At 36.5% G+C, this 72,089-nt stretch overlaps 1 protein-coding gene, 1 non-coding gene and 4 pseudogenes across 2 annotated transcripts; 1 reads left to right on the plus strand and 5 right to left on the minus strand.

Annotated features, from left to right (window-relative positions):
• Nucleotides 1-2,502, minus strand: part of LOC119517302 — an 11,012-nt pseudogene extending 8,510 nt beyond the window's left edge.
• An 8,605-nt stretch (nucleotides 2,503-11,107) lies between these two features.
• On the minus strand, nucleotides 11,108-30,198 carry LOC119517930 (annotated as a pseudogene).
• A 9,100-nt stretch (nucleotides 30,199-39,298) lies between these two features.
• LOC119517303 lies at nucleotides 39,299-40,248 on the plus strand (annotated as a pseudogene).
• A 3,874-nt stretch (nucleotides 40,249-44,122) lies between these two features.
• LOC119518181 lies at nucleotides 44,123-45,070 on the minus strand (annotated as a pseudogene).
• Nucleotides 45,071-49,820: 4,750 nt separating this feature from the next.
• LOC119518340 lies at nucleotides 49,821-49,926 on the minus strand. The gene has a single exon (XR_005213730.1). It is a non-coding gene; the product is annotated as a U6 spliceosomal RNA (small nuclear RNA).
• Nucleotides 49,927-58,645: 8,719 nt separating this feature from the next.
• LOC119518243 (olfactory receptor 5M10-like) lies at nucleotides 58,646-59,572 on the minus strand. Its single transcript, XM_037815328.1, has one exon. It carries the CDS (start codon nucleotides 59,570-59,572, stop codon nucleotides 58,646-58,648), a length of 927 nt encoding a protein of 308 aa, XP_037671256.1.
• Between the last annotated feature and the right edge of the window lie 12,517 nt (nucleotides 59,573-72,089).

The following is a 72,089-nucleotide window of genomic DNA, read 5'->3' on the forward strand; positions in this document are numbered from 1 at the left end:
ATTATCCAAAGTGTACAATCAGTTGTTTACACTATTATTGTATAGTTGTGCATTCATCACCACAATCAATGAACATTTTCATTACTCCAAAATAACTAAAAATAAGAATAAAAATAAAAGTAAAAAAGAACACCCAAACCATCCCATACCACCATCCCCACTATTATTCATTTATTTTTGCCCCTATTTTTCTTCTCATTTGTCCAAAAACAGGATAAAGCAGCATGAGCCACAAAGTTTTCACAATTACATGGTCACAGCATATAAGCAACAGACATACAATCATCTTCAAGAATCAAGGCTACTGGTTTGCAGTCCAACACTTTCAGGTATTTCATTCTAGCTATTCTAGTACACTAAAAGCTGAAAAGGAATAACTATATTATGCATAAGAATAACCTCCAGAATGACCTCTCAACTCTATTTGAAATCTCTCAGCCACTTAAGCTTTATTTTGTTTTTCTTCTTTTCCCAATTTTGGTCAACCAGGCTTCTTCAATCCCATGATGCTGGGTCCAAGCTCATCTCAGGGAGTCATATCCCATGTTGCCAGGGAGATTTACACCCCTGGGAGTCATGTCCCACATGGGGGGGAGGGAAGTGAGTTTAACTGCCCAGTGGGCCTAGAAAGAGAGGTCATGTCTGAGCAACCAAAGAGGTTCTCTGGGGGTGATTCTTAGGCACAATTATAAGTAGGCTTAGCTTCTCCTTTGCAGTAACAAGCTTCATAAGGGCAAGTCCCAAAGTTGAGGGCTTGGCCTTCTAAACTGTTAGTCCCCAAGGCTTGTGAGAATGTCAGGAATTCCCCAGGTGGGGAAGTTTAATATTTCCACATTTTTCCTCAGTCCCTCAAGGGGAATTGAAATATTTTTTTATTCTCTGCTGAAATTAATCTGGGATGTAGAGGAGCTTCACATTAACTTTTAAAAACAAACTAGAGTTCATTCCCTATTCAAACTACCATGTAAATAGGGTGTTTGTACAAACTGACCATGCCAATTAAATTATATAGTGTGCTACAAAAAGCATAGATTTTGTGCCAAATTAGTATCTCTTCCTTTGGTCTCATACAGAAGTTGAAGGTTTTAAACACAGTCAGTATCATCCTTTACCCTTAGTCTGCTTTACCTTTGCTATAACCAAGTCCATTTCATTCTTCTCTCTGATTGAATTCTGATCTCTTTTTCAGCTTCTTTAACATTTGCTGAATGGGATAATACTGACATTAATAGCTGCCAAACTCTAGTTCTGAGTCTCAGGTATCAAACAGATACCCAAAATTTCAGGGACCAACCAGGTTATAACACAAAGAGCTCAGCATCTCAAAATTTAGAAATAACTGTTACAACTCATGAATAAATGTGACTGCTGTAAGAGCTTTACAACAAGCCTTCCACTGATAATCTATACTCTCAGATTCAATTATCAGAATTTGTACATTATAGTTAGTCCGTATTTGTGAGGCATTATAATGTTGGTCTTTTTGTTTCTGGTTTATTTCACTCAACGTACTGTCCTGAAAGTCCATTCACTACTTGCATGCCTCAAGCTTCATTCCTTGTTTTCCACTTTTTAGGAAATAATTTATTTTGCATAATTTCCTTTATTACCCTTTTAACATCTTTGTTGCTCCAGTTATAGATAAAAGAATTTAACAAAAGATGCACAAAGACATAAAAAACAGCTACAATTTTCCCCTGTTCTGATGTCTCTGAAGGGGCCATGAATATATTCAGAACAGAGTTCCATAAAATATGCTGACAGACATCAGATGGGACCCACAGGTGGAGAAGGCTTTGCACCTCCCTTTAGCTGAGCAGAAGCCCAGGATGGCTGTGAAGATGAAAATATAAGAGATGAGGATGATGGTGAGAGAACAGTGAGGTTGAAAACAGCCCCCACAAACATGGCAGTTTCATCGACATATGTATCTGAGCAGGCGAGGACTAGGAGAGGTGGGTCCACACAGTAAAAGTGGTTGATCTCATTGGGGCCACAGAAGGACAGACGAAGCATCAGGATGGTCTTGGCCAGACCATTGGCAAAGCCATAAATATAGGGAGCAGCAACCAGAGAGAAGCAGGTATGTTGGGACATCTTACACCCCTATAACAAGGGTTTACAGATGGCCACACAGTGGTCATAAGCCATTACTGCAAGGATATGATAGTCAGTGATCACCAGGGCAATGAAAAAGTGGAACTGCATCAAACAACCAATGAAGGAAATGGTTTTTCTCTTGGATAAGAAATTAACTAGCATCTGAGGAGTGACAGTGATGGAGTAACAGACATCTTCAAAGGAGAAGTGACTGAGGAAGAAATACATTGGAGGGTCAAGTTTTGAGTCACTTCTGATTAACAAAATCATCATCATATTGCCAATTACTGTGAGAAGATAGATCACTAGGAATACCACAAAAAGAACAGGCTGCAACTCAGCTTGATCTGTTAGTCCCAGGAGAATAAACTCAGTCATGGGTGTGTAGTTTTTCTTTAGCATTTTATTTTCTTGGCTTCTAGTAGCATGTTGTCATGTATCCATTACCCCCATCATGCCATGATACTTCTCATCTCCTTTCAAAAATGTAATTAAATGTGACATAAAGAAATACCATATTAAACATGTGACTTATTAATAACAACTAAATTGTTATAGAGCTCCTTACGCAGAAACACTGTCTTTTTTTTTTAATGGCATCATTTCAGGAACTCTTTATGATATTTGTCCATTTACAATTTCCTTGGACATAAGGATGAAAACATTCCTTTTTTTTGTAACTGTACTTTGTTTTATGGTATACCTTTTTATAGAGTATCTAAGGCATTAGTCTTGAAACTTACCTATGCCGTGCATCGCTGACTAAACTAGGGCATAAATGGAATTGATATATGGTGCACATCCTTGTAGAAGTGGGATCTCCTTGCCTGATGCTCTTAATATCTTCAAGCTTTTCCTTCACCCTCCAATATATGTCCTTGTTGCCCTCTCTAGTGTATCTCAGTTGACCCTCTTATCACACAATCTTACTTAATTTTTAAGACACAGCTCAGGATCTCCTCAGTTTTGTGGGATGTTTTTGTGCCTGAAAGGTCAAAAATTCTTATTTGTGGATGAAAGTAAATCTTACCCTTTCTATGTATAAAGGATATATATAGTTTATAAACAAATACTTACATGTGCATGTGTATCAATTGCTATCTCTAACTATAGAGAGATATCTATTGATACTTATACCTATAGATACTTACATATCTATAGATAGATAAAATTATTATTATAAGGGGAGCAGGAGTGATTAGGGAAAAAACAGTGTATGAAAGAACCTCAGTGGCTCTGGGGTGTCCCAGACTTTGTATTCCAAACATTCACTTCCACTTTGGGGCTCTGTCATGTAAGTGCTCATTGCCACTGCTCAGTTCCCCTAATACTCTGGAAGATTGTTTCAGCTTTAACAAGGGTGGTGTCACCTTTACATGCAGTCAAGGTTCAAGCTGAAGGGAAGAAAAATTTAGAGAAGTTGTCTTCCTCAAATACTTCTTAAGCAGGTAGAAAAATTATTAGATACACATGTGGGAGAACATACAGGCACTATTGCAAAGAAAAGAAGGTCAGAGGCAAGAGGCTCCCACAATGTGGTGCCATCTGCTTTTATTGCTTAGCTTTACTTACTCCCCATCCCCCTTCCTTGTTTGGGGCTCTTTCTCCTACACCCCCTTCTCTCCAGGGTGTTCCCTGGTGGTAGATAGTGCATTTGGGTGGATGGGCTTCCTCTGGGTGTTTCCTATAAGTAGGTAGGCCCCAGGCAGGTTGTCTGTCCAGGACAGGTTCTCCAGACCTTGATTAACTGCCCTTGCTCAAGGGCTCCTTCATGGTTTTTCCTCTCTCCTCTCTCCCTGTTCTAGCCTGCCTCAACTTCTTGCTCAGAGATTTTTGCCCCTTAATCATAAGAGTTGCTGAGGGATGTAGGTTTGTCTTCTGTAGATACTTCTTGCTTATCAGGGGGTATAGGCCCTACCTGATGGGGCATAGAACTTTCTGGCTATCTCATTTAAGTCAAGAGGGAAGGAGTCCAGAGGGCTGGTTGGAATGGTTGAAAGTCCTCACATCAGCATTAGTTTTGTGTGAAAGGCTTCCAGTCTGCAAGAAATAAACTTGGTGAGAAGATTAAAAATTCAAGGGTCAATTAATAGCAAACGGAAGATAGAAGTGACCAGGCCTAGATGAGACATTAGCCAAGAATGACTGGGGAAGAGGGTAAGGAATGACCATCCTTTAGATCCAAGAGGGAATCTATGATGGTCAGGTTCATGTGTCAACTTGGCCAGGTGATGGTGTCCAGGTGTCTGGTCAAGCAAACACTGGCCTAACCATTACTACAAGGACATTTGTGGCTAGTTAATAAACCAGAAAGCTGGCATATTATACTATCAGTCAACTGGCTGCAGCTGTGACTGATTACATCAATAAAGGGTGTGTCTTTCACAATGATTCAGTTGGATTTAATCCAAGTTGAAGACTTTAAAGCAAGGAAGACAGAGGACCTTCACTTCTTCTTTGACTAGCCAGTGAAGCATTTCCTGAGGAGTTCATCAAACACCTGCCTCAGAGTTGCCAGTTTGCTGCCTGCCCTACAGAATTTGGACTCATGCATCCCCACAGTTGCTTGAAACACTTTATGAAATTTTATATTTAGATATCTCTTGTTGATTCTGTTTCCCTAGAGAACCCTAAGTAATACAGAATCCTAGCTGGGAAGCTCATTCCTGCTCACCTGGGAAAAAGAAGATGCATGTGGCAAGTTCAGGGGTGTAGGAATGAGGCTTAAAGGGGCTTGGTTTACTGGGCTCTGGCTTTGGCTGTCATGCTGAACCTGTTATTTTTCCAAGAGATGTTAGTATTATTTTTTGATGGTAAGGGCAACAAATTACAGCTATTTTTGTCAATAAGAGCACAAGATCTGAGAGACTGAGGATCTCTTGGTGGTGATTAATTGGGAGAAAGCCTCACTTTTTTCCCTTTTCCTAGTTCTAGAGCTCAGGGGAGGTCAATTAGCCTTGGTTTTTGAGCTAAGTTCTCTGGGAGCAGGGCTTTGGCTTTAGCTAAATGTGGCTGACTATCCCATACTTTGATTTCTTTGTTTTTTGGTTACTGAAACTACTTTTAGAAATAAGAATATTTGATAAACTATAGCAGAAGTTTCCTCCTGTTTTACATTAACACATTTACTAGGGTTATGTTAAGTAACAGGTAGAACATAATTTATATACCTGCCTTGTTTTTCTTTTAAAGTCCTGTTTGTTGAAGATGAAGTTTTGGCTTATAGCTGACTGACCAATAAAACATGTTTTAAGCATTATATGCCTTTCTGGGGAGTTGGGGTCTACTTGGGTATATTTTTCATAGCCTCCACCAGCCTTCCCTTAAATAGGGCAGGGTTCTCTTTATCCTCCTTAGTTATACTCTGCAACATATTATAATTTACAGGTTTGAATGTACACTCTTATTCCCTCTATTTGACAAGCTAGTTCTGGTTTGGATTAACATTTTGAAATGCTACTGCTCCTACTGCATATTGGGTAGGTTGCTGACACACAAGTTGGTCTGCATGGCCCTGTGCTATGGTCCAGATTTGATGTTTTTCCAAGGGAGTACAAGAGGAAAGAATGACTTGCACATCCCCCACGTAAAATCAAAAGCTAATACCAGGTTTGTAAATTCCTCCATAAATTTGGAGGGGTCCTCTGAGAACCTCCCTGTGTCTTACCCTGTGCCAGATTAGCCATAGAAAAAGGAACATGAAAGCTGATGGATTCCATGTCCCCATTTGCCACTTTCCAAATGGGAAACATACCATTCTCTTTCCCTTTTTTTTTTTTTCATGGGGTGGTAGGGGCCCCGCTGCATGTACTACTGCTGGGCTGTGATAGGGTGGAGGTAAGGAAGGTGCTGAGGAGGTCAGGGTCTTGACCCCAGGGGGTTCTAGAGGCCCTTCAGTTTCTGGGACAGAATTGTATGGGGGAGGGCTACTTAAAGGATGGTCATTTAAAACACCTGTCTCCTACCACAAAGAAGAATCATGAGGAGGAGGTTCCTGTCAGTCCTCCTGGGCATAACACAATTTGCAAGAGCCCTTCATGGATTGTTTTCTGATATAAGGCCACAAAAATTGTACATAAAGAGCTTCTTGCCACTTTTCCTCCTTTTTTAACAAAAGAGATCTAATTGTAAAATAGGGGTATAGCTGCTTTTTCCTTTTTGGCTCTGGGGTGGGAAGATTATCCCAGTTTCATTGCAGGCAGCCCAATGGACTGTCAGCTGGAATACTGGAAACACCACCCATTTTTAAGGAAGTGAGAAAAGCAAGAAGCAGATTTGCATATCAGTGCCTGGGATCCAGGGTCTCCAGCCTGCTGTTCCAAGCATTGATCCCTTGGCACCTTGGGATCAGCCTCTCTATCCCTGGGGCATCCCCAGGGTCCTCGAAGACTGAGTACCATCCCGAATTTTGCTGAGCCCCACTCATCTTCCTGGGTGTCTGTGTTTTTAACTTACTGCTTAGATTATTGCCTAAGAGAACAGAAAGGATTTGCCACAAACTTTAGGGAGGGAATTGCCCGGGTGCCAGCTCAGGTGTTGCCATGATTGGGCTAGAGGGAAGGAACAAGAGGCAAACACAATAAAACGTGGCTTACAACCCTTTTCAGGTGTCTAAGTATGAACATATGATAGGACAGGGCCAGGACTGAGGCTCCCTCCATCCCTTGCAGTGCAGATATTTTGCAAGAAAACGAATGCACAGCCAACAACCTCCTTTCACCAGCCAATGGTTTCCCCTGCCATGTGTGGGATTCTAAGGAGGGTTAATAGCAGAATGCACTGGACTCGTGACATATTAGCAGATGAAGAGATGGAACGAACCAGAGAGGAAAAGTAAGATGCCGGTGCTGGAGGGTGGTGAGGTAAAGAGACAGAGATTAACTTTAGTCAGACTGAAAAGATAGGTAGATACATAATTAAGCCAAAAGTGGCCAATTCATTGTGAAGTCATTACAGCACATTATACAATATTATCCTTATAATTAAAAATAGTCTTGTTAACTCAGAAGAAATCAGAAGGATTATTGAATACCATACTCTTATCTTAATTCTTGAATCAACAGAAAATAAGAATGCTTAATTATTGAGAGTCAGCATGGTGTAATATTTACTGGGAAATATTCCAGAGCCAGAATTTCTGGGTGGAAATACCAGCTCCTCTAGTTTCTAGCTGTATGGCTTTGGACAAATTATTAATCTCTTTTTCTGTTTCCTCATCCATACAATGTAGTTAATAATAGCCAATCCTTCCATGCAAGGGAGTTAATTCAGGTAAAACTTTGCAAATATGCACGCTATGTGGTAAGCACTTAATAAGTTGTATCTACTATTATTATTATTAAGTGACAGAGTCAGGTGTAGCCCAGAACAAGATGCAACATGAAGTGTGAGATCTTTAGGGTCAAGGATTTTGTCTAATCTACAGGTATGGCCTGAGTAGTACCTAGAACAGTGCTTTCCCAATTGTAGCCAGTAAATAATTGTGGATGGAATGAATGTCTTCATGAGTATACTTTCCTTTCTACTAAGTAAATATCACTCTATTGAACATTATAAATAACTGTACTCTGAGAATAGGGCATAATTAGCTACTCATTTTAATAGAGGCATTTATTAATTAATCAGAATATGAATTTCAGGCTTTAATTTCATGTTTATTAATGATTTCTTTTTAGATTCTAAATTATAAAATATCTGTAATCCTACCTGAGAAAGGAGAGTGGTTTTTCAGAGACATCATGGACATGAAGAACCTGATGTGTTTATTACCAAATTATCACATAGGGATCAATTACCTATGGTTTAATTATTTCTAACAGAAAGTCATTCTCACTATGAACACTCACTACCTTTTATTCTTCTGAGAATCCCAAATGCATTGAGAACATGATTTTTACCCACTCTCCAGTATCAGGGAATGAAATCTCCTATGAATGGTGAGACAATAGGACTCATTTATTATTTTAATTTACACTTAAATATCTTGATATTTTTTGACTTGGGAAATATTAAGTACTTTGGTTAATAACATATAAGAAAGAATAGTATAAGGTATATGGAGAAAGTTTTGGATTCTGAAATTCCATTGTAAAATCAAGTTTTAGTGTACATGGGCTGCCTATTTTTTGATTCTGAATCATGTACCATAGAAATAATTATCCATAGGTTTATTTATAGATAATATAGATGTCTCAGTGAGTCTCCCCTTTACTCTCCTAATTCCAGCTCAGATTTAATGTTTATTCTTGTCTGCCTTGCTTTGTGCTCCTGGAGTTTTACCCCTATTAGCCACAACAGAAGGGCTCTTTGGTGACTAGTTTCCAACTGAGTTTGCCAATGGGAGGCAAAAACAAAATTCCAGAGGTGGGAGGGAAAGAGGAGGAGCTCAATGTCTTTCTCATACTCTTCCAGATTCATTAGGAAGATGATATAATGACTGCATCCCTCCAAGGAGAGGTCATGCCCAGCTGTATGTTAGGGATGAAAATAGGAACTTCTTCCTCATTCCAGCCCTCATTAGTGAAGAATCCACTCCCTTTGTCCCTTCAGGCCCAGGAGTGGAAATTGCTCTCTGCAATTAATCCCCAGGTGCCTTTGGTTGATTTATTTAACTTTACTCCATTCTTTATCTTTTCATTAAATCCCTTTCAACTAAACCATCTGAGTGATACTTGTCTTATGCTGTGCCCCTGACTCAAGCCAAAGTGGCACATAGTGGCTACTCAATGATCTTCCTATTTCTAGGTGTGCTCACTCCTGTACATTTCCCACATTATAGCTATGAGTTTTTTGTAGAACCTCAGTGGCCACAAAGTCACTGGTTATATCAGGAAGCTACAAAATCTACATACCATGAAAATGCAGCTGTTCTGACTTGGCAAAATTACCTCATGATTCATCCATCCATTCACCTGATCCTTACTTAATATGTACTGTGCCTCAGGGAACCATCTGAGTTCTGGTGATAAGGCACATATAAATGTCCTGCCCTCATGCAGCTAACAATTTAATGGGAGAGGATTGACAACAAATATAAATAGATATAATTGCAGGAAATGGTAAGTGATATGAGGAAAAATAAAGCATGATTCATAAATAGAGAATAATTTGGAATGGAGTTAATTTAGACAGAAGGCAAGATTATACTTCTGAGAGGAGGTGTTTTTAGAAGAGAGATGCAAATGAAGGGAGTTGCTCAATGCTCTGGAGAAAGTGTATTCTAGGTGGAGGGAATGGCAAGTGCAATGGCTTGAGGTGGTAATGTGATGGGCATGTTCCAGGAACAGCTAGAAGATCCATGTGGCAGGAACAGAAGGACTGAGGGAGGAAGTGTTGGAAAATAGTTTGGAAAGGTAGATGGGAAGATATCACACAGGCACTGACAGACCGTGGTAAAGTAAGGTGCTTAGATTTAGCCCAAACCCAAGTGATGGAAAGACATGGACCATTTTAGATAATCAGTAATATGACATTATATGTTTATAAGAGTTCACTGCTGGTGTTGGCCATATAGAGAATTTCAAGTGTGGAAGAAGGGAGAACATTGCAGTAGCCTAGGCTAGAGATGATTGTATCTTAGACCTCATTGGTAGCAGAGAAAATACTGATGAGTGGTTTTCAGATTCATTATAATATGTTTTGAAGGTAGAGTTGATAGGACCTCCTGATGTTTGGGATGTAAGGTGTATAGAAAAGGGAATGTGATGAGTGGGGATATTGGGAGATAAGAGAAGATTTGTGAGATAAAAGATAGAAATTAGGTGAAGAAATGGTCCAGATTTTCAGTTGTTAATCTGGTATGAAGTTGCTGGGAAGGACAGTGCAAATGCTCCATGGTTTGCCAAAGAGACCTGAACTTTTTCTCATATCTTACACCCAACTTCATAATCTTACTTGCTATTTATTTTTACCACAGTATTATACAGAGTGTGAGGTACACTAAAGTTTCTAGTTACAAAGAAAAAAAGGGACATTCCATACCTTGGAAGTTGTGAGATAAAATGTATACTCATAATAAATTCCCCTTGTTGCCTTAACTAGTTTAAAGGGATTTTGTTGATTATATAAAAATTCAGAAAACTTAAGATCTATAAACAGCCATATCTCCATAGATCTATCCTTAGGAATGAAAGAATTAGTTTTACTTAACTAAGCATAATCAGGAATAAAAGCAATTTTCAAATATTTTTTAGGTCCTACTGCTTCTTTGAATCCTCTATTTTCCTTCAAGTTTAGTCCTTCCTCACACATCAATTTATTGTAGGTTTTACAAAGGAAGGCTATAGAGAAAGTGTTCTGCCTAAGCTGGAGTTTCAGAGGGAGGAGGTGAGTTCCTATAGCTCTTTGATCCAGATTCACAAATTCGAGTATGACCCCACCATCTTTTCCCATTGCTATCCCCGCCATTATACAAGCACTTTCTTCAGATACAGTAAACCACCTTCCTGAGCCATTGTTTCTCTTTTACTCATAGAGTGTATAAAGATGTGTTTCTTAAAGACCACTCTAAATATATGGGACTGAGGATAAAGGAAATTCAAGGAACTGAACTGAGAACATGATCATACTATATATATTTGTAAGCAATCGGAGAACACCAATGTGCCAAGGCACACAAGTAGAGAATTTGGGACCTAGCACAGTGCTTCTCAAACTGTAAGAAGCTTAAAAACCACCTAGGGATTTGGTTAAAATGCAGATTTGTATACAGAGATCAGAGGTTACAATGGGATTCTGCATTTTTAACAAGCTCTGAGGCTATGCTGATTTTGCAGGTTCATGGACCACAAGTTGGGGAGAGGTAGCCTAGATTTAAAAATGGAGCTCCTTATTACCTGGACCTTAGCCTTTAAGCTGAGACACAAGAGACATATCCATAGAGAATAACAAATAGCATCACAATGCAAAGATTTTGAGCCAAAGGTTTAGAATTATGGTTTAATGGAAAGTGGGGGCATTGCCATCATTGTGACCATATTGCATCTGAAGTTATTTTTCAGTGCCTGCTTTACATCTTTGTTTCACAGACTATATAGATCAATGGATTAAGCACTGGGCTTAGAAATGTGTAGAAGACAGCTACTATATTAGATTCCTCAACAGTCTTTTCTGTTGGTGGTCTCACATACATGCAGAAGAGTGTTCCATAAAATAGGGTAACAGCCTTCATGTGAGAACCACAGGGGGAGAATGCCTTGTGCCTTCCTTCAGCTGATTTGATCCTGAGGATGGCAGCAATAATAAAGGCATAGGACACCAGGATGATGGTAAGGGAATTGGAGAGGTTAAAGCCAGCTGATATGAGCATGGCATGTTCCTTGACATAAGTATCAGAGCAAGAAAGCTTAATGAGTGGTGGGTCAGCACAGTAGAAGTGGTTGATGATGCTGGATCTGCAGAAGGTCAAGTGGAAGGTCAGGATGGCCTGGAAGAGACCATCTGAGAATCCATAGACATAAGGAAATGTGACCAGGAAGATACAGACTCTCCTGGACATTTTCACACTGTAGCACAGTGGGTTGCATATGGCCACATAACGGTCATAGGCCATTGCTGCCAACATGTAGATCTCAGTAAGTATGAGTGCAATGAAAACATAACATTGAGTGAAGCAGCCAGCATAGGTAATGGCCTTCTTCTCAGATAAGAAAGCCATTAGCATATGTGGTGTTGCATTCGAGGTGTAGCACAAGTCCACAAAGGCTAAGTTAGTGAGGAAGAAGTACATGGGGGTGTGAAGATAAGGGTCCTTTCTGACCAGCATGATCATGCCCAGGTTGCCTAAGAGTGTGACTAGGTAAACAACCAGAAACAACACAAAGAGGAGAGGCTGGAGTTCTGGGCGATCTGAAAGCCCCAGGAGAATGAATTCTGTTATTGTACTGCCATTTTTAGTGAGCATCCTGGGATTCCGTGCTTGCTCTTGAAACAAATAGAAACAACAAAGATGAATAGGTACAATCCATGTTAAGGACAACTGAATTCTTTTTCTCTAAATGTGCTCATGCCATCCAAAATCATCTTTTTCTGTATACTACACAAAATTATTTCATATTTCTCTTTTATTATTACATTTTACTTTGTAGTAAATTACTTATAGAGTTTATCTGTGTACCTGTATCTATGGGTTAGCTGAAATGAGAGTGATAGCTATGCCTATTTTTACACCTCTACCTGCACCTGCACTAACTATCGATACAAATGACCTCCATGTCCACTGTCTCCTTGGAATTGTCTTTGCCTCTCAAACTGTACTTTTTGGACAAGGCCCAGTTCACTGGACCCTCCTTTTGTAATATTCATTATTTCTCCCCTCACACATGAGACTGAATTTGCTGTATCTAAGTTTCTAGCAAAGTCTATTTATATTGTACCTGCTTTTTCCTCCACATATTTCAAACATTCAAAGGCAGGGACAAAGTTGAGTTCATTATTGTTCTATCACTGCTCAGCACATATTTAATACTCTATACTGAATTTAAAATAAGAAAGAAAAATAAGTGTTTTTCTGAAAGAATGAATGACTTGCAATATTTTACCCATTCTTTTTCCTTGAACTTTGCATGACATCATGTACTTAGGTGAAAAAAGGTCTTTGCTAGTCTTAGTGTACAAAGGAATTGCTTGGGAAGCTTGTTTTCAAGCAGATTCACAGGTATTTTGTTTCAAAAAGTTTTATGTGGAATGCTGAGACCTTCATATTAAATAAATTGTGGAGGGAATTCTAATGTATGTGTCCCCTGGAGAGAAATGCAATCACAGTGGTTCAATGAACAAATACCAAATAAAAGAAAAAAGCATCTTCAAATTAAATTAAGTCTCATACATTATTTTGAGGATGGTCAGTAGCCATGACTTAATGTGGTAATAAAGAATATAAGTTATATTTTTGCATATTATTAATCACAGCTTATATCTATCAAAAGGTATTACTATTCCCTCAGCCTTTTAAGCTCTCCTCACATCACAAACTAGTCATAAAACTTTTTTCTTCTCTCAAGGTGCTTTTATTTTTGTCCTTTCTCTCATACTATATACAGCCTTCCCAATTCTATAGTCTGTATCCAGCCTACCCAATTCTTACCACATTCAAAAAAGAGTCACAAAATCTTACTTTACTATAAACTTGGAAAGGCCAATAATGAGGTCTTAATTAGCATCTGTACCTCCAGTACCCAGGACAGTATGTACTCAATGAATATTAGTTGAATAAACTCATAATAGTTATTTATAATTACATTGATCACTACATAACTGGTTTTAGTTTCTAAGCTCATTGCATGCAATAACAGATTTAATCCTCACAGTATCACTACATGGTAGATACTGGCATTACCGCCATTTTACAGATGAGCAAAATGAAGGCAGAAAGATCAGATAATCAGGCCAAGGTCACACTGCTAGTGGGCATAAGATCTGAGATACCAACTCATCTTATTTGCAAACCACTTTTTTTACATTCTGTTGCAATATATTGCCTTCCTAAAGTTGAACTTTGCCAGGAAATACCATATATAGACACAGAAGGCCTTGAACAATGAAATGACACAGAACAGTCGGGATAAGGACACAATGTCATCTTTGAATACTGTAACCTGTAAAACAGAGTTGAGTCACTAATCTTCCTGGTACACATAGGCATTTTCTAATGGGCAGCTTATTGGTATACACATCTGTGTAGCTGACTCATAGGCTATGATCACATGTGTTCTAACATCAGGGAATACCATATTGAGAAGCAATACTAAAGCTTACCTTAGGGGTCAGTTAGGGACCCTGGTTGCAATATTGTTTCTGCATTTTAACTGCTTAATAGAGATGGGTAAGTCACTACATGTCTCCACTTGTAAGTGGTAATAATAATGCATTTTTCACCCCTCTCAAGTGATTGTGGATAGTAAACTAAATATTTATAAGGGAAATATTTATTAATATTCAAACTGTGCATTTAGGCACTATTGATAAATAAATGAAAAAAAAAAAAACCTTAAAAAATTCCTCCTTTTGGAGCTGACATTCTAGTGGGCAGAGAGAGATAGTATTCCAAGTAAGTAAGTAAGTAAATGATCTTTCAAATGACAGTAAATGTTATGGAGAAAACTAAAGGAAGAGGGGTTTGGGGAAAAGGTAATTGCTGAAATTTTAAATAGGAACATTAGATAGAACTCATTGAACAGGTGACATTTTTTAAGCAACAAATTGGAGGATGTATCCTACAACTCAACAACAATAGTACAAACAGTTCAAGTATAAAATGTGCAAAAAAATATGAAAAGGTATTTTTCCTAAGAGGAAATACAAATGGCTAAAAATCACATGAAAATGTTCATCTTCATAAATGCAAATCAAAACCAATAAGAATGGCTGCCATTAAACAAACAGGAAACAATAAATGCTGTAGAGGATGTGGAAAAATTGGAACTCTCATTCATTCCTGGTGGGAATGTATAATGGAAGAGCTGCCATGGATGGGAATTTGGCAGTTTCTCAGAAAACTAAATATTGAATTACCCTACAATCCAGGACTTCCACTTGTCATTATATACCCAGAATACATGAAAGCAGTGACATGAGCAGACATTTATACACCGATGTTCATAGCAGCATTGTTCACAATCATCAAGAGATGGAAACAATCCAAATGTCCTTCAACAGAAGAGTGGATAAACAAAGTGTGATATATACATACAATGGAATACTATGCTGCAGTAAGAAAGAACAACATCCTGAAATATATGGCAACATGGATGAACCTTGAAGATATAATGCTGAGTGAAGTAAGTCAAACACAAGAAGAGAGATATCTATTACTACTTCTATGATCTCCATAAACAATGTAAAATCAATGTATTATACTGTAGAATATTTGGGACTTAGTGATAGACAGAATCTAGTGATGGAAAATGATAATCTAATATGTTCACATATGTTAATGATGGTGAATTTAAAGGTATGATTCTCTGCTAGTGGGATTGTAAGTATCAGAGCTGTATTGAAGGCAAATAGGATTGAAAGAGTTTGCTTCAGCTGATCAGCACTACAAATATAGATAGGCATGACACTGGTACAGAGAGTTGACAACAGAATGGTATAGGGGAAAAGCCTACCTTTTGAATACTAAGGGCCACAATTAATAGAAATACCATACTAGTACCATACAAATACTAGGGAAAAAATAATTAAGGGCTGAAAAGAGCTATGAGGTGTTTTGGGTCATGAGTATTAAAAAAAAAAAAATAATGGAGGAAGTAAACAAGCTATAAGGATCTCTTGGATAAATTCTTCCAGGAAGAATAAACAGAAGATTGTATGGAAACTGGTAGTGATTTGTGTGTGTGTGTCTGTGTGTGTGTGTGTGTGTGTGTGTGTGTTCAGAATCCATGCAGAAAAATGCAGAAAACTCTAGATGAGAGTTTCCCTAAAATGAAAATGTTTCACTTCATTGAAAGACTGATTCATGTATTCTTATGACTTTCCTATCAACAGTGTTCAATGAAAAACAGGGGTAAGAGATTAGTTGAAGCTTATCTTGAAGAATTGTCTAGCAGTAAATAATGTGAAAATAGCAAACATTTCTGTGGATGCAGCAAGGTGGCATTAGGTGATATTGTCATCCTCCTCGGTAACAAGAAATTTCAGAGAGATAACAGGTGCTGGTTACCAAAACAGAGAAAAATGAGAGAAAAAGTTCAAGACATGGGAGTTTAAGATACAATAAAAATGGCACGATAAGAAATGGTCTTCAGGGATTCTTTGGCAGGAAAACTCATTCATTGAATGTCACTTAGACTGCATTCGAGATATGAAAGGGTTTTGACTCATAAGCTCAGTGACTTGTGTGGGATCTAGGTAGATTGAATTGAGTAAAGTAGAAGTGCTGGTAAGTGCAAAAGGATAAAGAATTTGTTACTGATAGGACATGTTTACAGAGAGATAACCACAGGAGAAATGGTTGCCTGAGTCAGGATAGTATAAAAGGTGAATGTCTTCTGAACAAGGAACTTCCCATCTTCCTGGACACAATCATAAAAAGCCTCTACCTGATGGAGTAGGCTGACAGAGAATCAGCTGGGCAAGGCTGTGAGTTGTAGAATCTGGAACTGACACCAGCTATGTAATCTGTTCAGTCCAGTGTGAAATAAAAATGCAGGGCCCCTTGTTGAACACTTGTTAAGAAAGTCAAGAGCTTTAAGCCAACTTTCTGAACACAGGGCCCTATTGAACTGCATAAGTCTCACACCCATGAAGAAGGCAGTGGTTGGTCCCAGAGGCTAAAAATGGGAATATAGAAACAGAAGGAGATAACCCCCCACCACCACCATATACGCCCACAAAAAGGATAGGAGAAAGAAACTACAAAGGAAGTGTTTCATTCCAAGTGACCATGTGATCTCAAAGGAGTAGCATTTCAGATAAATTTTATAGGCTCTATAATTGCACATTAGTGAGAAAATACTATTTTTGAGAACCAAAATAAAGAAAGAATTAAAAAATAATCTTTAAGCAACAATTCATTGGAAGAATGGTTCTTAAGATTTCTCTTGTTTTACTTTTACCATGAACACTTTGAAATCCAATGAAATTATGGATCCTCAACCAAAATAAATTCACATACATGAATTCTTATAAGACTGTAAGGGACTTCAGATAGCCTGAAACAAGTATAAGAACTCCTTCTCCAACCCTACTCCTAAAAAATGCACTATGTTTGTGCTGAGTGGAGTGGTTGCTTTTCTTGGTTCCTTTGCACCAAGTGATAGTTCTGTAGAATATTGTCCAAAAAGATGAAAACAAATTATGATAAGCACATTTTCAGGAAAGTATTTGAGGTTCCAACTCTGGTACTAAAAACATAAAGGACTGCATGTAAATATTTTTAGGAAATGGTTTACACCAAAAATAAATTTGTCCAAAAGGACTGCAGGGAGAGAGCATGGCTTTGTCAATTTATACCTGCAAAAGTGAAGAGAAGCAATATATTTGAAATGAACAGTGAAGAAATAATAAGTCACCTTTTAAGAAGCAACCTTAAAGTGAGTTAAAATCCGTGTAAATACAGCTGACTCAGTTACTGGAAATGGGGAGATGCAGTAAAAAATAGACATAAATAAAGTATTATTTTCCCTCGGGGATGTATATAGCTCCAGGTCATAGGGATGACAGATAAAAGAAGCTGACTCCTCTTATCATGTTTCCAAAATTATTTTCTCTTTAGGGGAAGGAGATTAGATGGGGCTACCTCAAAATGTTATAAAAGCTGATGAAGAAGAAATGATTAAACTCAGGAGGTAAGGTGCTTAGGGGCAAGTAGGTAAGGGCATAATGCCAATTCTCCAGAGACAGTGGAAGGAAAGGAAGAGTGCACAGATGCTCTTCCAGGCTGAGACATGAGTCTCAGAGTCAGCAGAATGTCTTGTGTGAATTTTGACCCATGCAGTCCCGAGCTGTGTCAGCCCTCATTAGAGCTGTGCACTGTCTAATGCTCTGCACACCACTGGGGCTTCCTTCTGATCAGATGCGCATGGCCAGGGGCTCATTATAGCCCCAACTCATTATAGCCTTTCTCTCTGTGCTGGGAGAATTCCCTCGTGTGAAAATATGTTCTGAGTGGGACTAGGATTCTGTACTCACATCTGCCACCAACTAACTTTCTGAGTAAGATTGGATAGTATAAACAGTAAAACTGGATAACATTTAGCTCAGTTGCAAACTTGGTGAAATAAATGAATGAGATTAAATTATGCTGGTTCTGGTCTAATATCTTTAAAGTCTAAGGAGTCAATAATTTAGTATTTAGGATGTCAGAATTTCATGAAACTAAAACCAATGCCAAATTGTGATACTGATTCTGGCTCCACCAGTAACAAACACCTGATAGTGGTAAGGTATTTAACCTGTTTGGTCTTTGTTTTCTCAGGCAAAAAATGGGAAATTGGGTTGTCATAGGAATAAAATAGTTAATTCATTTAAAGTGCTTAGAAAAATGGCTGGCATAATGTAAGCACAAAATGAGTGCTTTTAGAAATAGTTAACTCTTTCCACAGCTGACCTCATCTCTCTTCTTCTTTACCCACATCCACTGAGCAGAGGGTATGTTTGGTTTCATACACAAAAGTCCGCACTCCTCTGTCCCACTGATTTTCAGAGTCAGAGAAAAGCAGTTTTCTGATAACTAAAAGGCATATGTTCTGTAAGCCTCAGCATAAGACTTTAATACAATTTCCTCTTGATTAAAAATGAAAATGGTAAAAACACAAAGACTTACTTTGGAATCTGATTTGCAGCTATTATCTCAACCTTTGATTAAGAAATTTTCCTGAATCCTCTGTTATCTGTGAAATGTAATTGAATTTATACCAGGAAAAAGGAGGAGGAGACTCACACATTACAACAAATCTCAGGAGGACTGAGGAGTAGCAGAGTTGAAAGTTACATCATGAATCACCCCTCTTGGGTTTAATTGGGACACTCGGATCAGGAAGTTAATCATATGCCTCAGTGTATTATTGTAATTTCAAACTTACCAGAGTTTATTCTAAAGTTCTATGGAAGGCACACGAAGAAAATTCATCTTGAAATGTTGATGATGGTTTCCTTTTCATGTTTTCTTTTTCTTTTATACTAAACCTGTCTCCTCTCCTAAAATTCAGAGCTCTTAGCTATGTCCTTTCTGGCATAATTTCTTTGGACAGAGTAAGTCAAAAGCAGGACTGTGAAACTAACTCAGCAGAAACTTTGGTGAGCTTCTCCTATCTTTCAGGCACTTTCACATAGGAATTTTACTTGGATCTTCAAAATAAACCTATGAGGTACCTACTCTGTCCTCAACTTTCCGCTAAAGAAGCAAAAATAGATTTCTGCAGCTCTGAAAGTCAGCATTGCTCTATATAGCCACTGCCAAAGAAGCTGAAAAAGAGAAGAGTTTAATTAGAGATATGAATGAAAAGGACTTGGTTATGAATATGGTAAATCAGAATATAGGGTAAAGGTTGATACTGTCTGTAGTTTGAAACTTCAACTTTTGTGTGAGAGCAGAGGAGATGTTTATTTGGCACAGAATTTAAATTTTCTGTAGCACACTATCAAATTTAACCTTTATGGTCAGTTTGTTTAAACAGTGTAATTATATGGAACCTGGATTAACGAATGAGATCTTGTTATTCTGCACAGGTTAATGTAATTTCCTGATACATCCCAGAGTATTTTAGGCAGAAAATAAAAAAGGTTTTGCAAAGTAATCTGGACTGGAGAAAATTGTGGAGATATTAAATATCCTGAATGCCTTCTTGACCAAAAGGGAAAGGAAATGAAACAAAATAAAGTTCAGTGGCTAAGAGATTTCAAATAGAGTCAAGAGGTCATTCTGGAGGTTATTCTTATGCAGTACATAGATGTTCCTTTTTAGTTTCTAGTGTAAGAATAGCTAGAAGGAAATATCTGAAACTGTTGAAATGTAATCCAATAGCCTTGATCCTTGATGATGATTGCATAACTACATAGCTTTTATTGTGTGTCCCTGTGATTGTGAAAACATTGTGACTGACAACTCCCTTTATCGACTGTATGGGCAGATGAGTAATAAAATAAAGACAAACATATGTAAATAATTGGGAGGGATAAGAGGTATGGGATATTTTCGGTGTTCTTTTTCTTTTCATTTTTTTAGGAGATTCTAAAATTGATTGTGGTGGTGAATGTGCAGCAACAGGATCAATCTATGAGCCATTGATCATATACTGTGGATGGAGTCTATGGTGCATGAATATATCTCAATAAAATTGCATTAAAAATAAAGTTTTCAATTGAAATCTTCTAAAATGAAGACTTCTCTGCCTCCATAGAACTGAGCTTGACCTCTGCCTCTATTCCTAGGCGGCTGTAGCACTTTGCCCTCCTCCCTGTCAAAGTAGGTAACACACTCTGTTTGATTATACTGTGTGTGTCTATTTCCTCCACTAGGCTGTAAACTTCTTTTGGGCCAAAACTGTGGTCTCTACATCTAGAACACATACTATTAGATAATAGTTGATCAACAAATATTTGTGAATAAATAAGGAATGTGTAATGTTCATTTAATACAGAAAACAAATAGCAAATCTTAGATTTTCTTTCTCAGACATCTCTGTGTTTTATTAAGCACAGTTCCTTACATTGAAATAATGACATTCTGTGAGGACATGATATGGAATGAGTAATTAGTGTGTTTAAGAAACCACAGGAAAATAAAAAGAATTGTGGTGATTGTGCCAGTTTGGATATATTATGTCCCCCCAAAAGCTATATTTTTTAAAGCAATCTTGTGGGAGCAGATGTATTGATTAGGTTGGAATCTTTTGATTGAGTGTTTCCATGGAGATGTGACAGAGTTCACATTAAAAATTTCATGAGAATAGTATGGATTATTCAATAAAAGGAAATATGTTTTCATTTACAAAAAATTAAACTTTGTTTTGAACTATTTATAATTAAAGGAACAATAGACTTAATCATGGAAAACAATTTAAAAATACTGGAAACAATAAAGGAGAATATTTTAATAATAGGAAATATTTTCTATAGAAGATAAACAAAGAACAACCATAGAGAGAAGACTGAAAAATATAATCTACCATTAAAGGAAAGGCATCTACACTGCTGAATATTTTATAACTAAAAAATGAAATACAAATGCTATTTGCATTGCATATAACATTGAAAGATTACTACCTAGTACAGAGTACATTAGAATCTATTTAAACTGGATAAAAATAAAATATAAAATGACTAGATTAAAGTGGACAGTGAATATGGTTATCCAACTGAAAGAAGAGAAATCTTGAATTATCATAGACATATTTAAAAATATTTAACTTCACTTGTAAAGAAGCATCTAATGCTTAACAGAAATGAAAATGTATTTCACATCCATCAGACTGACAAACATTTTGAAAGTGGCAATATATTGTGTTGGCAAGGATGTGGAGAAAAGGAAGCACTTACACTCTATTGGTGGGAATGTAAACTGATAGAGCAATTTGTCAATATATAGTAAATTTAACGAGCCTCACATTTTTTAACTCAGAAATCATAGTAAAGTTTGTACCTGAGAGGAAATCTTGCAGGGGAATCAATGCAGAACTACACAAAGATTTTTATTGCTGAATTTTCATATTATCAAGGAACTAGCAACAATGTGATTGTTCATAAATAGTAAAAGGGAGAAAGATATTGTAGCATATTTATATATTGGAATAGAATATTGGAGAGAAAATTACTGTTACATGAAACAGCATGGATAAAATTAGCAAGGTTTAATGGGGGATAAACAAGTTATAGAGGATACCTAAAGTTCTTTCATTTATATCAAGTATCAAATCATGAAAACAATACTGTATAAATCTATTTATAGATACACACCTAAAATGATAAAATTCTGCATAGGCTTAAGAACATTCAGTTTATAATAGAGTTTACTGCAGGAAATGGGTAAAGAAATAGAATCAGCCAAGGAGGATTCAACTTTAATATCTTTTAACTTTCAAAAAAATCTGCAGCACGTGGTATTGTGTGAAGATTTACCAATAATTAGTTCTTTCACACAGGTGGTCTTTTTGTTATTTTCTACTTGGGTTGTATGTCGCTAATACTATAAAATAAATTAAGCAATGAAACCATAAAAACAATTGGTAAATATCAAATAGATCATAGGTGGGAAAGAACTTAAATTCTCAGAGCAAAGAAAGAAACAACAAAGTGAAATATAGCTTGAAAATATTTAAAAATAAGAAATAGTAGCATTTAAAAGTTTACAGTGAAAAAATAAATGGTAAAATTAATTTCATAAGTACATATTTAACAAGAAGTGTGTATCTTCAAGAAAGAGGTCTTAAATGAATAAGAGAAAAAACAATGTAAACACCATAGATTGAAAATAGACAATGTAAAGGACCTAAAAATAAATTCACAACATAAATTTAAATTAGTAATAAACTATGTAAAGGTTATATGATCAAATATATATACACACATATGAGTGCAAACAGATAGTAGATAAAACACCAATATGGAATCAAATTTTTTTATGGAAAAAGAAGGGTAATGAAAGGGTGGAGAAGAGGCATCACATACTGATGGGGAAATATGTAGGTTAAAAAGGAAATCATCTGAAGGCTTTCATGACTCCTTCAAAAGCTTTAAGAATAGACAATGTAGATGAAATGAACAATGTAGAAACACAGGAACAACCTACACTGACTCAATAAGAAATACAAAACCCGAACAAACCAATCATGATTAAAGAGATTGAGTCAGTCATCAAAAAACCTTCCAACAAAGATAAGCACAGAACAAGATGGCTTCACAGGTGCATTCTACCAATCATCCCAAGAAGAATTAATACCAATCCTGATAAAACTCTTCCAAAAGTTGAAGGGGAGTGTCCTAGTTTGCTAATGCTGTGGAATGCAAAACACCAGAGATGGATAGACTTTTATAAAACGGGGGTTTATTTCACTACACAGTTACAGTCTTAAGGCCACAAAGCGTCCAAGGTAACACCTCAGCAATCGGGTACCTTCACTGGAGGATGGCCAATGGCGTCCTCTAAACCTCTGCTAGCTAGGAAGGCAGCTGGCGTCTGCTCCAAAGCTCCGGCCTCAAAACGGCTTTCTCCCAGGATGTTCCTCTCCAGCAAGCTTGCTTCTCTTCAAAACATCACTCCCAGCTGCACTCTCTTTCCTCCCCCCGAGTCAGCTCATTTATATAGCTCCACCGATCAAGGCCCACCCTGAATGGGTGGGGCCACGCCTCCATGAGAACATCTCATCAGAATCATTGCCCACAGCTGGGTGGGGCACATTCCAAGCAAATCTAACCAGCTCCAAAAACGTCTGCCCCACACAAGACCACAAAGATAATGGCATTTGGGGGACACAATACATTCAAACTGGCACATTCCACCCCCTGGAACCCAAAATGACATTATCTTTCCAAATACAAAATACATTCATTTCATCACAATATCACAAAAACTTAAATCATTTCAGTAACAAAAGTACAAAATCCCATCAAAATCAATTTAGGCTTGGTTAGTCCTAAGGCATAATTCCCCTCTAGCTGTGGATCTGTGAACCTAGAACAAGTTATGTGCTTCCAATATACAAAGGAGAGACATTCATAGGATAAACATTTCCATTGCCATAAGGAGAAACAGTAAGGAAAACAGGGTTAACAGGAGCAAAACAGTTCCTAAAACCCACAGGACAAACTCCATTAGATTTCAAAGTCTGAGAGTCATTAACAGAACGATGTTCCATCCGTGGGGCTTGAGAGAGCGGGAGCCTAACCCTTCTTAAGGGCCTTTTCGGCAGCCCTTTCCTTTCCAAATGCTTAGGTGAGTACTCCAACATATCCACACATTGGGGAGACCACCTTCTTGGCCCCACCCTCCTCAAACATCGGGGCAGCTCCCGGATTCCCTTCCATCTCCGGGGCACACGCTCAACCCCTTCAGAACAGTGTGGTGGCAGCCAGGCTCTCCCCAATTCCCTGGGAATGTGCTCCAACCTCTTTGGGACCTGAAGTGGCAAAACTCTTCCAGAGCATCGAGGCAGAAAGCCCGCCCTTGACCTCCAGGGCAAACTCACCCTTTCCAAGCATGTGGGCTGCTCTGCTCTCCCAGCCCGAGACCTCCTGACTCCAGACCTCAACCTCCATGGCTCTGTCTTTGAAGAGATTTTTCCTTTAATTTTTTCCTTGACTGTTTCCTCCAGTCCAGACCGGCTATGGCTCTGTCTATAAAGATCTCACAAAAATTCTGTTGGCTTTGCATGAAGCATACAGGGGTCAAAGCCATCAGACAATAGGACCTTCCACAAATCCTTTCTGGATAATTCCATCTCCAATCTTGGCTTGTAGTGAAATGGTGGCTGGGTTCCATGTTTGGTTACATCCTCATGTTGGGCTGTAGCTTCTGGGATTCCACCCCCTGGAAGCTCATAATTTTCCAAGCCATCAGCTTCTGGTTTCTTTGAACCCAAGAGTTCAGTTCTAAGTTTATCTCTTTCTGCTCGCATTTTACTATAAGCTGCAAGGAGAAGCCAGGATACATCCTCCACATGTAGTCTGGAGATCTCCTCAGCTAAGTATTCCAGGTTGTTGCTTCCAGATTCTTCCTTCCATCTGACACCAGGACTCAATTTTCCCAAATTCTCCGCCACTTTAAAACAAGGATCACCTTTCTTCCAGTTTGCAAAAACACATTCATCATTTCTGCTCAAATCCTCATCAGAAGTATCTTTAGAGTCCATATTTCCATAAACAGTCTCATTAAAGCAGTTTTGGCTTTTTCTATCAAGCTCCTCACAATTCTTCCAGAATCTTCCCCTTATCCATTTAAAAAGCCGTTCCAACATGTTTGGTATTTGCAAACTCAGCAGCAAAAGCACCCCACTTCTCTGGTACCAAAATCTGTTCTAGTTTGCTAATGCTGCAGAATACAAAACACCAGAGATGGATAGGCTTTTATAAAATGGGGGTTTATTTCACTACACAGTTACAGTCTTAAGGCCACAAAGCGTCCAAGGTAATACCTCAGCAATCGGGTACCTTCACTGGAGGTTGGCCAATGGCGTCCAGAAAACCGTTGTTAGCTGGGAAGGCAGCTGGCGTCTGCTCCAAAGCTCCGGCCTCAAAACGGCTTTCTCCCAGGATGTTCCCCTCTAGCAAGCTTGCTTCTCTTCAAAACATCACTCCCAGCTGCACTCGTTTTTCTCCCCCCAAGTCAGCTCATTTATATAGCTCCACCAATCAAGGCCCACCCTGAATGGGCGGGGCCACGCCTCCATGAAAACATCTCATCAGAATCATTGCCCACAGCTGGGTGGGGCACATTCCAAGCAAATCTAACCAGCACCAAAAACGTCTGCCCCACACAAGACCACAAAGATAATGGCATTTGGGGGACACAATACATTCAAACTGGCACAGGGAGGGAACACTACCTAACTCATTCTATGAAGCCAACATCACCCTGATACCAAAATATTACATACCACAACCTGATAAAAATATTACAAGTAAAGAAAATTACATGACAATCTCTCTAATGAATATAGATGCAAAAATCCTCAACAGAATACTTGCAAATCAATCCAACTGTACACTAAAAGAATTTTATTCCATGACCAAGTGGGCTTTATTTCAGGTATGCAACCCTGGCTCTATACAAGAAAATAAATTAATGTGCTACAACACATTTAGGAAATAAAAGGGTTAGCCATAAGACACTCTCACTTAATGCAGAAAAGGCATCTCAAAAAGTCCAACATCATTTATTGACAAAAACATTTTGAAAGGTAGCAATAAAATTAATTTCCTAAACATGATAAATTGCATATATGAAAAACACAATTAACATCAAACTCAATGCTGAGAGACTGAAAGCTTTCCTCTGAGATCAGGAAGAAGATAAGAACACTAACATTCACCACTATTATTCAGTGTGACTGATGTTCTAGCTAGAACAATTAGGCAAGAAAAAAAAAAAGCATCCAAATTGGAATGGGAAAAGTAAAACTTTCACTATTTGCAGATGACATGATCCTATATTTAGAAAGCCCTGAAAAAGATAAAACAAAGCTACTAGAGCTAATAATCCAGTTCAGCAATATGATGAAATATAAGATCAATATGCAGAAATCCGTAATGATTCAATACACTAGTAATGAGCTATTTGACAAAGAAATCAAGGCAAAGGTCCATTTACAAAGCAAGTAAAATAATCAAATATTTAGAAATAAACTTATCCAAGTTTCTAAAAGGACCTATATTTAGAAAATCACAAAACATTGCCAAAAGAAATCAAAGAAGAGCTAAATAAATGGAAAGACATTCTGTGTTCATGGACTGGAAAGCTAGATGTCATTAAGACTTGAATTGAACCCAGGCTGATCTACAGATTTAATCCAATACCAATCAAAATTCCAAGAGCCAACTTTGCAGAAATGGAAAAACCAATTATCAAAATTCACTGGAAGTTTAGGGGGCCTCAAAGAGCAAAAAACATCATGAAAGAGAAAACTGAAGTTGGAGGACTCATAATTCCTGACCTTAAAAGAAAATTAAAAATGTACATTGGTCAAAACAACATGCTAGTCATCTAAAGATAGACATATTGATCAATGGAATTGAATTGAGAGTTCAGAAATATATGCTCAGACTATGGTCACTAGACTTTTATAAAATCCCAAGTCCCCTCAACCAGGAAACAAGAGTCTCTTCAAAAAATGGTGCTAGGAGAACTTGATATCCATATCCCAAAGAATGAAAGTGGAAAACTATCTCACAAAGTATACAGAAAATAACTCACAATGGAATAAAGACCTAAGTATAAGTGGCAGTAACAAAAAGCTCTTTGAAGAAAATTTATGGAAACAGCTACAAGATCTAGTATTAGGCAGTGGTTTCTTAGAACTTACTCCCAAATCACAGTCAATGAAAAAAAAAAATCTAGTGTTAGGCAGTGGTTTCTTAGAACTTACTCCCAAATCACAGTCAATGAAAAAAAAATAGGTAAATGGGATCACTTTGTAATGAATACTTCCATGCTTCAAAGGACAGAAAATGTGAAAAATCGGTCTACTTAATGGAAGTATATATTTGGAATATATTGGAAACCACATACTGGTAAGAATACATAAAGAGAGCCTAAATCTGAACAATAAAAAGACAAACAACTGAATTGAAAAATGTTTAAAGGACATGAACAGACATTTCAAATGAAGAAATACAAATGGCTGAAAAGCACTTGAGAAGATGCTCAACTTCACTAGCTATTAGGGAAATGTAAATATAAACCCTGAGTTCTCATTTCACACCTATTAGTTTCATCACTATAAATAAAAAGGAATCTACAAGTGTTGGAGTGAATATGGAGAAAAGAAATAGGAACACTTATTCACAGCTGGTGGCGACTTAGAATGGGGTACCTGCTGTGGAAGACAATTTGGCTTTTCCTCAGGAAGCTAAGTATAGAACTACCATATGATACATCATTCCCGTTACTAGGTAAATACACAAAGAACTGAAATCAGGGACATGAACAGACACTTGCACACCGATGTTCACAGCGGCATTGTTCAAAATTGCCAAAAGGTGGAAACAACCCAAGTGTCCATCAACATATGAATGGAAAACAAAATGTGGTATATAAATATGATGGGATATTATTCAGCAGTAGGAAGGAATGAAATCCTGAAGCATGCAACAACATGGATGAAACTTGAGGATATTATGTTCAGTGAAATAAGTCAGACAGAAAGGGGAATATTGCATGATCTCAAGTAATATGGACTAATTATAATAAATAAACTCATAGAGTTAAAATCTAGAATATAGGTTACCAAAAGACAGAATAAGGGTAGAGAGTGGATGTTTAATATGTACAGGATTTTTAACTAGTTTTAATTTAAATGTTTGGAAATGGATATTGGTATTGGCAGCACAATTTGTTGTGTGAACTTATCTGCATTGAATTATGTGTGTGATTGTTTTTGAAAGGGGAAGTTTGGAGTATGTATGTTGCTAGAAAGAAATCTAGAGAAATATACATGGGACTGTATGATACAGTGAACCCTGTGGTGGACAATGACTGTGACTACTAGTAGAAATATAAAGATATTCTTTGATGAACTAGAACAAATGTATGTCAGAATTACAAGGAGTCAATAATAGAGTGGTATATGGGAAAATACGCACCTGTTGCAAACTATGGACTTTAGTTAATAGTAATAGTTTAATATTCTTTCATCAATAATAACAAATGTACCACACCAAACTAGGGGTCAATAGTAGAGGGGATAAGGGGTATGTGTATTTCTTGAGTAATGACAACCTTCTATAATTGATTGTAGTGATGAATGCACAACTATGTGATGAAACTGAGAGCCATTGATTATATATTTTGGATGGACTGTAGGTTATGAGAATATGTCTCAATAAAACTGTTAAAACAGATTTACTAGGAAGTAATTGTATGGAAATATCATTCCAAAGACTTTTTAGGGAAAAATATTAGTTATACCCATAGATTTTCCTTGGTATATAATCTGTATAAAAGAAGAAAAACACAGCTGCTGTGTTTTGCATATTTCTAGAAAATATTTAGGAAATTATTCAGCACTGTAAAATGTAATACATTGTCATTGCCATATCATGTGGTAATTCTGTCTTCATAACTTTGCACCAGTACGATTACTAAATGTGCTGGTTTGAATGTATTATGTCCCCCAGAAAAAGCCATATTCTTTGATGCAGTCTTGTGGGGCAGACGTTTTGGTGGTGATTAGATTTGCATGGAAATGAACCCTACCCAACTGTAGGTGATAACTCTGATGAGATATTTCCATGGAGGCATGGCCCCACCCATTCAGCGTGGGCCTTGATCAGTGGAGCCATATAAATGAGCTGAAAGTCAGAGGGAACTCAGTGCAGCTGAAAGTGAACTTGTGAAGAGGAGCTACAGACAAGAGGGACACTTTGAAGAAAGCACAGGGGCTGCAGGTGAGAGAGAGTTTGAAGATGGCCGTTGAAAGCAGACTCTTGCTCCGGAGAAGCAAAGAGAGGACAAATACACCAAGAGCAACTAAGAGTGACATTTTTGAGGAACTGCAGCCTAGAGAGGAATGTCCTGGGAGAAAGCCATTTTGAAACCAGAACAATGAGCCATGTGCGTTCCCAGCTAATAGAGGTTTTCTGGACACCACTGACCATCCTCCAGTGAAGGTATGTGATTGCTGATGTATTACCTTGGACACTTTATGGCCTTAAGACTGTAACTGTATAACCAAATAAACCCCCTTTTATAAGTGCCAATCCATCTCTGGTGTTTTGCATTCCGGCAGCATTAGCAAACTAGAACACTAAAGATGGAATCTCCTGCTTTTTTTTTTTTTAACTTTATAGAGGAATAAAAGCACTTTCTGTTTTGTCTTTGATTTCCTCTGTCAGGGTGTGCTTTCAACTCGTTGAGATAGCACTCTAGCAAATTATTTCATTATCCAACTTCCATAAGTGAATTAAGAAAGACAAACTACTTGATGGCAGAAAGTGATTTGGTAATTTAAGATGTTTATTAACAGGTCAGATACTGAAGATGTATTGCCTTTCTGCATCCACAAAATGCCTGCCTTATTTAACAAACATTTTCTTTTGAATAACTCCCTTACTGCTCTTTTAACATCTTTTTCTTCCTCAAGCTACAGATAAAAGGAATTAACATAGGACTCACAAAGATGTAAAAAAAAAAAAGCTACAATTTTCCCCTCTTCTACAGTTGTCTTAGAAGTGGGTCTCAAATTCATGCAGAATAGAGTTCGTTAAATATGGTGACAAACATCAGTTGGAACTCACAGGTGGAGGAGGCTTTGTGCCTCCTCTCAGCTGAGCAGATGCCCAGGATGGCCGTGAAGATGAAAATTTAAGAGATGAGGATGACGGTGAGAGAACAAGTGAGGCTGCAAACAGCCCCCACAAACATAGTTTCTTTGGTGTATGTATCTGAGCAGGCGAGGACTAGGAGGGGTGGGTCCGCACAGTAAAAGTGGTTGATCTCATTGGTTCCACAGAAGGAAAGATGAAGAATCAGACTGGTCTGGGCCAGACCATTGGAAAAGCCATAAATATAGGGAGCAACAACAAGAGAGAAGCAGGTACGTCTGGTCAATTTACTCCCATATAACAAAGGTTTACAGATGGCCATGTAGCAGTCAGAAGCCATTACTGTAAGCATGTAATAGTCAGTGATCACCAGGGCAATGAAACAGTGGAATTGCATCAAACAACCAATGAAGGAAATGGTTTTTCTCTTGGATAAGAAATTAACTAGCATCTGAGGAGTGACAGTGGTGGACTAACAGACATCTTCTAAGGAGAGGTGACTGAGGAAGAAATACATTGGAGTGTCAAGTTTTGAGTCACTTCTCATTAACAAAATCATATTAATGTATTACTCTGATAAGATAGATCAATAGGAATAATGCAAGAAGGACAGATTGCAACTCAGCTTGATCTGTAAGTCCCAAGACGATAAACTGTCACAGACATATAGTTTTTCTTTACCATTTTATTTTCTTAGCTTCTAATGAAGTCTAAAGAAAAGGAAATAAAATTTATTGGTATGTTGAATTTTTCCATTACCTCCATCATGTCATCTATTACCCCCATCATATCATCTAATACTTCTTCCACTTCTGTCTAACCATGTAATTATATTTGATATGAATAAATAGCCAATTAAGTGTGTGATTTTTTTATTTCAAACATCTAAATTGATATAGGTCTCATGTTTATAAGCAGTCTTTCTTTTTTAAATGGCACCATTTCTGGAATTCTTTATGATATTTGTTCATTTTCAATTCCCTTGGACCTATGGATTAAACCATTGCTTTTCTTTGAAATTGTAATCCTTTGTTCTAAAGAATCTTAAGTGTTAGTCTGAAACTTACCAGCTGAATAGGCTTGGGCATAAATGGAACTGATAGATGGTTTCTGAACACAACTGAATGGCCTTGGGCATGAATGAAACTGATAAAGGGTGCATTCTTTGTAGGACTGGGACATGCTTTCCTGCCCCTCTGAACATCTTTAAACTGTTCCCTCACCCTTCAATGTTTCTCCATGTTAGCCAATCTAGACAACCTCAGTTGACCCTCTTGTCTTCCGATTGTGCTTAACCTTTACGGCAAGCCCATGATATCCTCTGTTTTAAATTATTTTTTCTGTGTGTGCCATAAGGGACAAAAATTAGCACTTGGGGATGAAAGTAAATCTTACTGCTTTTATGTATAAAGCACCAACATATACACAGTCTATAAACAAATACAAATATGTATATGTGCCCCTATGTCTGTTTCTCTCTTGCACTAGATAGAGAGATAGATAGATAGATAGACAGATAGATAGATAGATAGACATAGATATAGATATAGATAAAGAGAGAGAGACAGAAATAGTTATATATTTAGAGATAGATATAATTTTCATGGGGGAGCAGGGGTGTTTAGAGAAGAGTAATGTCTAAAAATGGTCTCTTTTGGGGTAGACTGGGAAAAAATATGTTGGGAAATATTGCTGTAGATAATAATGACTTGTTGTAAATGTACTTCAGCCTACTTTTTGCAAATTAATAAAAAAGTATAATAGGAATTCAAATTATGTAAAACATTTACAAAGATCATAGTCAAATAAAAATATTAATCAAACAATTGAGATGGTACATAAGATAACATGAAATGCATCTGCCAGCATTTAACCAGGAGGAAAGAAAGCAGAGAAATCATCATGGAAAAATCTACATCCTGCTGCAGTGGCAATAACCAGGTATAACAATGTTATGCTCACTTTTTAAAAAGATTCATTGGCAAGTTTGGAAATAGGTCCCTTTTTAAGGTATGTTGTAAATCCATCACTAAAATATTATTCCATTGAATTAATTATTCCATGCTGTACATGAGGTCCTTGGACCTATTGACTAAGATAATAAGATGCAAGACAGGTTAAATAATAAATGGATTCATAAATATTTTGCATTTTGCTTTTATAGCTCATAAGTTCAAACTGAATTTTACAATAATTGTTAAATAGACACATATTCATCTGGTGCCAGAACGAACTCATAGAAAATTCATTGGCCTTCAGTTCATGATTCCTCTTCTTGTCTACTCTTTATGTCTCATGATTTAAATAAAATGCCAGCTTGCTCACATCACTTAGCCTAACACAACCCAAAGACAAGCAGATTTCCTTGGTATCTTTAATGTCTTTATTTATCAAAATATTAAAAGTTAAAATAATTACTATGCCCAGTTACATTTCCTTGATTGTGAGAAAGGTGACATAAGGCAACAAATGAACATTCCAGATAATTTAACTGAGTACTTTATGGTAATAACCTTCATCTAAAGGATCAGAACACAACACCCGATATAGTTTGATCAAGGAAACTTCAGAGAGAAGCATTTGTAGATGGACGTAAGTGGCTCTGGGGTTTCCGGGACACTGTACCCCTAACATACACCTTCACCCTGAGGCTGTCTTGTTTAAGTATTTGTTGTCACTGTTCAGTCCACCAAAGTGTCTAGAAAATTGGTCTTCCACTTTAACAAGTTGGTGCCTCCTTTACGTGTAGGCATGTTCAATTTGAAGGGAAAAAAGAACTTTAAATGGATAGATTGATTGATAGATAATTAACTCAAAAGTGGCCAATTCATCATGAAGTGGTTACAGCACATTTCACAATATTATGCTTATAATTAAAAAGAGTAGCCTTGTTGACTCAGAAGAAATCAGAGGACTATTGAATTCCACTCATTTTTTTTTTTTTCATGAATCAACAGAGAATAAGAATGCTTAATTATTGAGAGTCAACAGAGTTTAACCATTACTGGGAAATATTCTGGATCCAGAATTTCTTGGTGGAAATCCAAGCTCCTCTATCTGTTTGCTGTGTGGCTTTGAACAAATTATTAATCTCTTTGCCTCAGTTTCCTCATTCATACATGTAGTTAATAACAGCAACTCACTCCATGCAAGGGTGTTAATTCAAGTAAAACTTTATAAATACGCATGCTGTGTGGTAAGCACTTATTAAGTTGAAGCTAGTATTATTATTTGGTGACAGAATCAGGTCTAGTTCAGAAAAAGATTCAACATTCAAGTGTGAAGTCCTTACGGGCAAGGATTTTGTCTAGTCTGTAGCTGCAGTCTCAGTAGCACCTAGAACAGTGCTTTCCCAAGTGCAGGTGGTAAATAATTGTGGATGGAATGAATGTTCTCTTGGGCATAGTTCCCTTTACATTATGCAAAGGTCATTCCACTGAACATTTATTAATAACTGTATTCTGAGAATAGAGTATAATTGGCTATTCATTTTAATAGAGGCATTCATTAATAATCAGTATATGAATTTCAGGCTTTCATTTCACATTGACTCATTAAGGGTTTATTTCTAGATTGTAAAATCTGAAATATATCTAATCCTACCTAAGAAAGGGGAGTGATTTCCCAGAGATGTTATGGACATGAAGAACCTGAAGTGTTTTAACCAGATTATCACAAATGGACCAAATCCGTAAGGTTAAACTATTTCTAGCAGAAAGTCATTCTCACTCTGAACACCAATAACTTTTATTCTTCTGAGTATACCAAGCACATTTAGGATATGATTTTTATCCTCTCTCCAACATCATCAGGGAATTAAATCACATAGGAATGGTGAGGCAATAGGATTAATTATGTAATGGACATTTAAATATCTTGATATTTTTTGACTTAGGAAATATTAGGAACTTTGGTTTATAACATTTAAGAAAGAACAGTATACAGAATAAGGAGAAAGTTTGGGATTCTGAAAGACCACTGGAAAATAAATTAATGTTTGGACTAGCCATTTACTGATTCCAAGCCTTGTACCATATCTGTTTAATAAAAATAATTGTCCACTGGTATATTTATATATAAGTGTTTTGGTGATTCTTCCCATGCCCCTCCTAATTCCAGCCCAGATCTGATATCTATTATTCTCTGCCTTGCTTTGTGCACTTGGAGTTTAACCCCTATGAGCCACAGCAAAAGGGCCCTTTGGTGACTAGTTTCCAACTGAGTTCACCAATGGAAGTCACCAACAGAATTTCAGAGATGGGAAGAAAAGAGGAGGAGCTCAATGTCTTTCTCATTCTCTTCCAGATTTATTATGAAGTTGCTAGAATGACTGCACCCCTCCAAGGAGCACTCATGCTCGGGTGTATGTTGGGGTGAAGCTGGTAAGGACCTTCTTCCTCATTCCAGCTCCCATGGGGCTCTAGTGAGGTATCCACTCCCTATGTCCCTCCAATCCCAGGGGTGGAAATTGATGTCTGCAATTAACCTCCAGGTGCTTTAACTTTTTTGTTTGAGTTCCTTAACTTTGTCCCAGTCTCTGTCTTTTCATTAGCTCCTTTTCAGCTAAACCATCTGAGTGGAACTTTGTTTTGTGCTGTTTCCCTGACCCAGGCCAAAGTGGCACATAGAAGTCACTCAATAAAAATGGCAGCAGTTGCAGCAGTAATAACTAGCATGGGGAAAGTTATTGTGTCTTTTTTAAAGGTTTGGAATATTTCTGGGCTCACCATTGCTGCAGTTTAGAGGAGCCATTAAATGAAAACTCCTTTGGGAACCTGAATTAATTGACGTGTACACATAAGAATCAGATACTAAAATTACTAGCAGTATTGCAGATAAACTTGAATTTGAGAATGTGGCTTGCACATATGCTTTTCCACTACTTTCCTTTGACTTGAAATCACTCAGACACAAATGAACACCTAGACAAACTCTTGCACCATCCTTCCCTATCCAGAAGCCTGAACAGCCTCAGTCACCTAGAGGAGACAAGGACATTTTGGTTCAAGCATGGCAGCTACTATAACCCTTTCCATGAGGTCACCAATCTGTATTCACCCTATCAAGGGAGGGGCAGAGGGTTATAGGAAATGGCATCCAAAATGTTCTCAAATATCTTTCCCTGTAACATCATTTAAACCTTTCCCTCAATCCTTTCTAACCTGCCTGGTACCCACATGTTGAAACATCCACTTGAACCAATTTAATTTAAACTAATCTTGAAAGTAGACCCCAGAGTCTAAAAATGAATTCCCTGTGTTTCATATTTATAGGTAAGAAGAATTGATCTTAGGTCCCTATGAGTTAAAGAACTATTTAAGTAAAAAGCCATTAGGTTTAAACCCTCTACCTACTATCATTGTTTAATTATCACTATCTCTTCACTAAATATTAATTCAACACCTAAAATTTTGTGAACATCTCTACGGGAGATACCAAGAAGAAGCTGAAATTAATTCAGTCTTCAGGCCATGTAAAGTCCAGTAAAAGAAAATGAAAATTTAGAGAAGGAGGCAATGGCCATAAAGGAGGCAAAAGAAATTGCCATGCAGAGGGAAAGCTATTCCAGCTGAGATCATGAAAAGCACTGTTATGCAAAATGCTTTGTGATTATGAAGACAGGAGCACCTTTACAACTGCCCTAAAATTGATCCCAATATAATTACTGGTATAGTGTGTTTTTACATTTACCAAAAGGTTCTTCATGCATCTGGTGATTAACTCATAAATTAGGAATCAACCCGTTAAATGTGACTTTTGTGAACAAATCCAGAAGGAGGCATAATGATGTCTCATGGGTCATTTCTTGATTAATGCTTCAGGGATGATGGTCTCAAGGTTAGTCATTCAAGTATATATCTTACCAATTCTGAGATCTTTGGAGAGGATAAAAAGTCACTACACATTACCGGTAAGTCTGACCTATTTGAAAATCTACAACTCCAAACACAAAGCATATCACATTGTTTGCTATCTCTCTACTTCCTCTTATCAAATGTAGAATGAATTTGGTAGTGACTATAACAATTTCCACACTAAGTCAAAACCACAGGCAGAAAAACCCTGGACCTTCTCTGACAAAGAGGGCAGGTGAATTGTTACATCAGTATTAGGAAGTCAGGCAGGACCTGCCACTATCCCTCTTTCCATTTGAAAATTCATAGCTAGAAATAAGCTAAGGTTTAGAGTAGATTTACATGTTGGGCATCCCATGGAATTCAAAATTTTGTAAAGATAATTCCATTATATGTTAAATGAACCTTTTCTAGGGCTATCAGAACTGATTTGTGTTATTTTCTTCCAGGGGAATATAGTTTTTCTACTTTGTTGATGTTCCTTTCAAATATTGCTATGTATTTTATTGATCTTTGGTCTGAAGTTCTCAAAAATATATTCTCTACTCCTGAGGTTTTCTCTTGTTTTTTTTTTCCTGCCTTGTATATAGAGCTTTAATTCTCCCTTATTGTTTACATATCAGGGTTCTTTTCAAAAATTCTGTTATTTAAACAGAATGTATTTATAAGTTTAATATAAATGAATATAAAATTCACTATTTATATATTTAATTGTTAATCATCCTCTGTTAAAAGTCCTTAATCCTTCCATTTTCTCAGTGGTCTACCTCTAGGAAGGAAAGAGCAGCACTGAATGAAAGAGAAGGTCTTAAAACCATGGTTTTAGTCTGTTATGGAGATGTATATCATTGAGTGTCATAGCATGTAACTGCAATTGAAAAACTCTTAGCACAAGTAAATTGGGCTGGCATTTAAAAACCCAGAGCCCTTTAGTGGGGATAAGAACATATGAGCCTTCCTGCCTGTGGTATATTGGGTTGGGTACCCTAGAAATGGCATGTTCTTAATCTCAGTCTGAGTTCCTGTGGGTGTGAACCCAGTAAATAGGATCTCTTGAAGATGCTATTGTCAGTTAAAATGTAGCCCACTGAATGAGGGTGGGTCTTAATCCAGACTGCTGGAGGCTTTATAAAGAGTAAGCCACAGGAAGGAGCCTGAAACCAGAAGTCAAGAGTACTTGGAAGAGAAAGGAAAGGATACTGCCTTGTGACATGAGGCAAGGATACAACCCAAGGAACCCCAAGGATCTTGGGTAGCCAGCACCAGAATCTTACAGACACTGAGGAGAAAACATCACCTTGTGGATGCCTCAGTTTTGGACTTCTAGACTCAAAACCACGAACCAACAAATACTGATTGTTTAAGTCAACCCTTATGTGATATTCGTCATAGCAGTCTGGCAAACTAAGACAATACCTTCCTTCCCTATTCCAGCACATTACCTGAAAGGTAACTCTACAAATATTCTAATTTCACAAATGATGTTTCTTTATGGGTGTTCCGGAATCAAATCCTTTAGCTGTGTGTGAAAATAGGATGGTGTGACCATAGATAAGAGAGTTTTCTTCTTTTCTTTCCTGTTTCTTGAGTGAGTGAGATAGTTTCATGGAAGCTCTCATGAAAGGATCCTTTTACAAGCTTTCTCAAAACAGTGGAGCAAGTTAAGGGTTAAAGTCATAGGTTGGGGCAGTTTCATCTTTATAACTGATGGAGAAAAGATTTTTGAACATGGATGATGGCAAGTTCTATAACTGGGGAAAGGGGTACTTTTTGAGAACATCTCAGAATCCATTCTAGGGGGGGAAGACATATGCTATCAGAGGGGAAAAACGATGTGAAAGCAATGCTTTCATTTGGCCTAAACAAGGCCATTCCAACACATGCCTGTGACTTACCTTTATGTGGAAGGTTTGTTGTAAACACTAATGTGTATCCCACCTGGACTGGGCTTGGGTGGGGGACAGGCATCAGTGTTATTTTAAGGTCCATATTTGATTCACAGGAGGTGTTATTAGAAGAGAGAAATAAATGAAGTGACGAAGGGAGACACTTAATGTCCTGGAGAAAGGACATTCTCGGTAGCAGGAATAGTAAGTGCAGTGGCTTTGAAGTGGGAATGTGCTGAGCATGTTCAAGGAACAGAGAGAATGAAGGAGAAAGTGGTAGGAAAGAAGCTTTGGAAAGGTAAAGGGGAAGGTATTACATAGGCACCGATAGTCCATGGTAAAGTGATGAGCTTAGGTTTTAGCTCAAGCTCAAGTGATGGAAAGACATGGACCATTGTAGTTAGTGTGCCAGTTTGGATATATTATGTCCCCCCAAAAGCCATGTTCTTTAAGGCAATCTTGTGGCAGCAGATTCATTCATGTTGATTAGGTTGGAATCTTTTATTGAGTGTTTCCATGGGGATGTGACTCAATCAACTGTGGGGCAAAAAGTTTGATTAAGTTATTCCCATGGAGATATGTACCCTGCCCTTTTAGGGTGGGTCTTGATTTAATCACTGGATTACTATAAAAAAGCTCACAAACAGAAGGAACTCAGAGCTGCTGAGAAGAGCATTTTGGAGAGAAGCTAAGAGCTGACACTGACACTGACACTTGAAGATGCTTAGACACGCTTGGAGATGCTAGCCCAGAGTTTGCTCCAGGCAAGTTAAGAAAGGATCCCAATGCTTAGATGCACAGGAGCTGAAGAAGCTGAGAGAACCAGAGACATTTTGGAGAAAGCCATTTTGAAATGAAACCTGGGAGCAAAGGAACAGCAGAAGCCAGCCACTTACCATCCCAGCTGACAGAGGTGTTCCAGATGCCATTGGCCATTTTTCAGTAAAGGTATCATCTTGTCCATGTCTTAGTTTGGACTTTTATGGCCTCAGAACTCTAAATTTGTATTTTAATGGATCCCCTTTATGAAAGCCAATCCATTTCTGGTGTTTTACGTAACAGCAGCATTAGCAAACTGGAACAGTCAGTAACATGATGTTTTATGTTTATAAGAAATCATTGTCTGGTGTTGGCCAAATAGAGATTTTCAAGCATGGAATAAGGGAGAACATTGCAGTAGCCTAGGCTAGAGATGATTTTATCTTAGACCTCATTGGTAGCAGAGGAAGTGCTGACGAGTGGCTTCTGAATTCATTGTAAAATGTTTTGAAGGCAGAGCTGATGAGTCCTCCTAATGGTTTGGATGTAAGATCTATAGGAAAGGGATTGAGATTAAAGGGGATATGGTGAGATAAAAGAAGAATTGTGAGATAAAAGATAGAAAATAAATGGAGAAACAGTTCAGGTTTTCAGTTGATAATCTGGTATGAAGGTGCTGGGAAGCCAGCACACACAGGAACTGGAGAGATTCATTGCTGCTGGAGAGAAAGTCAGAAATGGGAAAGAGACTGAATAAGCATAAATTTATATAGAACAAAGAGCTGAGACATATGGCTCTTCTGAGATGAATGGCCCTCAAGTTATATGTGTTCCCCAAACTTAAAAGAGGTTTCCCTTTGATGGCAATGATGCCAAATCGATTCAGAATCACCCATTTGTCCCATTCCTCCAGCATTTCTGTAATGATCTTACTGTGCCTTGAGAATAAGGAGCCCAGATTCCACAACTTATTAAGGTTCTAATGGGCTAAGTCAAATCCCACATGTGATGGCAGAGTTAAGCTAGGAATTGCAAAACAGCCTGCACAGTGTGGTGCATGGACCTCAAAATCTGTTTTCCAAATATATTGACTACCTTGATCTATGCCTCAAACCTTGGTGACATCTCTAGTAATTCCTCTCTCTGTGAGGGAATTCTTTTAAATTATCTCCTTTCAAAACCAATGTTTTTAAACTCTCATTGTCTTTGGCTCTCCTTGAGCTGCATACAGTTTACTTCTCTTTTAATATCTAGCAAATTATTCTCTTATTAGAGAATCTGAAGATGAAGGGATTTCCAAAACGCAATGTTACCAAGGCAACTGAGTTTATTCTTCTGGTGCTGACCAGCTGGCCAGAGCAGCAGTCCATCCTTTTTGTGGTGTTCCTTTTGATTTACCTCATAACGCTGACTGAAAACTTTGGGATGATTTTGCTAATAAGACACTCCCCAGCTGCAAACCCCCATGTAATTTTTCCTTACCCATTTAGCATGTGTGGATATGTTTTACTCCACTAATGTGTCTCCTCAGATGCTTGTTAACTTCTTGTCTGAGAAGAAAACCATTTCCTACGCTGGATGTCCGGCACAGTGTTTTGTTTTTGTGACCCTGCTCCTCACTGAGTATTACATGCTAGGTGCTATGGCCTATGACTGCTACGTGGCCATCTGCAATCCCTTGCAGTATAGCAGTTGAATGTCCAGACCAATTTGCATCTGCCTGGTCACCTTCCCTTACCCGTAGAGTTCCATGGTGGGTACAATGCAGGTAATATTGACCTCCCACCTGTCCTTTTGTGGACCCAATGCTATCAATCATTTCTACTGTGCTGACCCACCACTCTTAATGTTGACATGCTCTGACACTTACATAAAGCAAACCGCCTTGTTTGTGTCAGTGGGGATCAACCTCAGTTTCCCTTCTTATCATCCTCATTTCATACATTTTCATTTTTATCACCATTATGAGAATCCATTCCAGTGAGGGGCAGTACAAAGCTGTCTCCACCTGTGGCTCCCACCTGACAGCTGTCACTATGTTCTATCAATCCCTATTCTGCATGTATCTGAAACCAGCGAACAAGCAGTCTGTGGAACAAGGGAAAATTGTAGCAGTGTTTTGTATTTTTGTGAGTCCCATGCTGAATCCATTTATCTACAGTCTGAGGGATAAGGATGTGAAACAGGCTTTGAAGAGAGTGTTCATGAGAAGTCTTGGTAAAATGGAGAAAAATTCAATTTCTACAGTTTTCCAATTAAAAAAAAATGAGTCTCAAAACCAATAAAAATATCTGCTCCCCCCTAGGTTCTGTGTGAATGCAATTCTCTGGAATACCAAAATATGCATAGTTTGGAGTCAAGTGAAGTCAAATAAAATTATGTATGTGAAGTGTTGATAGGAACACCATAGCAGAAGACTTCTGTTTATGATAAAGCAGGGCCATGTTTTCAGTCTTTCTCAAAATTTCAGTTCCAGCTCTTTAGTTAGCAAGTAAGCCCTGAGTTTCACTCCTTAGGCCATCATATTGAGTATCACGGAGCTAATCTTACCATCAAAGCGAGGAGATTTAAAAATTACTCCTGAATAAGAAATAAGATTATAATTTATATTCATCTGATATGTTATACTTTTACCTTTAATGAAAGCAGATTAAGTATTCAAAAGAAACTACTATTTCTAATTGCAGATTTTTTTCTCATTTTACATTTAATTCATTCTTGACATGAAGTTACTGTAAATTTGAAATTTTATGTTTTACTATTTCAGCACAGAACCTAATATATTACATGCTTTTATGACATGATTTATTTCATCATTTTCCTTTACTCAAAAGAGATTCCCTTCTTAATGGGAGATGCCAATTCCAATTTATATTTTTCTTTTCTCACTGAGGGGTTTTTATTATTGTGTCCCTACAATAATACCAACAATTTTTTGTTATTTAATTTTGTTTATAAAATTCAATGCCTACATTTTTGCCTACCCACATACTTTCTCTAGTATGCATGAAAATGTTCTTTTAGTGTTTTATAGTTAAACTGTAACATAAGTACCATAACCACATTCCAGATGCTTTATATTCTTTGAAATTAACTTTTTTCTTAAGTGAATAATGTAATTTATTACTGATATGCTACAGTCTACTATATCAATGAGAGGACGTTTTCATATGTTTCTCTCTCTGAATGAAAGTCCTCATAGGTATAAGCTATTGCTTCTAATCAGTTACTATACTAATATAGATTGCCACAATTTCTTTTCTTAATCATTTTCTGCTGACTTTTGGGGGATGTGTGAAACCACAATGGGTACTCTTGCTTCACTACATCCTCAACAGTGTTGGCAGTTCTCATTTTCTTTGTAAATGTAGTAATTTAATATATATAAAATCAACACAAATCATTCACGGGTCATATAACATTTGTGGGAACTCAAGTTCCGTAGGTTTCTTTTCCTCCTAATGCCATTGTATGCTACTGTGATGATGATGTTTAAGATCAATGGGGGAAAAACACTAATTTCCAGGAAATTTCAATTAAGTACATTTATGAATGAAAGTGAGAGTTTGTGTTCTAGATTAAGAGACTATAGGTTTCGACAATAATTCACTCTTGTCCTTAACAGACAAATAAGCATGTATTTACCCTTGAAGGTTTTCAAACTATTCAATAGCTCCATTGATGTTTTTACATGGAGAAAAATCACAGAAGCTTGAATTAGAAGGAACCATCTAATTCAAAGCCTTTTATGGAACAGGTTTTTAACTCTTTGTTATTTCCTACTTTCATATTAAGTCCCCAAAGTTAATAAATAAAGATTGTTTTATTTTGTATTCTGGAATCTAGATTTTCCTGGTAATGCACATTTTTTTTTAAAGTTTTTGTTGCCTATAAAACCAATAATTGTGCATTATGGAACATTTTCCACATAGATATACATAATTCATGCTTTTCCTTAATCCTACTGTTTTACACAGTTGCTTACAATGTATGTATTTTGTACCCTACTATTTTCATTCTCTTTGGCAGGGAATTCCATAAATAACATTTTATTGACTGTACAGCATTCTAATTAAAATTTTGTCACCCAACATTCACTGAACATTGTAAATGGGACTAATTCTTTTCAGTTTGTTTGTGAGGATCAAAATAAATAGTATACAAAATTAGATGTTAAACTACAATTAAATCATCTATAGTAATGTTTATTCAAGTTAGTTTGTGCTCTATCTTATCTTTACAGAGCTTGTGAGTTGCCTTTCACCTAAAGATGCTCATAATGAAAAAAAAAGTTATAAACAGAAGTAAATAAATAGAATTAAAAAAAAAGATAGACTACAAATATTTCCACCATTTGATTTAGGAAAGTTGCCAAGATTTAGCTTAAATTTATCTCCTGAAAGCTACAGTAGTTCTCAAAACAAGAAAATATAAAGAAGCACACAATTATGTAGGCAAAATACAGACTTTATTTCACAGTGACTCCAAAATGCAGTTTTCAAATGGATTATAAATTAGAGAATTAGATCATTCTGGTTGCTAGGAGTGGAAACACAACTGTTTGCTTAACAAAATGAATGTTTGTTATAAAATAAGGGAATATCCTGTGGACTAAAGGATGGTGTCCCCCAAAGGAAAAGGGTGAAGGAATTATACTATCCACAGGACCCTCTGAAAATCACTTACAAAACCCTCTGTTGTCTCTCTGCAATGAGGTAATCCTGTTGCCTAACTCTCATAACCAAACATCGAACAAATACAAGCAAACAGCTTTGTCATTTAAATATTATATTGTAGTCACTTTTTTTTCAGTTACTATTTCTGAAAGAGGACCTTGATAGGCCCAGCCTTGTTCAATCAGCTTTGATTTTAAAAGATCCCCATCTTTTAAAAGATGGGGACCAATTTTATAAAAATTACTGTTCATCTGAGAGATTTTCTAGAAAATAAATTTGAACACTTTATAGTAAATACAGTACTGGATTTTGTATGAGCATTTCTATAGTTATGCTAAGAGTGCAAAATATTAAAATGCAGAATATTTAAGGCAATTTAAATAAGATTTAAATATATATTATTCAATATACAGCCATTTGGTTGACTAACAATGCAGGAATTAATGTGTTTGAATTATGTATCTCTTCATATATTCTTCCTAGCAATTGTTTTTCTCAATGGAACTTTGATAATTGTTGAACCAGCCTTATCTACAACATTTTGAGTTGGATTAAGTCAATATTTATTAAAATTATGGAGTCACAGACTCCTTTTTGAACAAAAGGAAACATTAGGTCTTTTCCTCCAACACATATACTAATCTGTGTATGATTTCAGAGCATTATTGTATATGCAGAGTCAATTAATAGACCTGCTTGTCTCTTAATAAATTAGCCCAAGTCAGAGCCTCTATAATTTTATTTATTTAAATGCCTGGAATGCCATTATACTGCATAAATGATTTAATTTGATCCATACTTTTGGGAACTCATAAACAGATGTTGACAACTCATTTTCATAAATTGATATCCATCACACTAATCAAAGGTTAATCAAACTGTTTGTCACATGAGTTTTGGGAAAACCTGGAGAAGCTTAAATCTATGGTTGACCTATATATTTAAAATTTTTTCTGAGCATTCCTAGGGATTAGGCAGGTCAGAACCATTGTCCTGTACCACCCATTGGATTAGTAAGTATTTTCATCATTAAAATAAAAATTCCAAAATAGTCACCCTAAATTGAACCTCACTAAGGATCTGGAGTCGTAAAATTCAGAGGACATAGATTTTCGATGTATTCATTAGGAGAATTTTACTAGAAAATTCAGGACCAAATAAGTGAAACATTTAGTTATTATATGGAATTGTGGGATGTCAACCAATTTATTTTGGGAAGATCCCTGCCAAAGAAACCATTCTTAATTAGAATATTAAAGTTTTCATTAAAAGGATGTGGCTTTAAAGTGTTAATTTGAAGTTAAATAAGCTAAAATGGTCATCCAGAGTTCATGAAAATAAAAAAGAAACATGATACCAGAATAATAAGTTTGTCCTTCAAACAGCATGATTATGTTACCACAGAACTTACTGGTTACAAATGAGAAGACACTTAAATTGCCATTTTGTGGAAGAGAATTCCCTTGACTTCTTGCTGCAAGGCACAGATCACGTCCTTGTTCCTTAGGCTGTAGATCAACGGGTTCAGCATTGGGCTCAGAAAAGCATAAAAGACTGCAATTATTCTGGACTCCTCTACGGACTTCTCAGTCGGGGGCCTTACATACATGCAGAAGAGAGTTCCATAAAATATGTTAACTGTTGCCAGATGGGAACCACAAGTAGAGAAGGCTTTATGCCTGCCTTCAGCAGAATGCATCCTCAAGATGGTTGCAAAAATGAAAAGGTAGGACAAAAAGACGATGAAGAGAGAACTTGAGAGTGTAAAGCCAGCAACTACAAACATTGCCATTCTTTTGACAGAGATGTCAGAGCAGGCCAACATTAGAAGAGGTGGATCAGCACAGTAAAAATGGTTGATTTCAAGAGAACCACAGAAGGATAAGTGAAAAATCAACAGTGTCTGAGATAGGCCATTGAAGAAGCCAGAAGCATAAGGGACTGTGACTAAAGACTTGCAAATGTGCTTGGACATTTTGGTATTGTAATGAAGAGGGCTGCAAATGGCCACATAGCGATCCAGTCCCATTGAAGCCAGGATATATAACTCAGTGATCCCCAGGGCAATGAAGAGAAGACACTGTGTGAAGCACCCAGCATAGTAGATGGTCTTTTGGTCTTAGAGGAAATTGTACAGCATATTTGGAGTGATGTTGGAGGAATAGCAAATGTCTACAAAGGAGAGGTGGCCCAGGAAGAAATACATGGGAATGTGGAGGTGGGAACTGGTTCTGATCAGCACAATCATGCACAGATTCCCCACCAGTATGAGTAGGTAGATCACCAGAAACACCACAAAGAAGTTCTTCTCCAGCACTGGGTCATTGGTGAGCCCCAGCAGAATGAATTCGCTAACTGTGGTGTGATTTGGAGAGGACATTTTCTCATCCTTTGAAAACTGAAAATAGGAGGGAATTGTGAGATTTACATCTGATCTTCTTTATTTATTCCCTCCATTTTATCATTGTCTCATCAATCTCTTCAGCCATGGATAATCACTGTTTTTTCACCAATCACATTATTGTAACAACATAAAACATTTTCATTCTACATCACTGTTACTCTACTTCTGCCTCTGTCTTTCTTTCCTTCTCTCTCAATCTCTCTCACAGACACACAAACATACACATGCACATGCACAGATGTACACAAAATTGGAAACTGCATATTTTTTTTTTTTCAAATTTCATGGGAAAAAACTGTCAAAGTGGAAAGAAAATTAGACATCAAAAGCAGCAGTTCCCTGGAATCTTCTAAATGGGCAACTGGAGGGTTGGGTCTCTCAGGATCCTCCATCTCTGTCATCCTCTTTTGCACATGCAAATTAACAGATAATTGTTCATTGCAACCTTTCCACTTGAAACCCAACATTATCTGGCCTTATTTCATCAAAAAAACACTGACCTAATTAATTTATCTCTAGATATGTTGCTATATTGTCTCCCTTTTTTATTAATTGAGACAAGCATTTATTCATTTACTTTCCATCATCTGATTTCTACTTGTTCTAGGATCTGGAGTTACAGCAATGAACAAATTCCGTTACTTGGGAGGCATATATTGTAGTAGAGGGAACAGATAATAAACAAATATAAAAGATTATATAATATAATGTCAGATACAGGCAAGCACTGTGAAGAAAAATGCTGGTAAGTGTGTGTGCAATGAGGATGCTTGAAGAGCCATTCAGAGGAGTCTTTTCTGAGAAGGTGGCATTGGAACAGTAAATAAACCATGCAAGTATCTGGCAAGAGTGAAATTTTTGGTTCCCATTTTCTGTACAACTGAACCATTTGTGAACATGTTTGTTTAGGGAGTACAGAAAATGTTCAAGTATAGCCTTAGATTCCAGTTCTAGCCACTCATTTTTCATTCATTCATTGTGAATAGAAGATTGAACTGCAAATAATCTTCAAGTATTGCCCCCAGGTCATTGTTTATTTAGTTGTCAGATATACAGAGGAAAAACTTTGCATATAACATTAGATTTTTTAGAGATGTAAGGAACTATTATTAACATTTGAATAGGAAAGTCATGTGCAATTGATGAAAATAATGATCTCCCACATTTGTGGAATACTAACTGCCACTGAAATGAACAAGATGAATTTTAAGTATACAAATGGAGAAAATAACATACCTGTAAAAGTTGACAATGTATTTTGCCAGTCAAAGGTGGGAAAGATTTATAATGTATCCTTTAGGTATATTCCCGACAGTATTTTATGAATAATTGCAAAGAAGCAATTAAAATATTCAATGCTCCTCAAGGGCATAACCTTAATTTGATGTTTTGAGGGGCTAGATTCTCCGTTGAGGCTGAAATCCCTACCCAACATTTGTGTAAACTGCTTGGTACATGAGTGTCTGGATCCTTAGCATATTCAAAGAAATTAGGCACTGGTTTCAATAGGATAGAAGGAAGAAAATATGTGTAGATAAGTTTTCTATATTTATTCAGATGCATTCATTTTTTCTTTGAAAATGCTGAGGTGAGTTCAACTAAAGAGTGTCATAGGTAGGACTGTGTGGCTCATGAGAGATTTGAGGACAGAGGTCAGTGTTGATAGCAGGAGAGTGACATAACCAGTGGAAGGAAGGATAAGTGCTGGTCAGATCTGAAAATCCTTTGGAGGATGAACTTTATGAAATTATACTGAACCAAACCTATTGAGTTAATTTTATCAACATTCTAGAAATCAAAACCAAGCTTGAGAATGAGGTTCAATCCTAAATTTAATGATTAAAGATAGTGTGAGTAGAAAAAAGAATATTGGAATATTATCTGGCAATGCATTTCTTAAAGGATAAAGGAAAACAAGAGACACTGTAACTTGCCTGTGTCTTCCTGTATACTCATTGTTCTAGGTCAATAAAATTAATGAGACTAAGTATAGTCTGTCCCAGACAGGAGAGGTTTCCCTCTCTTTAACCACCTCCACATGAAAGATTAAACTGTGAGAAACCAGCAGGTATAAAGCTATATTAAATATTAAATATCTAATCATATCAATATTAAAATATACATTGTTACAACCAGTGAAATTTGACAAGATTTGAGTATTCCCTAGCAGTTTTCTCAAACTGAGGTGGAAAGATTACTATCTTTGTTTCCTTTCTTACACAAATGAAGTAATAGAATTGAAGAAAAATCCAATGTTTCTGCTTGAAATACTTCTATGGAATGAAAATTACTTGTAGGATTTTAGAGTTGGTGGCCTTTATTGCGTGACCTCTTAATGTGGAGTTCCTTTGTTTTGCATAACAAGTAAAACTTTTATATTAGATTCTCCTTTGCACAGGATGTTACCTTCTGATTTGAAGAAAATTCATACTGATAATTTTTAAAAAATTAATACTTTCCTGATGTTCATTAATACATAGACACAACACAATAAATTATGAGTTTATAAACTTACTTTCCCAAGAAGACAGGACTGCCTTAAAAGTAACTGAGTGTTACTTTTAAACAATAATGCATTAGGTATTTCACATCTGAAGGGGCAGAGTATCCTGAGTTAAGTTTCTGTCACATGACTGGAACTCATCATAAAAGAGGGTGATAAAAAGACTTCAAAAATTTTATTTAGTCAGTAACATGACGTTTGTGTTTATAAAACATCACTAGCTGGTGTGGGCTAAATAGAGGATTTCAAGTGTAGGAGAAAGAAAGGAAAACATTTTAGTAGCTTAGGCAAAAGAGGAGTTTGCCTTAGACCTGACAGGTAGCAAAGTGTTGATAAATGGTTTTCAGATTCACTGTATAATATTTCAAAGGTGGCGCTGACAAGAACTCCTGATGCTTTGGATTAATCCGGTTTGAAGGAACTGGGAAGGACAGAACCAAGGGACTGGGAGTGTTTCAATGCTGCTAGATAAGTGGGAAATGACAAAAAGATTGAATGAGCCTGTAGAACAGAGACTGAGACATTATGACCCTTAGAATGATATACTTCCCAAATTATAGGAGGTTTGTATGTGTCAGCAATGATGACCCAGAATCACCCATTCATCCCATTCCTCAAGTATTTTTGTCATGATCTAACTATGGCAGGGCCATATTTGAGGATCAGGAGCCCAGAGTCCATGGCCTTATTAAGGATGCTAATAGGCTAAGTCAAATCCCATATGTGTTAGCAGAGTTAACCTGGGAGTTGCAACACAGCCTACACAGTAAGGTGCATGGACCTCAAAATGTCATTTTCAAATGTGTTGCCCACATTGTTCAGCAACACGAACCTTGATGCCATCTGTTATAACTCTTCTACCTCTGAGGGAAATCTGTTTAAATATTCACCTCTCAAATCCAGTGTATTTAAATGCTCATTGTTTTTTTTTTGTTTTTTTTTGTTTGTTTTTTTAGGGGAAGGGAGATTTATTGCTTACTGGGTACGGAGTTTCTGTTCGAGGTGACGAAAAGTGGTGATGGTAGCGCAACCTTGTAAACGTAATTAACACCACTGAATTATATATTTGAAAGTGATTAAAATGGGAAATTTTAGGTTGTATATATGTTTCCAGGATTTAAAACAAAACACAGAACTGTACAACACCGAGTAAACCCTACTGTAAACTAGGACTATAGTTAATAGTATAATTATAATAACATTGTTTCATCAATTGTAACAAAGGTACAACTATGCAAATGTTGTAATGTGAATAGCAAGGAAATGCAAAATGTGAATAGCAAGGAAAACTGTGTATGTTGTGGAGTGGGGGTGGGGTAAGGCTTATATAGGAACTCTGTACTTTCTCCATGATTTTTCTGTAAATTTACAACTGCTCTAATTTTTTAAAAAAAGAATTAAGGATTAAGGAGAAAAAAATTTTTTTTTTAATTTGGGTAATGGATACGGGTGATAGCACAATATTGTGAATGTATTTTATACCTCTGAATTGTACATTTGAAAGTGATTAAAATGAGAAATTGGGAAATTTTGAGTTTTATATATGTTACTACTTTAAAAAAAAGGGAAAAAAGGGGGGGAAAAAAAAAGAATTCCTCAGTGCCCAAGTCTTGCATCCATAGATTCCAATTTAATTAGTCACAGGATTGGGGCCTGGGCATCATTTTTTTAAAATCTCTCCAAGGGAGCCTAACATGCAGCTATGATTGAGAGTCTCTAAGGTAGAGAAATACTCAGCTATGTGTCCTGAAAGGTATACCCAAGAATATTCATCGCAGAGATTGTTTATAATAGCAAAACACTGGAAAAGACATAAAGATCCATCAGTAGAGATTTAACTAAATAAACTGATACATTTGTATTATGGAATACTAGCAGTCAAATTGAAATGGGTAGATTTATATGTACTAACTTGTTAAGATCTCTGAAAGATTATTTTTAAGTGAAAAACAGCAAATTGTAAAATGACTGTTAGTTTGTTCATACTTTTGTTTATCCCCTCAAAAGTGAAATATTTCTCTTTGTTCATAAGTATGTGAGGTATAGAGAAAGGCCTGGAAGAGTTTGTACCAAATTGATTACAGTGGTTAACTCTAGGGAAGGGGTGATATTAAACTTAAGTCAAGAAGGGTTTTCGCATTATCTATATTTTTTAGAATTGTTACAGTGAAAGTGTCTTAATAGCCTATTTATTCATTAAAGTACATTTTTCCATTTTTAATTAAAAATATGTAATATTTTGTAAATTTGCATTGCATCCTTCCACAGGGGCCATGCTAATTTCTCCGTATCGTTCCAATTTTAGTATATGTACTGCCAAAGTGAGCACTAAAATACATTTTAAAATTAAAAAAAAATAATTTTTTTCTGTGGCTACCCGCAGTGTGAAGTCCAAACACCTTATATGATACTCTTGGTATTCTGGATTGTGCACATCCTGGCCTTTTCTCTTGCTGTTGCCTCTTCACCGTCTGCCCTGGAGATGGCGAACTCCAAATAAGACTCTTCCTCTCCCAGAACTTTGAATTCCCATCTGTCTGCTTGTCTGTCTGTCCAGCTCCGGCTTCGGTTCACACGGCCTCGCCGGGGTCCCTCTGGCGGTCGCCGTAGCCGCGCAGCCCCGACTTGCGCGCACACATCCTCCCGGCAGCCTGTCAGCCCGCTCTGGCCGGTAAGTGCGGCGCCTTTGTGTGGTGTGGGGAGCCGGAAGACGGAAGGATTAGCCAAAGCTCATTGATTTTGACTTTACTTGGGCTGCATATAATTTACTTCTCTTTTAATATCTGGAAAATTCTTCTCTTATTAGAGAATCTTATGGGGAAGAGAGTTCCCAAAAGCAACGGCACCGAGGCAACTGAGTTTATTCTTTAGAGCTGACCAGCCGGCCAGAGCTGCAGCTCATCCTTTTGTGGTGCTTCTCCTGATTTACCTCATCACCCTGACCAGAAATTTTGCTAATCAGATTCACTCCCTGGCTGTAAATTCCCATGTATTTTCTTATTTCTCATGTGGATATAATTTACTCCGCTAAGGTCTCTCCTCAGATGCTTGTTAACTTCTTCACTAAGAAAAAAAACATCTCCTATGCTGGGTGTCTGGCAGTGTTTTGTTTTTGTGACCCTGTCCCTTATTTACTATTAGGTACCAGGGTATTGGTATGTGGCCATCTACAGTCCCCTGCAGTATGGCAGCCAAATGTCCGGGCCAGTTTGCATCAGCCTGGTCACCTTCCCCTACCTGTAGGGTTCTATGGAGGGTAAAATGCAGGTAATATGGACCTCCTATCTGTCCTCTGTGGACCCAATACCATTAGCCATTTCTTCCCTGCTGACAACCCCTCTTCATGTAATCGAGACATTAATAATTAACAAATGATTATGATTACTGAATTATTGTATATCTATGTTAATGAATAGCTATTATTCACTTTATTATTGAATAAGCAGAAGTTAATATCTGAAATTCCTGAAATTCAACTTGTCTCAATCCTGTGTATACTTATTATTGTAATGGTTATTCTAGTCTAGTCTCGTTTCTGTTTATACTTGATATTGTAATGGTAAAACTCCATCTCCCTTTATTTGAATCCCTAAAATCCCTGAACTCATTAGAATCAGGAAGGCAGTTCTGGGCTCATAGGCCCTCTGATCTCCTGTTTGCACGTAGCAGTAAACTCATTCTCTCTTTGAAACCCCGGTGTCATGGATTGGCTGTTATGTGCATCAGGCAGAGTCCCCACGTTTCTTCATTATCATTGACCTTGATATCCTCTGACAATTATGTGAAGTATTTGCCTTGTTGGGGTCAGCAGGGGCCAACCTTGCTGGTTCCCTGAACATCATCCTCATCACCTACATTTTCATTTCCATCATCACTATGAGAATCTGTTCCAGTGAGGGGCAACGTAAAGTCATCTCCACCTGTGCCTCCCACCTGACAGCTGTCACTGTTCTACGGGTCCCTTATGTGCAAGTATCTGAGACCAGCGAAGGAGCAGTCTGTAAAACAGGGGAAAGTGTGGCAGTGTTTCACATTTTTGTGACTTCCACACTGAATATCCTTTTATCTACAATCTGAGGCATAAGGATGTGAAACAGGTTTTTAACAGTGTCCATGAAAAACCTTGGCAAAATTGAGTGAAACCCAATTTCTCTGGTCTCCCAAGAAAAACTAGTCTGAAAAACAATCAAAAAGTATCTGCCTACTTGAGTCTACCTAAATGCTATTCTCTGGAACAATGATAATAATATCTTCTATATAAGCATAGCTTGGGACTGAGTGAGACACAAATGGAAATAATGAATGTGAAGTGACGATTGACAGGAAACAAAATAGCAAAAACCTGTTTATCATAAAGGAGGGTAATATTTTCAGTATTACTCAACAATTCATTTCCACCTTATTATTTAACAAATAAGTCCTAATTTTTGCTCTCTTGGCAGTCATCATTAAGCATCTCTGATCTATTCTTATCAGCAAACTGAATTGCCAATTTTTCCTGAATGAGAAAGTTAATTACATAACACAACTTCCTTTGATGAAAGCAGATTTTCTTCTTATAACAAATTCATGTTTCTAATTCCTGATTTTTCCCTCACTAGGCTTTTGGTGCATTTCTGACATCAACTTACCATGAATTTGAAACCATATTTGTTTTCTTATTTTAACAAAAAACCTAGTAGTTTATGTGCATTTATGACATAATGGTTTGTTTCATCATTTTTCTTTAATCAAAAAAGATTTCTTAATGGGAGAGTTGAGTTCTAGCTAAGTTCTAACTTTTCTTTCTCCGTGAGGTGGTTTATTTAACTTTGTTCCCATAATATCTTTAATGACTGCTTTTTTTAGATTTTTATTTTAAATATTATCTTCCAATTCTTCTCTACCCACATACAATTGTAACCCAACAACTTCTCTAATATGCACAAAATTTTTTTTTTAGGATTTCATAATTAAATATAACATAACCACATTCCAGTTTGCTTTATACACTTTGAAATTAACTTTCCCTTAAGGGAATAATATAGCTCAATGTTAATATGCCACATTTTATTGCATCATCAACACTTAGATAGTTTCATTTATTTTTTCTCTGTAGGAAAGTCTTCATGAATATACGCTATTGCTTCTGTATCAGGTACTGTACTAAGACAGATTTCCACAGCTTTCTGCTTACTACTTTTATATTGCTTTTTACACAACTAGCAAATAGGTACCCAAGTTTCACTACATCTTCTTTGGCATTGGGTCTTTCATTTTCCTTTTGTATGCATCAATTAAATAGATATATCCAATGCAGAAGTCAGTCATCCGTCAGATAAAATGTATTGAAATTCAACATTCATAACTTTCTCTTCTTCCTAATAACATGATACACTACTATGATGGTGATGTTTAATCTCAGGAAAAAAAAGATATTTTCTGGTACTCTCTTCTGAGAAGTATAATTCCATATAAAAATAAGGATTGTTGGTCCACCTCCTTGGTGGAATTATTGACAATGATTAGCCCCTCAAACACCTAATAGACAAAGAATCCTATGTTTAACCTTGAGGGATTTCCAACTATTAAGGAGCAAAATAAAATTAAGGAAAATAATTGGAGTTAAATCAGAAGGAACCTAAGTAACCATCCAGTTCAATACTTAATATGGAATGGGTTTTTAACTTCCCAGTGTTTCCTGCTTTCATATTAAGGTGCCAATATTAACAAATATGATCCTTTTATTATATGTCCTACTATCTGGACTTAATGTGCAGTTTTTTGATCATTTGTTTTTTGTTGCTTATCAAAGCAGTAATTGTTAATTATGGAAAATTTGTACATGGATATAAAAAAGAACTTTTATTTCTTGTTAAGTTTACTATATCACAAAGTTGACCCTAATATATATTTATATTTGTAAAATGTTTTCCTCATAAAATCCTATGTAAAATTATGTTTCATTTCTTTGGCTGGGAACTTCAGAAACATAATTTAGTTATTAACATTTTCACCCAAAAACGTATCACCCGATATTCAGATACTCCTTTATGATCACAGCCACCCAACCATCACATCCTTATGAGGTTATCAGTCATTTAGAGCTAACATCTATCTATCCAGTTCAAGCTTGTGCCTTGCCAGTTATTACATCAGGTTGTCTTCTCTTTTCACGAAGAACCGTTCATAGCAGGGACGCATTTCTTGTATGCACAGATTTTGGTTAACAGAGTACCATGCAAAGTGAGGACTGATTATATTTGTTTATATAACTTGCTTCTTTTCTCTCAATTGTAAGACAAACACTGCTTGAAAATCTTCACCCAAATTTCTCATTATGTCTTCAGCAGATTCTTAAAATCAGAGTAATTGATTAAAAGTGTTCAAACATTTTAAGTCTCCTTAAAACATTATGTTAATTGATTTCCAGAAAAACTGCATTATTCTTTTTCCTGACACTAATGTATGATAGTGCCAGCCTTTGTGAACCTTCTTAAATATATACATTAAAAACAGTATCATTTCATATTTTAATATTTTTTCATGAATTTTCACATTTTTAAATTTTATCAACTTTCTATTTATAACCTTCAATATTATTATATATTGGTACTGTATTGCTTTAAATTATTTCTACTAGCATTTCATGTCTTAAAAATGTTACTTGTAATCTTATTTATGGCAAATACTTTGCCAAATATCGGGGTGCCTATTAACTTTAAATACTTGTTTTCTCAAATTTGAGTAACTTTTCCATTGTGATTTTTCCACTACTAATAAGCTTAGAGAGATTTTCTTCTGATGAGTGAATGGGTTAATATTTACTTTTAGCTCTGATTAGGCACAACATTTTTCTCAGTGTTTGACATGACTAGCCCTGCTGAAGGTTTGTCTAGGTATTTCAGTTTTCTGGAGCTAATGGCTGCTGACAAAAGACAGCATAGTTAGGTACAGTAAGGTTATGTACGTAGAGATCTTTCTTTAAAAAAATGGCTCATAACAAGCACTGTATGGTGTAAAAATAAATGTTTGTGCAAAAGTGTCAAGTAAATCTACAGCATTAAGACGTCAGGGTTTTCCTAAATGGTCCTCTATATAATGGCTTCCATCCCATAATCTCCCCATCAGATCAACCAGGAAATAACTAGAATAATACTGATCATAATAGAAATATTTTATTTGTTTTCATATGTTTCCAATAATTTACAATGTATATATATTGCATGTATAACCTTATACACTAACACATACATATACATGCATAGTTTCTGCATTAAATCATTATATGTATAATTTCTGGGTTAAAAAATATCAGATCACTAGAAACATCTGATTTGCATTCTCCTAAGGTAAATTTGAAAATGTAGGATACTGAAGGTGGAATTTCTCTACCAGAAATTAAACATTAATTATAATATTTATAATAATTCACTTTAAAATGTATGTACAGATTGGCCTAAGTAATGAATAGGATATACAGGCTGGAAGTGGACTATTCTAAGATACAATAAATGTGACTTCACAAATCAGTTGGAAAACAAAAGATTTCTTAATAAATAGTGGAAGGAAACTGGTTAAAATTGCAAGAGAAAAGGTTATATAAAAAAATCATTATATGCCACAAAATCATATCCAGAATAAAGAAATGACATGAAATATGACCATGAAATATCAGTAAAAATACAGGTGCATGCTTATCTAATATCAGGTTGAGGAAATTAAAAGAAATCCTCAGAATTTTTCCCAATAAAAATATATTCTCCATGTAATGAATCATCAGAGGCAACATGTAAAGGAGTCATCAAACTAATGGATATCTTTTATTAGTTAAAATTATATTTCAGTCTTCTTTTTTTCAAATTGTAACAATCGTTCCCTAAAAGTTTCCAATAGAGACAACAAAGTAGCAAATAACTTTATATAGTATTTCCAATATTGATGAAGGTACAGTAACATAGTTACTTGTAAACATTACTATTCATAAGTACCAATGGATATAAATTTTCTGTAGAAAAATTTATCAAGAGCTTTAAAAATGTTCAAAACATTTAATTCAGAAATTCCATTTCTAGGAATGTATTTTCAAGGAATAATCAGAGAAATGTCCAAAGAGTATGAGTCATTTGAAACAATATGATACAATGACATGATGGAGCATTCATTTGAAAAAAGGAACCAATTTGAATGAAATACACCAAAGTGCTTAGAGTACCAATGTGTAAGTTAATGCACATAAGTAAACATTGCTTTTTATCCTAATATTTTTCAATATCTTTTAATTTGTTTTCCTATAATCAATATGGGACTAGTTTAATTATGAAATATCATGCCACATTAAAAATGTGTTCACCAAAAATATTTCCTCTGTCTAAAAATATAAATTCCATACTATCAAGTGAAAACAGATGTTTGAATCGCATATGGCATTTGATTCCAATTTTGTTTTATTAATTATAACATATATATGCATATAAATTTATTGAGAGGAAATGTGACAAAATGCAAACAAATATAATCCATTGGTCTTAGATTAAAAAATTTACTTCATTTCTGCATGTATTTTCTAGTCATTTATAATGAATATATATGAATTTATAATTTGGAATATATGTTAATAACATGCAGTCTGTATAGAACTAACATATATCAGAATTATGTGCTTCTGCATTGAACAGTAAGGTAACCTACTTATAATGTACACAATTGTAAGGTTAACATGAAATATCAGAGAATATCCACATTGGCTATTGCTAGAATAAAGACCACTATCATCATCATCATCATCATCATCATCATCATCCTAATCACCATAATTTCATCTCCAGCAATGATTGTACCATTTCCTCATGCAAAATATGCCTGCTGGCCTTTGTAGTGTGCTGAGGAGTTTTGTTGCCACTACAGTGTGTGTTGGAAAGGTAAGAGAGTTTGGAACCAAAGGACTTGCCTTTGTGCTCCCTAGTAACTGAGTGACTTCAAGAAAGTCATTCAATCTATTTGTGCCCAAGTGTCTACACATTGTAAAAAGTATTAATTCTTTTACAAGCTCATTTCTGAGGATTAAAATAGTGATTCAAAAGTGAGAGACAACTGTAATTAAGCATTATCTATAGCAATATTTATTCATGTTGCTTTATATTCTACATGATCTCTACAAAGTTTCTGAGGTGGCTTTCAACAAAGATTTAAAAAATAAAAAAAAAATTCATAAATAGAAGTATATAAACAGAATAAAAACAGAGTCTGTAAATAGACAAATCATTTGGGTTAAGAGAGTTTGTAAGACTGAGTTTAAATTGAGCTATGAAAGCCACAGTGGTCCTCAGCATTAGAAAAATAGTAGAAAACACAAGTTATTAAGGCAAAACAGAATATTTTTCACACTAATTCTAAAACACATTTTATAGGATTATGTATTTGGATGTTGGACCATCCTGGTTGCTAGGAATGGAAACACAAGTCTTTGCTTAACAAAAAGGGAAGTTTGTTAGAAGACAGGAAATGTCCCATGGACTAAAGGTAGTGGAATCAAGGACACTACCAGAGTAAGAACACTTGGTTGGTCACTCATTTATTTGTTCTTCTGCATCATTATCTTGCTGAAGATCAGCTTCTCCTGTTGTCCAACTATCACAGTCAAAAACTAAACAAATAGACAAACAGACAAGCAGTCCTAAGATTTAAATATTATGCCATAGACAGAGGAATCATCCCCTCTATTTTTAATTTATGGTTTCTGGAGTAGGATTTTGATAAGACCAGCCTGTTCAATCAGTTGAGAACTAAGAATGGGGTTCAATTTTCCAAATGCTGCAAGTCATTTAGAGGATTCTGGAAAATAATTTGAACACCTTAAAGTAAATGCAGTAGTTGATTTCATATAGGAATTTCTTATAGTAGTGTGAAAAATCAGAGTGCACAGTATTAAAATGCAAAACATTTAAGGCAACTTAATGGATAATTAAGATTCAATATGCAGCCATCTGTTTGACTAATAATGCATGGATTAATGTGGATAATTATGTATCTCTTTATATTGCCTTCTTCTCTTGCTTTTTCAGTAGAAGTTTTGAGAACTATTGGACCAGTTTTATCTAAAAAATAATGAGTCAAAGACTGCTTTATGAACCATACTAAAAATCATGTCTTCTCATCTAGAAAGATGTATACATATCTATCTATATCTATCTATATATCTATATCTGTATCTATATCTATCTCTATTTCTATATTCTGTATCTATATCTATATCTATATACAGTTTCAGGACATTTATGTGCCTTCAAAAGCTAAGTGATAGATCCGGTTGACTCAGTAAACTATTATAACATCAAAACCACTACATGGAAAATAATAGGGATGCTATTATAATATATTGAAAAGTGAATTTGATTCATTTGCTTGGTAACTCATAAGCAGGAGTGGATAATTAATTTTAAAAATTGAGGACCTTTATCATTACAAGTCACATGGAGAAAACATTTATCAAAATGCCCACAATGGTGGTTTAATGAAAACTGACAGTAAGTTTAAACCTATGGAATACCCATATATTAAAAAATTTCCTGGAGGCAATTCCAGTGATTAATCATGCTTCAGAGACACTGTTCTATATGAAACATTGGAGTAGAGGTTCTTTCATCATTTAAAGAAAGGGTAAAACCAGTCTCCCTATCTTGTGTCTCACTATGGGTCTGTAAACCATATAATTCAGGGTAGTCAAATGTACAGTGTTCCCATAGGAGTAAACTAGGTATAAGATTTACCCCCAAGTAAGAAAAGATAATAAGTTATCATTAACATACAGAACTATTGGATAAAAATCAATTCATTTTCTTAGTATTACTGCCAAAGAAAACATTTTATATTTAAATACTAAAGTGTTTTATTAACACAATATTTCTTGAAGGTATTAATTTTGAATAGAAATTATCTAAAGACAGCATTCTGTGTTTATGATAATAAACAAACCATGATCTCAGAGTAACAGGTTTGTCCTTTGAGCAGTGTGATTATGTTACCACAGCACTTACTGATCATAAATGAGAAGACAGATAAATTGCAATTTAATGAAAGAAACTTCCCTTGATCACTTGTTGCATGGAATGGTTCATGTCCTTGTTCCTTAGGCTGTAGATCAATGGGTTCAGCATTGGGCTCAAAAAAGCATAAAAGACTGCAATTATTTTGGACTCCTCTATGGACTTCTCAGTTGGGGGCCTTAAGTATGTGCAGAAGAGTGTTCCATAAGATATGGTAACTATTATCAGATGGGAACCACAGGTAGAGAAGGATTTGTGCCTGCCTTCAGCAGAATGCATCCTCAAGATGGTTGCAAAAATAAAAAGGTAGGACAGAAGGATGATAAAGAGAGAACTTGACTGTGTAAAGCTGGCAACTACAAGCATTGCCATCTTTTTGACGGAGGTGTCAGAGCAAGCCAACATTAGAAGAGGTGGATCAGCGTGGTAGAAATGATTGATTTCAAGGGAACCACAGAAGGATGAGTGAAAAGTCAGCAGAGTCTGAGGGAGGGCATTAGAAGTATAAGGGACTGTGACTAAAGACCTGCAAATGTTCTTGGACATTCTGGTACTGTAATGGAGAGAGCTGCAAATGGCCACATAGTGATCCAGTGCCACTGAAGCCAGAATATAAAACTCAGTGATCCCAAGGGCAATGAAGAGAAGACACTGTGTGAAGCACCCAGCATAGGAGATAGTCTTTTGGTCTGAGAGGAAATTGTACAGCATATTTGGAATAATGTTGGAGGAATAGCAAATGTCTACAAAGGAGAGATGTCCCAGGAAGAAATACATGGGAGTGTGGAGACGGGAACTGGTCCTGATCAGCATAATCACACACAGATTCCCCACCACTGTGATTAGGTGTATCAGCAGAAACACTGCAAACAGGATCTTCTCCAGCACTGGGTCGTCGGTGAGCCTCAGCAGAATGAATTCAGTCACTGTGGTATGATTTGGAGTGGACATTTTCTCTTCCTTTGAAAACTGAAAATGACAGGGAATGTGAGATTTCCATCTGATCCTTATTCTTTATTTATTCCATCCATTTTATCATTGTCTCATTGATCTCTTCGGTCATGGATAATTACTGTCCTCTTTTGAACAAACACATTAGTGTAAATATTTATAAATACTTCAGCCCACATCACTGTTATTTCATCTGCCTCTTTCTTTCCCTCTTTCTCTCAAACTCACTGTCTTACACACACACACTCTTACATGAACACACAAGTACTTGCACATATACACAACATACATATTCTTGCACACATACACATACTCACAGATTTATAGATGTCTTCTTGGGGATGCCACGTTGGTATTTTTTAAAATGTCATGAGAAAAATTTATCAAAAGGGGAAGAAAATCAGGCGTGAGCGCCATGTCCTTTCCATCATTTAAACGGACAACTGAAGACTTGGCTCTCTCTGTATTCTCCAGCTCCGATATCCTGTTTTTCAGATACAAACTGTTAGAGAAGTGCTTAGCATTTTGTTCTCAAAACAAAATATAGCCATTGTTCTATGGCCTAATTTCCTTAAAAACAAACAAACAAAAAAACAACATTGCATTAGTTAAATTTATCTCTTAGTATGTGGCTATATTGTCCTGTCCTTTGTAAACTGAATCGCTCATTTATTTATTTACATTGCAAGGTTTGATTTCTTCTGTTCTAGGTTTTGGGGTTACAGCCCTGAGCAAGTTCCCAACCCTTGTGGAGCATATACTATAGTAGAGGAATCAGATAATAAACATTAGAAAAAATACATAATATCGGATGGAAGCAAGCACTGTGAAGAAAAATGCAGGTAAGAGTACAATTCTTGAAGCCGTTCAGAGAAAGCCTTACCAAGGGATGGTATTTCAACAGTAAATAAACCAAGTGAGTATTTAGGAAGAATGTGGAATTTTTATGCTAAATTTTTGTCTCAATAACCTCCTAAGTAAATTGTTTAGGAAAGTATTGATGTTAAAATGTAGCCTTAGATTATATTCTATCCATTCTTTTTCTTATTCATTGTGAAAATAAGATTTAGCTGCAAATATTCTTCCAGAATTTCCCTAGGTTACTGCTTATTTAATTGTCAGGTATACAGCAGAAAAACTTGCATATAATAATTGATTTTTTAGAGATGCAAGGCACTATTATTAATATATGAATAGGAAAGTCAAGCCCAATTGATAAAACTATTCTTTCTTTTACCACATTAGTAGAAAAATAATTGCCACGCCATAGAACAAGATGATTTTATCACATACAAATGGAGAAAATGATCTACCTTTAAAGTGGACTTACCATATTTTGCCAATTGAAAGTGGGATAATTTATAGTGTATTCCTTAAGTATATTTTCTGAAGTATTTTATGAATAATTCTATAGAAGCAATTAAAATATTAAAATATGCCTCAGGGCATAACTGTAATTTGAGGTTTTGAGGGGCTAGATTCTCCTTTGAGGCTCAAATACCCAACCAACATTTATGCAAACTGGTACATGAGTGCCTGGATCCTTAAGATATTTAAAGAAATTAGGCACCACTTTCAATAGGATGGAAGGAAGAAAATTTGTGCAGATAACTTTTCTATATTTCTTCTAGTGAGGATGAGGGAGTTCCCTTCAGAAGAGTTGAATGATATCTGGCATTCCATTTGTTAGAGAATAAAGGAACCAAGAGGCACTTTTATTTGTCCTTGTCTTCTAGTGCCCTGAAAATCCTAAGACAACACTAGGTCAGTAAAATTAATGAATCTACATAATGTCTGACCAAGACAGGAGAGGCCTTCCTCATTTTGGCAGACCTCCAAATGAGGGAATAAGCTGTGGGAAATCAGAGATAAAGCTGTATTTCATTACTAAAATGTACATTGTTACCAACCCATGAAATTTGAGAAGATTTGCATATTACATAGTGGTTTTCTCAAATTAAGGTGGAAAGATTGCTCTATCCCAATGTTGTCTTCTTTTACCTATATATTTTATAAATAAAGTAATGAAATGAAGAAAAATAAAATGTTACTATATGAAATAATTCTGCACAATGGTAATTTCTTAGGATTTTAGTTTTGGTAGCCCTTATTGTTTGACCTTTTAATATGGATGCACTATGTTTTGCATAATAAGGAAATACTTGAAGAATTTATACCTCTTTAAGCAGGATCATGGCTTTCCATTTGAAGAAAACTTATCCTGATTATTTTAAATTTAATAATTTTCTGATGTATGCCAATACATAAACACACCACAATAAATTATCAGTTTATATGAATAATTTTCCAACAAGAAAAGACTGATTCAACAGTAATTGAATGAGTAGGCAAAAATACTGCATTTGGTATTTAACATCTGGAGGGGAATTTGTCCTCACTTTTCAATTTTGATCACATGATTTGAATTCCACTTGTAAGAAGGTGATGTTCATTTATTTATAAAATAATGAATAATATTAGAATATCCAGACTTTACATTGCATATGATACCAACTCTGAGAATAATTTTGAATGTTCTTATTTTATTTGTTAACAAGTCTTCAGAGAGCTCTGATGAAATTATAGTTCAAGATATTACATTCCTTAATTTCAAATTGCTTCATTTGCAATTACCAATTGATGTGCATCTCCTAGAAGGAGCCTCTGGTTTTAGCTACAAAAATGCTACAATAGTCACATAGTTGGCTGTATCTTACTCCTTTGTAACTTTTTACCTATGTTTTTGTGTTTATTTGATTGGCTTCTTTTGTTTGAAAGTAATTGTGACTTCAGCATTTTATTGGATGTCCTATCTTGTGTTATAAAGCAGGAAAAATAAAGGTATATATCATTGAAAGGAAGAAATAAAATGTTGTCATTCACAGGTATCATAGTTTCCATAGACTAGCCTTAAAAATCTACAAAATAGATATTAGATATGTACTTAGGAAAGTAAGAGTATCACAAAGTCAATATATAACAATTATTTACCTATATTAAAGCAAAACCAACTAAAAATAAAATTTGAAATATCATTACAAAAATATCAAAAGCACAAACTACATAGAAAGAAATATAATAAAAATTTGCAATAACTACATTCTAAAAAAAAACCTGTAGAAATAAATTAAAGAAACTTTAAATAGTATATGATGTGTGTATATATATATATATTCAGTAGTGTTACAGTTTCACTTTTTCTAAATTGATCTATAGTTTCAAGCCATTCCAATCAAAATTTCAGCAGGCATTTTTTTTTTCAAAAATTGTCAAGCTGATTCTACCATGTATAAATATATATACACAAGATCTAAAATGGCCAAAGAAATTTTGAAAAGAACAAAGTTGGACAAATTACACTACTGAATTTCAAGAATTACTATGAAGTTACCATAATCATAATAATGGATAGACCTAAGGAAAGACAAATCAATTAATAGTACAGAATAGAGAGATCAGAAATAACCTATTCATATACAGTCACTAGTCAATTGAACAGATGTACAGAGGTATTTTAATGGGTAATGCTGCAAGAGTGATTGGGTATCTGTATAGGAAAAAATTGACATCAGCTCCTATATTGCATCATACTTCAATAATCCACCATTAATTTGAAGTGGAGCATAAACCCAAATGTAAAAGCTTAATCTAATCCTCTGGGGAAAAAAAACAGATTATCTTCAACATTTCTTCACGTATTTCTGCTCTTTCTCTCTTCCTTCTTGTGATGCTCCCATTTTGCATATGTCTGTGTGCTTAATCATGTTCCATGTTACTCTGAGGGGCTGTTCATTTTCCTTCATTTTTTCTTATTACTGTTTTTCAGCTTGCGTAATCTGTTTGATCAATAATTGTTCTGCCAATTAAAATTTCTTAAGCCTCTCAGTGAATATTTCATTTCAGTCATTGTAATTTTTGACTCCAGAATTTCGATTTGGTTTGTTTTTATTATTTCTATGTCTTTAACAATATTCTAGGCTTGATGGCAGCTTGTCACCGTTTTCTTTATTTCTTTCATTTTGGTTTCCTTTTGCTATTTGAACATATTTATAATAGCTACTTTTAAATATGAGAGCTGGTCATTCTCATGGGCAATTTCTGTTGTTAGCTATTTTTCCCCCAGTGTATGGGACATACTTTTCTGTGTTTGGCATGTCATAATTTTTGATGGGACTGTGCATTTTAGGCAGTATATTGTAGCAGCTCAGGGTACTCTTCCCTCCCATTCTGGAGGTTTTCATTAGTATTTGCTAGTTTGTTTACTGTCTGGATGGATTATTTCAGTTAAGTCTGTTTTCCCTGTGTGGTGTCAAGCCTATGACATTGTGTCTCAGAAGGCAAAGCCTTAGGTTCACTGGGGTGACTGTGGCCTTGGCAGAGCTGTTTCTGGCAATCTGAAAAATACGAGAGAGGGAATAAAAAAGGAAACAGACAGACAATAAGACAGAGACAAGTGAAAGGGAGAGGAAGAGAGAGAGAGAGAGACAGACCTCAGTGGCAGGTGCTGAGTCCTAATTCCAGGGCGTATGTTAGTTTGAATTAACTTTTTGTCTATTCAGTGAAAAAGTCCTATCAAAATTGTCGAAAGAATTTTTACATTCTATTTAAATAAAGTTATTGAAAATGAAAAGATCTATTTAAATAAAATTATTGATGTGTGTAGTTTCAAAAATCATGGATATATTGCTTTAGAAAGAATAAAACATTATCCAAGAGATCATACAACCATATATTAGAGAATGTTTCATTTCCATCATGACTTTTTGAAAGTGTGCTTGTCCAAAACGTTAACTCCATCCACCATCTCCCTGTGACTTCAATAATATTTAATCTTTCTAAATTTGAAAACTTTTTTGATCATCTAATACAAAAGCATGGGTATATAAAGGTCGATAAAAAAGGTTGATCTTTCCTAGGAGCTCTCAGTCAGTATTAGGAAACATTATACAATATTGTTGTTTTCTATGGCAATATTTTCCATGTTTTTTTGAAGACAAATAACTTAGGTTTACCTTACTTGTAGCATTTGAGAAATCCAAGGGAATATCATGGAATTCATAGAGGAGATAATATTTCTGTTGTGTTTTGAAGGATAAGTTTTCCCAAAAAATGAAGGGACAGCAGTCATTGGGTAAGCAATAAAGAAGGACAGGAAAATTATGTGATATGCAATATCTAATATGCAAAATAGAGGAGGATAAATCTGTAGATTTGAGCTCTATTTCTCACATAAAACCATACACTGTAACGATTAGTGAGATTATACCTTATGTACTTGAAGGGGTTACTGTCTATTCGGACAACAATATATTTTTTTCTATGACAAAGACATATGCTAGTATCATGACTAGTATATGTTATCCACTACCAAGAAATTCAAAATAATTTACATTCGCATGTCAGAGGTTGATCTCTGGAAAAAGTAGACTGTGCTTGGGGATGATAGCCCAGCCATGAATACCAGTCCAGTCAACTGAAAACCTTAGACGTATCCCACTCAAATTGTGGCTATCAGTAAATAAATATGTGTAATTATTTATTAAGGCATTAGGAAAATGATATTCATCATGCCGTAGCTTTTCAAGCTTATATGTTTAACAAGCAAAGATCAGACCACTAGACACTTTGATCTCCAAGAATTATGACGAACACCTCTTTTCTTTTCTTTTTTTAACATTTTATTTTGGAATAAATTCAAAGTTATAGGAACAGTTGCAAAAAACATGCAAACCCCATACACAGAACTCCAGCATTCCCTGACTCCCCCAATACCCCCCAATCCACAAACTTTAACATGTTGCCCCACTGCTATTTCTTTCCCTCCCTTCCTCCCTCCCTCCCTCCCTCTGTCCCTATCTATCATCCGTCATCTATTGTTCTGTCTTCTGAACATATGAGCGCTAGCTGCACACATCCTTCAACAAACACTGTAATTCTCATATACAATTCCCATGAACAAGAACATTCTTTTAAGCAATCCCATTAAGTGCAGCTAAGAAGTACAAAAGATTCAACAATGATACAAAGCTTACATTCTATATTTCCTTTTCCTTATGTCTCAACTATGTCCCTTTGAGCCTCCTGTCCTCCATCATCCGATCCTATCCAGGGTCATCCTTGGCATTCAATTGTTTTCTATTTAGACTGTATTTTTTTCCTCAACTGTGGAAACATACATACAGCCTCAATCTTCCCATTCCACCCCCTCCCTAGCCTTCCATTAGTGGGATTAATCACATTTAGAATGTTGTAATGTTATCACCTTCCCACCTTCCATTGCTAGAAATTTCCCTTCACCTCAAACAGCAACCTTACACTCATTTCTTAACTCCCCATTGCCCCTTCCCCCATTTCTCTTTGATAACAGCTTAACTTCTATAGGACACATAAACTATGTTCCTATACTCCTCCATTCCCCCTCCTTTATATAGTTCTTGTCAAAAATTACATATTTTATGTTGAGTTCAAAACCACTGATTTGTCCTTAGAGTTTGTGTATTTTATATCATGTAGGAAGTAAATAGTGGAGTTACACTTCAAAAAAGTATTGACTTCTATTTGTATTCCATTGTGGTTGGAGTATGTGCTTTGAATTTATTCAATTTTCTTTTTTCTTCTTAAATTTATTGAGGCTTGTTTTATATCCAAGCCTGTGGTCCCTTCTGGAGAAAGATCTGTGATCCCCAGAGAAAAATGAGTGTCCTGGTGCTTTGGGATGTAAGGTTCTAATATGTCTGTTAAAATTCTCTATATCTCTTTCTCCTTTCTTTGTTTCTCTGTCAGTAGGGCTCTCTTTAGTATCTGGAGTAGGGCAGGCCTTTTATTGGCAAACTCTCTCAGCATTTGTTTGTCTGTGAAAAATTTAAGCTCTCCCTCAAATCTGAAGGAGAGTTTTGCTGGATAAAGTATTCTTGGTTGGAAATTTTTCTCTCTCAGGATTTTAAATATGTCGTGCCACTGCCCTCTCACTTCCATGGTGGCCGCTGAGTAGTTACAACTTAGTCTTATGTTGTTTCCTTTGTATGTGGTGAGTTGCTTTTCTCTTGCTGCTTTCAGAACTTGCTCCTTTTCTTCAGTATTTGACAGTCTGATCAGAATATGTCTGAGAGTGGGTTTATTTGGATTTATTCTATTTGGAGTTCACTGGGCATTTATGCTTTGTGTATTTATATTGTGTAGAAGGTTTGGGAAGTTTTCCCCAACAATTTCTTTGAATACTCTTTCTAGACCTTTACCATTCTCTTCCCCTTCTGGGACACCAATGAGTCTTAAGTTTGGGTGTTTTATTTTATCTATCGTATCCCTGAGATCCATTTCATTTTTTTTTTATTTTTTTCTCCATTCTTTCTTTTGTTTTTTCATTTTCTGTTCTGTGGACTTCTAGGACTTTGAGTCTTTGTTCAAGTTCCTCTAATCTTGTATTGTGAATATCCATAATCTTTTTAATTTGGCCAACAGTTTCTTTTATTTCCATAAGATCTTCTATTTTTTTATTTACACTTGCAGTGCCTTCTTTATGCTCTTGTAGGGTCTTCTTTATGTCGCTTATATCCTGGGCCATGGTCTTCTTCATGTCCTTTAAATCCTTTGCCACATTTTCTTCCTTGATTGTAGTTCTTTGATTAATTGAGCCAAGTACTGTGTGTCTTCTGATATTTTGATATGGGTGTTTGGACTTGGGTTCTCCATATCATCTGGTTTTATCATATGCATTGAGATTTTCTGTTGTTTTTGGCCTCTTGGCATTTGCTTTGCTTGATAGGGTTCTTTCAAGTTGTAAAAAAAAAAAAAATGCCAATCTAATTTTTCAGAAACACTAGTTGGTGGCATACACTTCCTCTAACTAACCAGCAGGTGGCATCTGTGTCACCTATACCCCTCAATTCAGTTCTCCCCAACCTTGTCCCCGTGGTGTGTGGGGAAATGAGTCTTGTGGGGTTCAGTTGGTGAACTCAGTTTGGGTGTGTTGCTAGAGCCATCCACCCTGAATGTGGGGCATGTGTCCAGGTGGCCAGGGAGGCAGGGCAGCTTTAATATTCAATCCCCCCAGGTGTTTCTGGAGATTCAAGGCTACCACAAGAGCCTAAGCCTTCATTTCGGATCTGTCCCAGAGCCTCTCTCTTGCTGACCCACAAACCACTGGACTTGGTGTAGCGTCCCTGGGTTTTCTGAGCAGGCCCTCTTTCTCAGCTGTGATCTTCCAGGACCTCTGCTGAGGGAATGCTGTACTACGTCACAACTGTGCGCCATCCCTCAAGGGAAGCCCCAGGCCACCGTGCTTTGCAGGGGCGCTCTCAGCCCAATGCAAAAATGGTTGAACGGGGCATCTCAACCCCTCCCCCCCCCTTCACACAGTTCGTCCTTCCCAGCTCCGGGACAACTGGTGCAGCTCTGGGCTGTGGGCACAGCCCCAGACAGGAGTTTATCCAGCCCTCCGGGGATCCAGCTACAAGCCGCGGGGCTTCTCCCTCCCTCCGGCTCTCCCCTGCACTCCCCTGGTCCTGAGTGTATCTGCCGCGAGCTATCTTCCACGGCTGACACCAAGAGGCCAGCTCAGCTCACTCCTGTCGTGTTTCACTGTGCAGTTTCCACTATCACAACTACAGCCGCTCCTGGGTTTTTCTCTTTTTTTTTTTTTTTTTTTTTTTAAAAGAACCAATCTGTCTCCAACTGCCAACCCCCAGGCTTCCCCACACCACAGTATGGCTGTAGGTCTTTCAACTGGCCTACTCACTCGTTTCAGAATGCAGACTCCTGGTTTCACCAAGTATACGGCCCCTGTGGTACTAGGAGACCTCATCCAACTGGTGCATCGCTGAAACTGGTAACTTGGGTCACCTTCTGGTTTTTATCCAGTATTTTTCACAGAGATGTTTTTTTGTCCTGTCTCACCTAGCCGCCATCTTAGGTTCTCGCCCCTTTAGCTATTCCGAATACCTCTTTTCTAATCCCACAAAACTTCCATTCCATGAACCTTGATGTTCTTCCTCTGTGATTCCCTTAGCTTGCCCTGACAGTTGGTTTCCATTATTCCCTAGGTGGTCTAGATTACTTGCCGGGGTCAGAAGCACATGACATGAGCACCCCCAATGTATTTAATTCCGACATTTGCCTCTGGCTCACTAAGGTCAGGAGGCAGTCCCTAAGCTCTGTCTCAGTCTGCTGGAAATATTTTAGATCAACAAGTTCTTCATTAACTCCCCTCTGAAAGTTTCACCACCACCCAATCAAGGAGCTATCAGACTGGGAGATTAGAGCTAGTGCTCTTGTTCCTCTGTCTTTCTCTCTCCCAGATAATTTAATACTGGGATTTATATCTTTGAACAAGATGTTGAAGTGGATATTTGCTTATTTCATGGTATTTATGTTCTGTGGAATAAGGGGATTTCTATAGAACAACCACATTCCCCAGTATGCTTAGGATGTTTGATCTACCTCCACTACCAGAAAGAAGACTTGTGGTGGAATGAATGTTGGAGCCAGCATGAATAGAAGTGGGTTGGTCATGTTGAAGTTTAACTCCCTACAGAAGTAAAAAAAAGATTGTTTTAAAATTTTTTTACCTGTGGAAATTTGACCTCCATGTTTCTCAGACTATAGATTAGGGGATTTAACTTGGGGATTACCACTACATCAAACACAGACATCATCTTGTATTGGTCTATTGAGTAGCTGGAACTGGGTTGCAGATATATGAATAAGATTCTCCCAAAGAAAATGGTGACCACCATAAAATGGGAAGCATAGGTGGAGACTTTGCGACTTCCCTCAGGGGAATGGTTCCTCAAGATGGCATAAAGATGTATAGATAAGAAATGAGAATAGTCAGGAGGTAGTTGAGTTCATTAAAACTAGCAAAAGTAAAAATGACAACTCATTGGCATGGATGTCAAAATAAGACAGGTTCAGGAGGGGTGAAGTGTCACAGAAAAAAAGTTATTCATGGCAGTAAAGCAGCAGGAACACAATTGGAAGGTAAAGCCAGGGTGAATGGCAGCATTCTTACAGCTTGCAATATATGTAACCAATAGAAGGAGGACATCAAGATGGCGAGATACTGTGACTGTGTAATGAAGGGGCTTTTCTATGGTCTTGAAATGGTCATAGGCCATCCCAGTCAACAGGAAACCATCAATGCCAGCAAAGAAACAAAAGAAGGAAAATTAAGTGGCCCATTCATTAAATGATTTGACTGGGTTATCCACCCATAAATTCATCAGCATATTAAGGGCATTGACAGAAGCATAACAGAAGTCAACAAGGGCCAAGTTATGAAGAAGTACATGGAGATTTGGAGATGTATATCAAAACTGATTAATGATTTTAGGCTGAGTTTTACAAGTAAAATGACCATATATATGACTATGAATAACACAAAAATAAGTCATTGTAGCTCTGAATGATCCATGAATCCCAGGAGAATAAATTCAGTCATTGTTGCCTGATTGCTCAGATGTTTGTCTTAGAATGGAGGATTCATGTGCTGGGATAGCAAAGAAATTAAGGAAAAAATTGTATCAAAAATAGGAAGAATATCAAATAATTTATTCTGTGCTTTAAATAAGATTAGTTCTATGGTGTCCTGAGAGTATGTCTATTAAACCTCTTTATTTTCATATTAAGTAAGAAGACAAGATTCCTTAAGTAAACTACTGATCACAGAATTAAACTATGAATTTCAGAATTCACCAGTTTCTGCCTTCAAACTTCAGATTTCCACTTAAAATTTGATCCTTGTCATTTCAACTAGAACCCATTTCTTACTTCATGTATTCATTCATTCATTCAAAAAATATTTAGTGATTTAAAAAAAATTATTGGCAGTCCTTTCCTACATACCAGGTAAAGTAGCCAACAAAATCAGTCCTGTCCATTCCTTCAAGATGTTGCAGCCTGGAATAGTGGGGAAACAGTAATGGTGATATGAACAAGTACAATCAAATGCCATCTCTTCCCAACACTTTCCAGATCACAAGTCTTAAGTTTCCCTTTGCTCACTTCTGTCCCCATTTGTTTGTCTCCTTCTTTCTCTAGCAAATCAAGTAGAATCTACCTCAGGACCTTTGCATTTATTGTGACTATGCCTGGATTGCTCTTTACAATATTCATACATCACCAGCCCTCTATTCTGGTCTTTCTCAGATTCTTGTCTGACACAACTGACACCACCATGACAGCACAACATTCTATTTCATGCCTAATGTACTTTTCTTCAAAGTACACATATCTTTCTGTCAAACACACTCACACAAACACAAACACGCACTTACACAAACAGATCACCTAACAAGAGGATGCCAATGAAGTATTGAATGCTAAGGACTAATATTTTGGCTCCAGGATTTAGAAGTCAGCAAAAGGAGGAGGAAGAGCCAGCAAAGCTGTCTGGGAAAAAAGTGATCAGTGGGGGAAGAAGCAAATCAAAAGAGTAAGTTGACATAGAAGTCTAGAAAGGGATAGTTCAGGGTAGCTGGACGGATCAACTGTGGCAAGTCCTATTAAGATATTAAATGAAAGCAAGATGGCAAAATTATCTTCAGATGTGATATATGGAGGTCTTTTGTGTCCTTGTCAAGAATATGTTCAATGGATGAATGGTACAGAAACACAATTGGACTGTGCTAGAGAGTCAGTGGAACATAAGGAAACAAGGACAATGACTACAGATTGTGTTTTCAAGAAGACTAATTGTACAGGGGAACAGAGAAAGACATTGATGACTGGACAGTACTTTTAGTCAAGGAAATTATTAAGAAAGGCTATACTAGACCATGTTTGTAAACAAATGAGGATATTCCAGAGAGTTTGAGAAGCTGATGTTTGGGGAGAGCAGAGATATTATTTCAGAGGTAAATTCTATGGAAAGCTCCAAAGAAGCAGGAGAGCTGGTCAAAAATAGAAGCAAGGACACATGATCAATTTTGAGAGGAGGGAAGGAAATATAAATAACAGGGGAGTGAATTTATCTGACAATTTGAATTTTTGGGGGGTGATATATGAGGCAAAATCAAGGCCATAGAGTGGGGTGCTGGGGAATTTTCTCTAATTGTAATAAGCAGCTTTGGTGAAGGACCAGAGCAAAGAAACAAGGTTAACTGATTTGGGATTTAGTCAGATGAGCAGAAGGAAGAGTAAATGGAACAGCAGAATTGAGGATGATGGAATGAGAAATTATATGATAGATTGTGAAAATCTCAGCTGAACAACGAATGAATGCGGACATGAGAATAGCGATGAATAATAATAAAGTGCCACTTTTCTTAGATTCATGATAAAAAGCTGTTAAAGAATGGGTTTTGTAATAGATGAGTTAGAAAAGAAGGGGGTGTGAATGCAGAGGTGAACCCCAGTACAGTTTCAAATATCTTTCAAAGAAACCTTGGTGAATAGGTAAATGTGGGAATTATGGGGAAGAAGGAAGATTGTTCCTACTACTTACATTAAAACAGGATGGACAAATGAGCTAATTCCTCCTTTACAGTCTCTCACACATTTATTTAGGTGTAAGGGGAACCAA

This window comes from Choloepus didactylus, chromosome 21 (genome assembly GCF_015220235.1).
Source record: "Choloepus didactylus isolate mChoDid1 chromosome 21, mChoDid1.pri, whole genome shotgun sequence".
Lineage (NCBI taxonomy): Eukaryota > Metazoa > Chordata > Mammalia > Pilosa > Megalonychidae > Choloepus > Choloepus didactylus.

Coding starts and splice junctions, on each gene's coding strand:
- LOC119518243 (XM_037815328.1), bottom strand. CDS start 59,572: ATGTCCACTCCAAATCATACCACAGTGACTGAATTCATTCTGCTGAGG.